Source organism: Protopterus annectens, chromosome 2.part1 (genome assembly GCF_019279795.1).
Source record: "Protopterus annectens isolate FY-2018-M chromosome 2.part1, PAN1.0, whole genome shotgun sequence".
Classification (NCBI taxonomy): Eukaryota; Metazoa; Chordata; order Ceratodontiformes; family Protopteridae; genus Protopterus; species Protopterus annectens.
In genome coordinates, this window is record NC_056729.1 from 1,100,621,556 (window position 1) to 1,100,693,644 (window position 72,089).

A 72,089-nucleotide genomic window follows, 5' to 3' on the forward strand; every position below is an offset into this window, starting at 1 on the left:
ATGACTGCTGAATCCTACACAAATGCACTTTATAAGCACTTACACAAGTGCATGGACCGTGCACTCCCTAATAGAACCAAGATGTTATCCTCCAAAAAATGGAAGCCAATCTGGTGGTCCCCTGCCATAAACAAACTCTACAACAGAAGAAAGAAACTGTTGCAAAAAAGAGTAAAATCCCATGATTGGAGGAACTCCCTGGTCAGCCTCAGTAAGAAGCTGAGATCCCTCATAAAATCCTCCAAAGCTAGTTACAAAAACAAAATCACCACTGATTCTAAAGACAACCACAAAGCATTCTATAGCTATGTCAAGAATCTCAATGGCAACACTCAGATCTGCTCTGAGTTACACCACAATGGCACTAAATATACAGAAACAACTGATATTGCCAACATCCTGGCAGATAGGTTCAGTGCTAACTTTACCCCCCTCTCATCCCCTAAAGGACCCATCTCTACACCAGAAGAATGCAAAGTTCCTGTAATCATGGCTGCACAGGTAAAAAACACACTATCCAAAGCCAAGAATACAGCATCCATGGGACCTGACAACATCCCAGGCTGCTTTCTACATGAACTACAGAACGAACTGGCACCCCATCTAAGTACCTTGTTCAATCATAGCATAACCTCAGACTTTGTGCCCACTGAATGGCGCACAGCAACAGTTATCCCACTCCACAAAGGGGGATCCACCACGGACCAGGGAACTACCACCCCATTAGCCTGATGAGCCTGGTCTGCTAGGCTATGGAATGTATCATCATGGAACTTATAAACAATGACATTGGTAATCTCCAAACTCTGGACCCTACCCAGTTTGGGTTTGTAAAAGGCAGATCATGTCTCCTAAACCTGACAGACTTCTTCGAAGCGGTCACCAAAGCCGTAGATGAGGGTAAAGTGGTTCACAAAGCCTAGCTAGATCTTGCCAAGGCTTTCGACACCATCCGCCACTCTGGAATTATAGATAAACTCACTAAACTAGGTATAAATCCCTATGTCACAAGATGGGTTGCCAACTGGCTCACTGACAGAACCCACACTGCGAAAGTATCAGACTCCAAATCCAACTTCAGACCAGTGATAAGTGGAGTAACACAGGGTTCAGTCCTGGGTCCTCTCCTGTTTGGTATCTACTTCTCGGAAGTACAGGCTAACACAGAAGGTCTTTGGCTAATGAAGTTTGCAGATGACTGCAAACTAGGAGCCATAATCAATGATGCCTGGTGTCAAAGCCATGGCCTCAGGCTCAATGCCAAAAAGTGCATTGTCATCTCTTTTGGTAAAAACTCTGTACCCATGAACTACCACATAGGCAGTAGTCTACTTAATACCAAAAGTGTGATAAGAGACCTTGGGACACAGGTGGACAGTAGTCTCTCCTTTGATAATCACATTGCCACAGCAGTCAGGAAATCCGTCTACATGGCACACCTCATCACAAAAGGTTTCTCATCCAAGAAAAAAAGAGGTTATTGTTCCCCATTAGACCCATTATAGAGTACAACACCCCTTTTGGTATGTACCTCACAAGACATCTACAACAACTGGAAAGGCCACAGAAATACCTCACAAAGAGGATTACTGGCCTCAAACAGATGCCCTGCGCAGACCGTCTCAAAAAACTCTAGCTTTACTCCATTGCATATCGCCTACTCAGAGGCGATCTCTGTCTAACATATAAAGCTATGTCAAACCCAGAGCTGTTGGACATGCTCCACTTAAAGAAATTCCAATCCCTCCGAGCTACATGGTCTAGGGACCTAAACCTTGTCACCACAATAAACAGAATATGCTGGAGGGATAGATTCCTGTCCCAGAGACTTCCCATACTCCGGAACAAACTACCTATCTATATCAAACAAAGCTTCTCATTAACGCTCTTCAAGAAAAATCTTGATGATTGGATGGGAGATAGGAAATTCACCCTGGGGATCACTTCTGTGGCTCTGATCAACAGGGGCACAGGAAAATAATTTTCTTGGGTGGCAAAAGCCAGGGTACCATTTGGCTAGGCTTATATAGGGCTTAGGGTCAATAGCCTAGTGCCCACCTATGAACCTATGAACCTATGTTCTATTTGTCATAATACTTCTCTTCATGAATCTGGACAGATTAGCAGGTGTTTTCAAATTTAAACTAATGGAACTGGGAAACAAGCTGCTTTACAGCCCAATGCAGAGGATCAGCCCTGGTGATTGCTCTACACTGTAACAATGTAGTACATTAATGTTCCCTGACATGCCTAACAGTACCATTTTTAAAGTAAAAGGATGTAAAATCATTTGACCCAGACATGACACTTTTATGTCACAGTGTAGATTTGGTAGTGCATATGGCATGTACGTTTTGTATGAGACAGGGTATCCTTCATGCAGCCATCAGATGCATACCATGTTATCATTTGCAAAGCATACAATCCAAATAACTGCACTTGCCACAAATACATTGCATGTACTGCATGATATCCCACTCTCAAGAAGATATGTCACACATTTTGGGAGGCCTTTTTGTTGTTGCTGTTGTTGTTTCTGTAAGCATGGACAGGAGGTATGGAATCATCAGTGTAAGAAAATGAACAGTTGAATATGGAATGTGGAATTTTTGTAACTGTTTGCACAGGTGCCCCTTTGTACACAACATCAAAGGAGGACCTCTGAATATGCGTTACAGCTCTTATGGATGCTGTACGTTTTTATCTGTGCTGCACATCAGTATTTTGTGTGGCATGCATCAAGTGTTGCAGTGGCTGCATGGAGCCCTGCAGTGCATATATTTTCATTGTGAATTGCGCAATGGTTTCTTTTATGACACCAGTAAAAGCCTGTGAGGGATCATCTCAAACAGAATAATGGTGTACCTTTTTAATTGTTACCAGTTTCCTTGAATAACTAATTTTGTTCTACCCAGTTACCCTCACATGCTATAATTTTACCCATCAACATCTTATAATATATTGTGGTGACTGACAGCCATTGTTTCAGTTTCCCCAGCAATACTAGTTGTTATACTGAAATCATCACATGTGGCAACTGCACATATAAACAGAGATCTAAATGCCACACTGCATTTACGCTTTACACAACTCAGTGATCAGCAGGAAGTACCATGTCTGACAGCAGCACACCTGTTCCTGCTAGCCTATAGACACAACTTTTCCATTATCTTGTGTTATATGATCAGCAGGATGGGAAGCTGTATTTCTGTAATTGGGTGCCTTTGTCATATGCCAAAGATATTTGTCGAGGATCTGTCATTAGCTCACGCACTTTTAGGAACATGCACTGTCAACACTGCTATGTAATGCTGCCAGCAACAAGTTCCTATTAACAAGTGTTTCCATGGCATGGTACAGTCATATGAGTAATCCTAGTGTGGCTACTTTATTATGAGAAACCCTGACCTAAGTAGTATTGCAAAAGATTCTTGCAATGGATACTAGAGTCTTGGGACCTGGCATGCAGTGAAGCTACTACATTATCAGTGCAAGCTTAATATTGTCTCCTTATTATCAGACGGATCTCTGAGATTTTCCAGTCCTGGCTGCATTTCTTGTAGTTCTACTGAGGTCTAACACATCCTGCTTGTGATAACTTTGCACTGTTGAATTATATAGGTTCCCTTATTGAATTTAAGTTATTTTACCAGTGTGGCTTATGTAAGTGTACTGAACTGTAACATTTGAGAGGACAACACACTAACTGCTGATGAATACATGTAATGCATCAAAAAATCAATTTTTCTGTAGCACTGTCTCCACAGCAATGTACTGCACACTTATTTATTTATTTAAATTTGTTGACCGAGTGTCCTCCATTTTCAGCGGAGGCCCGGGGAGAAAAGCTCCACAGTTATAGGTTCATAGGTTCATAGGTTCATACTAGGCTATCTGCCCTAGGTCATTTATAAGCCTAGCCAGAATGTGTTTGGCTTTCGCCACCCATTTTAAATTTATTTCTGTCTAACAGTGACACAGAAGTGATATCCACTCATCAAGATTCCTCTTGAAGAGAGTCAATGAGGGACTCTGCCTAACCTGGACTGGGATTTTATTCCAGAGTGAAGGGAGCCTCTGGGTTATGAATCTGTCCCTCCAGCATGTCCTATTTATTTCAGTGCTGAGGTTCAAAGCTCGATGGGATTTGGATTTTCTGAGGTGCAATTAATTCGGGTTGGACATGGCTTTATACGTCAGGAACACATTGCCTCTGAACAGGCGGTATGCCACTGAGTAGAGCTGGAGTTTCTTTAACCGGGCAGCATATGGCATCTGTTTGAGCCCTTTGATCCTCTTGGTGAGGTACTTTTGGGGTCTTTCCAGTTGCTGCAGGTGTCTGGTAAGGTTCATCCCAAAACGGGCATTGTACTCAATTATGGGCCTGATGAGGGATGAGTAAAGAGGCACGATGACCTCCCTGATCTAGATTTCATGATTAGGTGGGCTATATGAAATGTTTTTCTAACCACCTTGGCCACATGGTTGTCAAATGAGAGGTCCCTAATTACTAATGGATTACCACTCTGGCACCAGTTGTCTCGGCTGGAGAGTAGTTTGCAGTCATCTGAGAACTTGGTCAGCCACTGTCCTTCCGTGTTGGCCTGTACCTCCGTGAAATATATACCAAACAAGAGAGGTCCCAGGACTGAGCCTTGTGGGACACCACTTGTAACTGGTTTGGAGTCTGACATGGCTCCAGCAATTCTAACCATGTGGGTTCTGTCCTTGAGCCAGTTTGCAATCCATCTAGTGACATAGGGGTTTATATTTAAGCTGGTGAGCTTATCTAAGGTCCAGGTAGGCTGTGTGGACCACCTTCCCATCGTCAATGGCCTTGGTGACTGTTTCAAAGAAATCAACCAGGTTTAAGAGGCAGGATCTGCCCTTAACAAAGCCGAACTGGGTAGGATCCAGTGTCTGTAGGTCCCCAATATCTTTATTTATGAGGTCCATGATGATCCTTTCCATAGCTTTGCAGACCAAGCTAGTCAGGCTTATGGATAGTTTCTAGGATCGTTGAGGCACCACCTTTATGGAGAGGGACCACTGTTGCTGTACGCCACTCTTTGGGCACATAGGCTGAGATTGAACAGTAGTTTTATGTTTGGGTTTAGCTCTTCTTGGAGTTAATGTAGGACGCAGCCCGGGACACCATCTGGTACCATTGATGCTTTGTTTTTCTCTTACCTGAGCATCTGAGATGTCAGGGGCAGCACTCTGCTGGGATAGATATTTGCCCTTTGGTGAGGAGGGGAGAAGTTGCGCTGAACCTGTCAGCTAGGATGTTGGCAATGTCTGTGGGTTTAGTGTATTTTTGTCATTTTGGACTAATTCTGAGCATATCTGGGAATTACCACCCAGGTTCCTAACATAACTAAAGAAAGCCTTGTGATTATCCTTAGTGTCCTTTGCAATTTTTCTCTCGAAGCTGGCCTTAGACAATTTTATGAGTGCCCATAATTTTTTGCTAATACTGATCAGTGATGCCTTCCCTTTTTGGGATTTTGCTCTATCATTTAGTAGCTTCCTCCTTCTATTGTATAGTTTGTTTATGGCTGGGGTCCACCAGACAGGACGTCTGCCTTTGGAGGATTGGGTCTTGGTTTTATTTGGGATCGCATGATTCATGCATTCCTGAAGGTGTTCATAGAATGAGTTTATAAAGGAGTCTGTGGTCTGGGCCGTATTTTCCACAGGCCTGGGGGCTTTGAAGGATTCCACCTCGGTTTTGAGGAGTGTGAAATTTGCTTTAGAGAAGTTTTTCACTGTGGTTTTCTGGGCAGGGGGTGGGGTCGGGATGTGAATATCCAGTGAGATTAGTTTATGGTCTGATCTTAACAGTGAGGGATACACTTCTGGTCTGGAGCATAGAGTCCCCATGTTGGTGATGATCAGGTCTGGTATGTTTTCCCCTCTTGTGGGAGTGGTAACAAGTTGTTCCATAGCATTTGAGTTTATAAATTCTAGGAACCTTTGGGCTAGGGTGTTGGAGCTAGAGTAATGCTCACAGTCTCTGTTTGGGTAGTTGAAGTCGCCCAATATAATGGTGTTTGGAGAGACCTTCATATTTTCCAGTGTTCTCAGGAAGGCCGAGTGGGGTTCCTGGGTTTGGGAGGGTGGTCTGTAGTAGGCTATAAACTGGAAGGCAGTTTTACCCACTGTTAGTTGCACATGGATAGTCTCTGATGCTTCGTGCTTTGCCATCAACCTGGAGGTGTGGCTATCTTTGATGAATATCGATACTCCCCCTCCTTTTGTGGTTCAGTCCAAGTTTTGGGGCCGAAAAGCATGGTATGAGGTATAACCTGGTAGTGCTGGGGTGCTCTCGGGAGCCCTGAACCAGGTTTCTGTTACTGCACAGATATCGATGTTTTCCATGCTAAGGAGAGTTTCGAGTGCGTGCATCTTGAGGTTTAGACTTCTGGCGTTGAGTAGCATTACTCTTAGTTTCTTATCCCTTGTGATACCTATGGAGGTGGGTTTGTCTTTTGAGCCTTGCCTAAAAAAGGCACTATAGGGGTAGCAAGAGCCTTTGCCAATATCCGAAAGCCCACAGGTGACAGGTGCAAGCCATCCCTAGCGAAGCATCGTGGCTTGTCGAGCATATCATCCCAAGCTGACAGGCATTGGATCCCCTTTGAATGACACCAGTACTTAAGCCAATTGTTGAAATTGATCATCTTGTCTTCATATTGTGGCATCAACAGACAGTATTTACATTGGATTACATAGTGATTAACAATTTACATAGCAATTACTTACAACATATTTACAGATGAAGAACATAGTACATCAGTAGACAACTAGAATCTTTATCTGTGAAGTGCATACCAGACATTAACAAATGTTACAAGAAGAAGAAGTTTGTGCTGTATAATAAGTACTGGCTTATGAGCATCTGAGCACTTTCACAGAGAAAGAATAAACAAAATATGGCAGTTTCATTACACATGTAATGTATAGTACAACAAACATATTGGGAAGTATTTTAACTCAGAAATAGCTCAGAACTGCAACAGAATGCTTTGGTTCATTTTTGCACAAACTGGCCTTGCAGTGTGCCATGATTTATGGTAGTACTTGCCTATGTCAAACACTGCTGGAAGCTGAACTTTAATGTGGTGCTATTTTCTAGTAAGCAAATTCTTATCCTTTTCCATCTACATTACCTATATTAGGTTATATGGCCTTAAGGGATATGCATTTGTGATGGCCTAACTCCTAATGTATGTACTGTTAATATTTGATCCTGCAATATGATTATAGCTATGAATATAAATTCATGCTACTGCCACCCAAATGTATCAATTTGCAAATCTAATATAGCCTTATTTAGTGTAACATGGGCAGCATTAGGTTCATAATTCCTTAAATGAGCTGTCTACATTTAAATGTTCCTTGCAATATTACAGAATGTACTTTTCATGTGGTGCAGTTTTATAGCTGCTTTTGGTTCGTTACAGGTTCTTATAGCTGGTTACATGTTGTAACTTGCTGATACCAACGTTTGCTTGTTGTATGTGTTGAACATACCTACAAAGAATGCTGTGGACATAGGACCCTTGAGATGGACATGTACCATCTCATCCACCCACAATCCAATTTTGAATAGTTGTTTGATAAAGGTGATCTATGGTAAACAGGTATGATGACATGACTAAGTATGTCTGTACCGGGCATAGTGAGACAGAGGAATATTGCTTTGTACCTCTGTATCAGGTGTGGTGAAACATAGGAATTTTGCTTAGTGCCCCAGTAGTGAGCATGGTGACTCAAAGGAGCACTGTTCAGTGTCTCTGTACCAGGCATGGTGACACATAGGAATATTGCTTACTGTCTCTGAACTAACAGTGGTGATACACAGGAATCTTGCTTAGTGCCCCAGTAATGAGCATGGTGACACACAAGAGCACTGTTCAGTGCCTCTCTACCAGGCATGGTGACACACAGGAATATTGCTTAGTGCCCCAGTAGTGAGCATGGTGACACACAGGAGCACTGTTCAGTGCTTCTCTACCAGGCATGGTGACACACAGGAATATTGCTTAGTGCCCCAGTAGTGAGCATGGTGACACACAGGATCACTATTCCATGTCTCTATACCAGGCATGGTGACACACAGGAATGTTATTTATTGCCCCAGTACTGAGCCTGGTGACACACAGGAGAACTGTTCAGTGCCTCTGTACCAGGCATGGTGACACACAGGAAAATTTAGTGCCACTGAGCCAACAATGGTGACATAGAGGAATATAACTTAATGTCTTTGTACCGGGCATACTGGCACACAGAAGCATTGCTAGGAGTTCTATACACTGATGAATACCTTATAGCAGGGTGACCTGTATGACCATAGATGCAAAGACTTGTCCTGCTGCATTTACTAGTTCTTATCTGAGCTGGATGCATAGGTCGTATTGCAGCCTACAGACCTGACTGGTAATCACAGTTCTTACTTATTATCTCATCGATATTGCACAGTATAGCCTTGTTCATGTTGCACAGCATGCCCTTGCTAGGGAGCAGTTCTGTTTAACTTGCAGCATTGTGCACTGTAAGTGTCCCTTGTTGATCTAAGCAATATTGTTCTATTTTAAGTGGTCATACTGAACCATATGATTAAAACTGGTCATGGACTGGATTCCCATTTTTGTCATCTTAGTACGTGAGCATTTTAGGACCAGCAGCAGAGGTCAGCCAGAAGAGTTGAAAGGCTTCATAATGATTTGTCAGCTCTTGTTTTGCTGAAACCTGATGACTCATAAGCATAGTGTTGACTACTGGAAAATATTGCAAGCATGCAAAAGGTCATGAGACTGTTTCACATTAAATCCTCCACTGTGTTACAAGAAGTCACATATACATAGCTATAGTCATATAACATGGCTCCTCCATTTATTATTATAAAGAAACAGTACCAAATACAGGGAACAAAAAGTACTGTAAAACTTTATTATATGTATACACAGAATTATACCTATCTGCAGAAGTAAGCAGTGTGTTATTGTTAAAATGTAAGCATTTTAACATCATTTAGTTGTCTACCATAGGCACAGTAGTATGAAACCAGTAAATGCATCTAAACAAGCGGTGTACTTTTTCTTAGTATCACTTAATATTAGAATCACTGACTCTGACCACCTGGTAGTAGTGGTCAAGGACTCTGACCATTTCTTTATATTCTGCTGTACATTTACAGTTTCTAAACTTGCTCTTCATATGTCAAGTATGACTGCTCACTCGTACTATCTAGTTCATAATACACATCTTACTTTTGTGATATAAACTACTAAAGGGCTGAGCTGTTGCTAAGAATTCTGTCTCTGTGGCCATCCAGTGTTTGTGTAACTTGCCTTGATATGTACCATCTACACTCCACCATTCTTTTATTACATCTTTGCTAATCAGTCCTTCTCAGAGTATGGCAGTGATCACCTGTATATGTTTGTGAATGGTATTCTTTGTTTATCTTTCTCTGGGCAAGGCATAGAGCACTGCTCAGCCATCCTTAACTACGAATGATTATCTTCTTATGCATGACTTTAGATAACTATCCGTTGATGAGTTATGTCAATGACAATTATTTATTTACTAATTTATCTAGGTTCGTAGGTTCATACATTAGTACTAGGCTAAATGCCCTTGCAGGCCATTTTAAGTCTAGCCAATTACCTCATGTGAGAATCAAACCCTGCACCTTGTGTCTGTAAGGTAAAGACCTTAACCATTATGCCGACCTCCCACCCTGTGGGATCTCTCTATCCACTTATTTATTTTTTGTTGATCAGGGTAACAAACTGATCCAGAAAGACCAATTTTAGACTTTGCTTTATTGATTAGGGGCATGTAGGTTGGTAGATATCATTTTAAAGCATACATAAGTACTTACAAGTTACTATACAGTTTGTGGAATGTTCAATCTTATCCGATATCGGTGGAACTGTTGCTCAGATATGTTACTGAAAAACTGTATAATTGGGCTTGAAATTATTTAGAAGGCATGTTTTGTGATGCTACTTTTTTTCTGAGGTCTTCTAAGTAGCATGGCATTGTCGGCATATACTGAGTTGAGGAGAGCATTTAGTTTACTTGCTGGGAATGAGAATGGGAAAAGTACCATTTTTTTACATGTCTGTACAGGTTCATAGGTTCATAGGTAGGTACTAGGCTATCGGCCCAAGGGCCTAAGTAAGCCTAGCCAAGAAGGTTCCCTGGCTTACGCCACCCAAGAAAGTTATTTTCCTGTGCTCCTGTCGAGCAGAGCCACAGAAGTGATCCCCGGGGTGTGTTTCCTATTTCCCATCCACTCATCAAGATTTTTCTTGAAGAGTGCTAATGAACAACTTTGCTTGACATAGATGGGTAGCTTGTTTCGGAGTATAGGAGGTCTCTGGGACAGGAATCTATCCCTCCAGCATGTCCTGTTTATTGTGGTGCCAAGGTTTAGGTCCCTAGAGCATGTAGCTCGGAGGGATTGGGATTTCTTTAGGTGTAGCATGTCCAACAGCTCTGGGTTTGACATAGCTTTATATGTTAGGCAGAGATCTCCTCAGAGTAGGTGATATGCTACAGAATAAAGCTGGAGTTTTCTGAGACGGTCTGTGTAGGGCATCTGTTTGAGGCCAGTAATCCTCTTTGTCAGATACTACAGGCTGGATATATAAGCACCAGACCCATTCACTCTCTGATTTGTACCAGTTTGATATTTTTCTCTGTGGTATCTGTGTAGCAGTCTACTATGAGGACTCTTCAGATATGGCTGACAATTGTTTTGGGTTCTGCCATGGAATTCATGTGGAATTACATTTACTGCACACTGTATTTTGTTTATACAAATACTGACCAATCCACTAGGCAGCAGAACTCCATTTGTACAAAAAAGGAAATGTACACACTGTTGTACTGCTGTCCATAACATGGTGGAAGCAATGGTGGAAGCAATAGCATATTGGGGTAAAAGAATGATTACTTAACAATTGTTCACTAAAGCATGTTTATTCTGCAAAGACAGCTGTGCAATGTCCATGCATATTAATGTACTGAAAGAGATATTTTCCAGTGATTTTTATGCCTTGCTGTTATGATTATGCAACAGCTATAACCTGTACTTATATGTTACACATCTCTCACCAGAACAATGATGTACATAATCTTAACATGCATAAAATGGACACGTCAAATAGTTTTGATACAAGTCCTGCAGCAGTGTACTGGTGGACAATGCAAGAGTATACTGCATGTCTTTTGAAAGCTGTTGCTGAGATGTGTGCAGGAGTGACACAGCTCACTATGGCCTATATAGATACTGCAGACAAGATTTCCCCTGGGCTTCCAATTTATTTTTTATTTAACATTTGTTAACTGGGAAAGTCCGACTTGGAACAAAGCCAATTTTCAGCAGAAGCCCAGGGAGAAATGCTCCAGATGCATGTCTTTTAATGTGGATGGAAACCGGAGCACTCAGAGGAAACCCACATGAATGCAGGGAGGACATGCAGACTCTGCACAAAAGGCACCCCAGATGAGAATCGAACTGGAGAACCTCTTGCAGTGAGGTGACAACTCTTTTGCTGCACCACTGCACCGTCCAATTGGTTAGAGTCATACCACCATCCCTGGTGCTGGAGGAGGTGCACCACTAAAGGTGACTGGTTATCACCTTAGACAAGTTCTTCATTGTTGTGACTGGATATCACTTTAGACCAGGTCTTCATTGTTGTGCATTCATTGTGCTCTTGACTCTTAATTTCCTCCATATTGCTGGAGTCATTACTGTAACACAGGAAGTAATTCATTCATGACATAACAATGGAGATATGCCTTAGGGAAAAGACAGATATTCATAGGAGATAGCTTAGTGGCCTCTGTATCATTTGTCTTGACATATAAGTTCCATTTGAATAACCACTTTGAAGATATTGGACATATTTATTTAACTCTGGAAGTGTCCCACTGGTCAAAGAAGTTAGTGATATTGCTTTGATTTGGTTGTTCACAGCCACATGACAATTAGTGATAAAAGTATGTACTTCTGCTCCTCTGCCCATCAGGAATGCAAACCTTTACTTTTGTGGTAATTTGTGGTAATGCTCTCGTTGCTTTGCACATTGAATGCTGAGAAGCTGCACTGGTGTGCATAGAGCTGCAATGCAAGAAGTCAAAGAACAAAAAGATACCAAACTTGAAGTACATGAATGTTGAAGATCTTGGTGCATATTAAATCCCTGTGTGTGTGTGTGTGTGTGTGTATATATATATATATATATATATATATATATACATATATATATATATATAATCCATATTTGGCAGTAGTAAAATCATGTAAATGTCATCAGTCAGCAGAACCAAACATAACGGGTTGTTTCAAAGTGACTGCATTATATATTTCTGTTCACTGATCCAAATCTTCAGAAATAGCTCATATTAATAGCAGATCTATAGTTTAGTGAATGTGTGTTCATGAATAGTAAGTACATTCACTTTCTTGAGATAATTTATCACTGAAACTGTGCTTGACACAGTCACGATAGATGATGAAATTATTAGGTTACCAGTAGAGGGGTTGGTCATGCAGATGACACCCCACAGGAAAAAATGACAGTTCCCATACTGTGCTTTAAAAAAGAAGGGCAATGACTGAGGCATTCAGTACATATCCTGAGCAACAATGCACTCATATGTGGCAGTGTGTCATCTTGTAGGTCTAAACACCTGTTAAAAGACAAATATCTGTGATGTACCACACCGATTGTTGATGGATATGTATAGCAAAAGATCTGCCTCTGACTGCAGAGTTTTGAGACATTTGGCTTTATGGCTGTATAAACTGAGGCACAGCATTCCATGTTGCATAGCTCACAGGATAAAACAGCAGAGTCACAATACAAAGGTTTCTTCAGCTATTAAAATGACTGAATAACCATGCACAATACCTAGATGTTTGCCAGCGACAGTGATACAGCTGCTGTGCTTCCAGATCTTTATCAGTGTATCTGAGTCATTAACTGAGTCCCATTCCTAGTCAGGCTCATTATGTCCATCACCAAAGTCCTCTGAGAAGGAGCAACACCTACAGATGTGTCAATATCGGGTGCAACAAATAAAGAGTCAATGTAAGTCTGTTCTTTGGCCACACCAATTAGTTTCATTAGCACACTCTGATGGCACATCTGTAGTCTGAACAAGCCTATGATTTCATGCGTGTGCAGAAAATAAAACACATACTCAAGAGTCTGCACAACCTTTTATAATATTTCCTGAACAGAAAACTGAAGGGAAATGTCAACATACTTTTTTCTCTAGAGAACAGGAGGCTATACAAGATAACAGAACAGCAGTATGAAAACAAGAAATAAAATTAAGCATTTTGGGTTACTATCTTAGTTTGCATACTTTGATGGCTTCTGTGCTGCAGCTCACATCTTTCTAGATACTTCTCAGCACTACTGTTTCATTAACCACTTACACAGAGCATAGCTCTGTCAGAACTTAGGGCATTTACTAGCCAGTAAGTCATGTCACAAAACTGACTAGTGATTACTGTGTAATACATGTAACAACAGCAAAATGCTTTCTCCAGTCATTGGCATTTGGTTGTTGCTGTGCTGTCGCTTCTGCTGCCATAATAAAGGAAAATACCATTACCAATGCCTTTAACTGTCTTTGTCCTGGCTTAAGGCCAGTGCTTTCCAGTAAATGTGGATGCAATATAAACTGATCCAGGAATACATTAAAAAAAAACATTGTTCAGATGGTTGCCACCCATCCCTTTTCACAGCAGCAGCTCATTGTTTCCTGGGTAACATGTCTTTTGGAAACTTACAAAAACTATAGTATGCAATATGGTATTTTCAAAAGTAAAAGCTTGTATAGTCTTGCCTTAACATTGTATGTAGTACTTCAAGCATGTCATATAACAGCAGAGGAGAATTTCTTAGTCAGTTGTTGACTGGAAATATAGTTCTTTTTGCAGACAAAAAATCAATATTAAATAGAGTATCAATAATGCAGAGTAAGGAAGCAATACAACAGTACTTGGAATTCTACTGATAACAAATTCAAGATACAAACCTTTGTAGTCCCATAAGGTAACAGGAATGGTGAATATGCAAGTGGGTGTTCACATTACTCACGCATTTCACACATTTTTGACTGAGTAATATAAATATAGAACAGTATGGCAACACCTGCATCCATGTGAATCAAGAGTTTGTTCAGTGAAGTCATAACATATGGTATAGGAATTTGTATTAAAGCTGTCCCGCAGTTGGGCATGATGGGGGAATGTGTAGGGAGATATTTTCAGATACAGGTGAGGAAGAAGTGAGAGGATGAGGAGAATGTGTTGAGGGGTAGGATGACACGTGGGAGTTATCATGCATGTACATACATATCAAAAGGTGTCTTGGTACCAAAAACACAGAGTCATTGTATCAAGGCCATATAAGCACTGAAGACATGATCAGTTGAGACAACTGGGCAGGCAGGTTGAAGGAAAACCTTTGTGTAAGAGGAGGAATAAGATAAGAAAATGTTTCTCATCATGAGAAAAAAAGGATCAGAAGGAGAAGATGGAGAAGGCAGAAGTATACTGGGAGATTGAAAGGATGGAGAAAGATAAGAAAACAGGGAGACATAAATGAATAATAGTGAGTAGAGCTTATAGAATGACTTCTAAAATGATGGGAAATAGATAAAGTTTAACACTGCGAGAGTGGCAGCCACCATGACTGTAAAGGCCTTTGATGACCTGATCAGTTGGTGGGCTGTTTGAAAGATTTGGTAATTAGAAGAGGAAGAAGACTTGAGGGGTTCCTGTTGTAATTCTGAGAAATGAAACTGCACCCCTCAGAATAGTACGACTTATGTGTAAATATGAGGGATAGTGACAAAGTCTAAGGCTGTAACATCTTGGAGTCTTCTCCCTACTCTAAGGTTCAGGTCTCCTGGAATTAGTTCATATGTAAGCAACAGAGGTGAGCCAAGCGTTGTCACCCCCATACATTAGGGGTCGGGGGGTAGATTGCTCCAACAAAAATCCATTGAAGGTATTACATCAAGTTTCAGCATTTGCTGTAATGCTTGCTGCTGGATTTGCAGTTAGGAATGTTACAGCCCTGATAAAGAAAAGGAGAGGGAAAGGTAAAGGTCAGAGGTTGAACAGCATGCAGCGGGACTACTGAGTGGAGCCATTGTGATGCTAATTGGACAGTCAGTCACAAAATAAGGAAGCATAGAAAAACTCCCTCAATTATTATAGTTTATGAAATGCAGAAGATGCAGAATAACTGCAAGATGGCAAGACTGCAAGCTCAGTATATGTTGGTGGAGTTAGAAAAAATAGACTGTTAAATCAGTAACCTAGCAATGCTATAACTTTACTTTGCAGCTTGACATGCTTCTTTTTCATGCCAAAGATGATGGTATAACTTTTATGTGTTATTGCTTATCTGTGCTACAAACTCCACACGTAGGCATTATGACTATATGTCATTTCATCAAATGACATTTCATTGAATCACAACTCACTGAAAAAAAAATCATGAAAATTTAATTTAATGAAAACTACTTTGGTAGAATCATCCATTATGCAAAACTTCAAACTAATCAAATTTCATTTTGTATTTATTTACTTATTTATTGTTTGTTAACCAAGTTAGTCTCATTAGGCTAGTAGCTTCTTTTTGGAGAAACTTGAAGAGGTATTTATAGTGACTAAGGGAAATTTGGCCAAGGCACTGGGGAACCTCTTTTACTCTTTCAGTGGAAGGGACTACAGAGCTCCATCCTGTGAGAGAATGGAGGAGAAGGAACAAATAATGTTGTAGGATAGTGTGCTGTAGAAAGCTGAGATGGGAGATGAGACTGCAAAGAAGTATATGTGCTCTGTGGATAATGTAGATGAGAATATGCAAACTTAAGTTCTGAAGTTGTAAGGAGGTGGATTTGATGCACAAACCCTAATGAAATGATGACTGAAAAGGAAAGTATAGTTGTGCAATTTGAACATAACAATAGATGCTTGAATGATCATTGATGCAGTAGCCTTAGCTGCATGGGTAGAGCACCCTAGCTTACTACATTTGGGAGGTGGAAGGTGAAGAGTTCAGAAGCCCACAGAATATGGTTCTAACAATGCCTGACCTGGACCTACAGAAGGATTCAAGCTTATAGTGCTTTGTGAAAATATGTGTAGAGGGCCAAGTAGTAGTCATCCTTTTCCAAAAAGCCATAGACAAAGCCAAGGCCCTGGTAGAGTGGGGCTTGACTCTGCCTAGAATAGATTGTTAATGTGAATATAACAAAAGGCATCAGCCTTAGAGACAACCATTTGGGAATAGTCTTCTTTGCTGTAAAGGACCCACAAGTATGGCCAGTGCAACGGCCCAAAATCCTAAGTAACACAGGTAAACAAAAATAGAGCCAGCACAATTTGATGTGGAAAAATATGTATTATAACTGATACATGGTATATTAAATAATACACCAAACCAAAAAATTCACCAAATACATCAGACCGGTTTCAGCAATGCTGCCTATCCTCAGTGAACAAAAACAAATGACAAAAATTCCCTCCAACAGAGCCTTATATACATATAAGAGTCAATTATCAACTTCTGCGGTGGTGCAGCGGTAGCGTTGTTGCCTCACAGCAAGAGGTTCTCCCGTTTGATTCTCGGCTTGGGTTGGGAGTGCCTTCTGTGTGGAGTCTACATGTCCTCCCCGCAGTTGAGTGGGCGTTCGAAAGACATGCGTTGAATGGGCATGCCTTTGTTGAAGGTTGGGCATCGGGCTGGCAACTCGACACCATAAAAAACAACTGCCAATCATTAGCGGACCGGAGTTCCGCTGTGGCGACTCCTAACCGGGAAAAGCCGAAGGGCAAACAAGAGTCAATTATCAATTAAACAATTGTTGAATTGAACAGGGTTTTAAAAATAATCATTCAGGCCAGGTGGAAATAACCCACCGAGCTTAACTATCCATTTCTTTTCTTTTACATTTAGTATCTCATGCAATCCTGCCTTATCCTGTGTTTTGTGTAAGATGCAATCAATAACTGTAAATCTAAATTACCCAGTTTTATGTTTGATTTGTGGACAAAAAGTTTTTTGGAAAATGTATCAGTGACATATGTTGGTAACTATATCATTGGTTTACTGTGTATTTCCTTAAATTAGAAGGGCGCTTGCATCGGAAGGGATATTTTGACATTGGGACAGCAGTACCTTTTTGGTTTATAGCACCTCTTCAAGCTCTCCTTCTTAATTGGCCATTATGTTCGGAATGGGCGAAGCATGCCTCTTGGGTTGTACTAATCAAGCAAGCATATGCTTTTCGATAGTATACTAAGCCATTTAGTGTACGGGTCGGAAACATCTGAATATTCTAATTATTGGGAGGATATTCTTTTAATAATGGACATTTAATTGATTTGAGTTTTATTTATGAATCCAATACATTTTCATTAACTGTCAATTTATGATTATAACTACGTGGGTGTAAGAATTGTATTTTGTTATACGATTACAGATTGAAAGATCATGTTGGTGTTGGGTATGCTTTTTGCATGGGGGCTATGCTTAGCAATGTGATTCTACATGCACTAATATCAATCTTTATGTGCCGACATGACCCTAAGTGGGGTACTGGAAGTGTATCAAGATACGATTTGGCTACTTGATGTTTAAGATAGGACTATGGTTGGATGTATATTTTTGGGGTTGATTTAGGGTGAATATTATATATATTTTTTTGGATCAATCTCTTATTTTTGTGTTGGGGTTTTTGGTCTCAAATCAGGCCTGAGCGGAACAGGGGGGGTTATTTCCAATTCTGTTTTTTGATAGGTGTGGTCTACCAGATATCATTGTTGATTTTGGGACTGATGCAATTTTTGTGATTGATACCGATATAATAGTTTGGTTTTGGTGGTATATGATAATAAGCCCTTTGGGCAATTGAGAAGACATTGTGTGCACCAGGGCTAATTATTGTGCCCACCCTTTTTTGCTGCTTTACTAACCATTGATTTTGGAGTATATGGTAGCAGTTATATGTTTGTATTTTTGGTGGGCACTTAGCTTGATGCTTAAGGATTACTGACTATGTCTATATTCATGTAGTACCACCAGTGGAGTTGAGGTGAATATCCGGCTCCTATTTTTGGTATAATCTGCTTTGCATTGGTACTTCTTTGTCAATATATGTGCTGGTGGGGTACGTTTTCTGGTATCTAAATATTTTTGTTTTTTTTTCCCATTTATTAATTTGATATTGGTTTTGTTCCCCATTTTTTGCTCGGGTCAGATTGATGTACCATGGACCTAGCATCCATTATAAAGGGATTGTCCTCTGATACTGATGATTTGGGTGTTTTCAGTCTGGGCTCACATACTATGGTTGGTCATCTTGGTGGGTGTGCTGATGATTTGGCCAATCGGCATAAGTTGGCATTTTCTAAACTTAATAAGGAAATGAGGAGTTTGAGAAGCAATGTGTGGAACTTGAGTTTTTTTTAAGGCATATCAATAGAAACAGATATCCCCACAGGGACTGAGGGTCAAGATTCAGCCACTTGTTCCCCAGATTGACCAGTTATTATTAGATGATTGGCTTGTAATACAACAGCAAGCTTCAATGGGGTTTGTTAATGCTTTAGTTTCTTATTGTAAGAGAACTATACAACAGGTTTCTTGTTTGGATGAGTTGAGTAAAGGGGTACAAGAATTCCAGACTCTTCCATGTTACAATGTCAGTCTGAACCAACTAAGCAAGGATTTGTTAGAGTTGGAAAATGTCTTGAAAGAGAAAAAAAAGAAGAAATTTCAGAGAGATGTTGATGATTTTCATAGGGGGAGACCCTTTGAAATATGCAAGAATGTTAAATTTGCTACCCCCAATTTTAGATCAGGGAATTTTAGGCCCAAAAGATCTAAATCTATTTTAAAGAAAAGGAATAGGGAGAATATTACATCAGGTGAGGATACCTCATCCAATACTGAGTGAGAGGAGGCCCACATGGACAGGTCACCAAGGTCCAAGAGAAACAATTTGGAAGATAATTTGGCCTACCCTTTAGGCCTAGGTCCAGAAGAGGGGGGAGGAAGCATAAAGGTTCCGCCTGATTTAGAAGAAATGGTGAGGGTGATGGCTCAGGTGTAACTTTTTGCAATATTTTTAATATCTCCTCTTTGAGTCTGTCAGATATGCAAATAAAAGTACTCAATAAAGGCCTTAGCTTTGTTCCCAGTTTTTTTGTGCCTGAACATCAATTTGCACAGGATGTGGTAGATTTCTGTCGTAATCTAAATTTACGCTTATTTTTTCACGGTGAGTCCAATCAAATTGATAATAGATCTTTTAGATTTCGGAACTCTACGTTCAAGCCACCTATGTCTCCTGTTGTTTCACTTTTTCAGGGTAATGTGTTCAAAGATTTACATCAAAATTTGGGTAAGGATCATTTAAGCAGGGACAATGTTACTCGGGCTGAAAGAATTTGCATAGATGAGTTTAGATCAAACAAGGATATTGTTATTTCAGCGGCAGACAAGGGGGGGAGCAATAGTTGTCCAAGATTGGACACAATATAATGATGAGACACAGAGACAAATTTTGGATCAAAAATATTATCAGATAATGCCTATAGATCCCACAGCCAGATTTAAGGTTGAGATTGATGCCTTTTTGGATTTGGCAGTTGAAGAAGGTATTATTTCCAAGGACACTGCCCATCATTTGAAAGTTGATTACCCTAAACAACAATGCTTATATCTGCTTCCTAAAATTCATAAGAATCTTGATAACCCCCCCAGGGAGACCTATTGTTTTGGGGTGGGGCTCACTTACTGAACCCATTTCTGAATTTCTTACGCATTATTTGAAACCATTGTTACCGTGCATTCGGGCCCGGAGACAAGATACTACCCAATCTTTGGGTATTGTAGCAGATATGCAACTTGAACCTCACTGGTTATTGTGTACTCTCAATGTCACCTCCCTGTAGACTAATATCCCCCATTGGGCGGGGTTGGCTTTCCTTCAGTATTGGTTAAATAGGGCTGAATTATATAGATCAGGCTTTAATACTCTATTGGTCTGTTTGGCCAAACAGGTTCTTACTAAGAATGTGTTTTATTTTCAAAAACAATGTGTATGGCAGAAATAGGGTACGGCTATGGGGGCGTCTTTTGCCCCATATATGCCGACCTGTTTATGGCTTACATAGAGGAGCAACTGATCTTTGATGTTAGTCATAATATTTATTTGGTAGAAATTGATATCTGGAGACGATATCTTGATGACTGTTGGATGGTGTGGAGAGCGGATGCTTCTTATTTGGTGGAGTTTGTTGAATACTTGAACCATAATATATGGAGGGTTCAATTTAAAGTAACATGGCACCAAAAGGAGATTACCTTTTTGGATGTCTTGGTTAAACGTACCCCCGATGATACCTTGGAGACGGAAGTTTTTCCAAATTTCCGCAATATAATACTCTACTACATGCATCCAGCTTCCACCCCCAGCATGTCATCAGGAATATCCCCAAGTCCCAATTTCTTAGGATCAGAAGGATTTGTTCAGACTCCTCTGTGTATAACCAATATAAGTATGATCTTTCCAATCATTTTAGGAATCGGGGTTACAGGGTTGGTGACATCTGTAGAGCGGGCCATTTTGCGTCCCAGCAGGATAGATCAGATTTGCTTGTATATAAGGGTGATCAACCCGCTAGGAGTAATCAGGTTAGGTTAGTTACTACATATGGTAAAAACACACATTCCTTTATGAATATTATTTCAAGACATTGGGATATACTTCAAGGGGAAGATTCACTCATGGAAGTTGTGGGTGATAGGTGCAATTATTCCTTTTGTAAAGGCTGGTCATTGAGTTCTTTGTTCAACCACCATAAAAGGTATCAGAATCAGGATAGGTCTTCTATCCAGAGAACTATGATGGGAGACAAATTGATGGGTTGTAATCCATGTGGTCATTGTTGCAATTGTTCTAAGGTTTATAAAACTGGCAGTTTTACTAGCCAGAATACACCTAATGTGTTTGATATAACTTTTTTGTTACTTGCAGCACTATTTGGGTGATATATCTGGTAAGTTGTACATGTCCAGCATTTTATGTTGGACAAACTTCTAGACCACGTAGATTGTGGATAAGTGAACATATGAGTGATATCAGGAACTGCAAACAAGCTAGTGCATTGTATAAAAATATATGCAAACATAAAACTGAGTCATTTAGATTTACAGTTATTCACTGCATCTTACACAAAACACAGGATAAGGCAGGATTGCATGAGATACTAAATGTAAAAGAAAAGAAATGGTTAGTTACGCTCGGTGGGTTATTTTCACCTGGCCTGAATGATTATTCTAAAACCCTGTTCAATTCAACAATTGTTTAATTGATAATTGACTCTGATATGTATATACGGCTCTGTTGGAGGGAATTTTTGTCATTTGTTTTTGTTCACTGAGGAAGGCAGCATTGCCGAAACCGGTGTGATGTATTTGGTGAATTTTTTGGTTTGGTGTATTTTTTGATACACCATGTATCAGTTATAATACATATTTTTCCACACTGAATTGTGCTGGCTCTGTTTTTTTGACTTGTCTAATAGTCTTCTTTGACACAGGCTGTCCTTTCTTGTTACCTTCACAAGAAATAAACAATTGATCTGAAAATATGACAAATATAGTTCTGTCAACTTCAAGATATTACCAGAGTTGTCTGTGGACATCCAAGGTACTGAGTATCCTTTCTGCCTCAGTTTTAGGTTTAGTAAAGGAAACAGGGAGATAGATAATTTGGCTTAAAGTAAATCTGGATACCAGTTTAGCCATAAAAGAGGGATTAGTTCTCAAAGAAATCCTGTCCCTATGGAAAATGAGGTAGGAGTGACTCACCATCTCTTACAGAGGCCAGACAATCAGTAAAACTGTTCCCATGATAAGAACCTGAAATCAGACAAATTAGCTGGTAAAAATGGAGCATGTGTTAGCTTCTATAACACAAAATTAAGATCCTAAGGAGGGGTCACCGGTTTACTAGGTGATGTTTTATGCAAAACCTTGTTCAATGACATTTTGACATGGGTAAACATGCTGAAATGTCCAATAAATGAACCTTAATAGAGGAATAAGAAAGGCCATAGAACAGTAACTCACATAAATATTGTAAAACAAAAGAACAACTAGCCCTGAATAGTTGCTGGGTATGTTGTTGGTACAAACTAGAAAACCTTTTCCATTTCCTAATATATGATTTTCTAGTACCAGGCTTCATAGCCTCCATTATTACCTGCTGCACATCCCCAGCAAACAGATGTCTGAAAGGAATTAAGACCTTATCATCCAGGCAGTCAAATTAAAATGACTGAAGTCACAGTGTATCAAACACCCCTGTTCTTGTGTTAGTAGATCTAGTCTGTGAGGACACTTATGGTAAATACCCTTGGCCATTTCTGAAATAAAGGAGAGCCAAAGTTCCCTAGGCCAGAAGGGAGTCACCAGAATAATCTTGGGGGATTCCTTCTGAATCTTCAGTAGTACAGTAGATATTATTGGAAAGGGTGGAAAAACATGCAGGGATATTCCTGTCCAAATAAAGAAAAGGCATCTGTCTTCAGGGTCTTATTTACAGTTAATTCTTCAAAGAAGAGCCTAAAATGTCTACTTGGGGAACTCTCCACAGATGGACCAAATGTTGGAAGACCTCCTGATCTATTTTCCAATTGTGAGGGTCTGCCCTGGTCCTGCTCAATTTGTCTGCCACACAGTTTTGCTCTGACAAAATGTAGAATGCCTGTGGAGGAAGATTGTGCTGTGAAACTATATATTCCAAGCCAACGTGGCTAGTCTGCCAAGGGGGTACAAACTGGATCCCCCTTGCTTCTTGATACACCACATGACCGTGGTATTATGTGAAGCCAGTTTTAAGAGGTTGTGGGGGCCAAAGATAGTTCAGAGAGTTTTGTACCTTGATCAGGGCAGGCATCTCATAGAGATCTACATGCTTGCATCTGTCCTCGGTATCTCACACCTCAGAACTTTTATCCTTCCTCAAACTGCTCCCCAGTGAATGTACAAAGTGTCTGTCATGACTCAATTCTTTGCAGCAAGGAGGTAGAAGGAGAAGCCTGGATTTAAGGATATCTGTTGCCTTTACCAAAGGATTTGTCTTCTGACAAACCCCAGCACTGGGATTTGAAAAGATCAAGGGGTGGATACCCTGTAACTTGAACTGAGCTATAACTGGCACTAGACAGCTTCTGAGCACTCTTGATGCAGTACTTAGTCCAACGGTTAAGGAAGAAAAGTGATAATGTGATCCAGATATACAAAACCTTAAGAAACGTCTGCAGCCTGGAGGAATATGGAAGTGATGATAAGGATCTTATAAGTCTAGTGTTACCAGGAAACTTGATAGAGGAAGAAGAGGTAGCAGGCTGTGAAGTGACATAATTTTGAATTAGGGCATATCACACACAGCTTTAGGAAAGAAAGATCCAGAACTGGTCTCCAGGCATTTTCTTTCTTTGGTACTAGGAACATCCTTGAATATGAACCCCTTCCTACTTGGGAAGGAGGAACTGGTTCTATCAGTCCTTTGGACAGCATGTGAAGAAAAACAGGTGGAAACAAAAGAGTCTGATCGGGAGGGTGAGGAATGACCCCCTGGAAAGTAGGAATTTTCTTCCACTACCATCTGTGACTTTGATGAATGAAATTCCGAACCCATTTGCCTGAAGCAATCTGTTGCGAAAGAGAAGAATGAAAGTTAAGACTTTCTGGAAGAAAAACATGGTTTCTTGAATAGTCATTCAGACATATTGGACTGTCCTTGGTGCTGGGAGATTAGAGACTTATTTTTTCAACTCCCTTGCCATTCTTTCTTAGACATCTGTTTACCTGAATTCTGTTGAGACTGTTTATTCTGTTTTCTGTCAAAAATGGAAGAGGAGAAAGAAAATACAGCAGATGATTTGGAAAAGAAAAGCTGACAAATATTAGAGATTCCCTGTATCAGCTTGCCCCTTTCATCATACGCTTGAATCACCTTTTCAGCAGAGGGGCCAAACTTAAAATCTATATCCAAGGGAGAATTTAAAACCTAATTTTTAACATCCTCTGGAAGATTCTTGAAAGAAGCCATGCAAGCATCCTTAAAACAGTACCAGTGGCTATAGCCCTGGGAGAAGTATTAACAGTGTCATATACACACTGCAATGAGTAGTGACCTGTGCAAAAAAAAATAAACTAAGTTATTTAAAGGAGATTTCTTTCTCAAAAAAAAAAAAATGCAGATAGGACATGCCTTATACTTTCACAATTTTCAGAGTAAACTTTAACATACTGACCTGCCAATTTAAAATTCTGAAAACCAAATTTGGAGAAATATACATTTTTTCTCATACCAAATCAATAACTTCCTATCCTTATCAGAAATAGTGGGATTGGAATTAACTAAGTGCTTATCAGCAATGGAATCAACTAAGGCTATAGCTGCTGGGTCAGGTTTGGGAACAGTGTATAAAACTTTAAAAGACTGAGAAATCTTATACATTCTATTTGCCTTTTAAGGGGCAGTTGGCTGACTAACAAGGAAATTGCAGGCAGCAGCACACACATACTCTAAAACAGAACAGGAAGAATAGGTGTAGGTTCTGGAAAATCCTTCTGTAACAACTAATAGTATTTTCTGAGGAAATACATTCACATTCTAGCAGCAGTCCCAGAGAAAAAGAAACCTACATAGGAAGAATCAGAAACTGAGCTCTCCTCTGACTCTGAATCAAAAATCTGAGGAAAAAACCCTGAATCCATACCTGTATCTTCCTGTTCAGATTCAGAATCCTGAATCTCTTAAAAAAGAAGAATCCCTCTTTCTTTTTCCAGAAACTACTTTGCAAGAAGGACCAATAGCCTGAATTAAACCCTGAGCCAGACCAAGTAAATTACTCCCGTCTAAAGAAATTTGTGGAGGAACAGATGCATGCTTGGTTTTCTGTTTCTTTTTGACAGGAAAAATGGGGCCAACTATGTTACTAATGGCAGCAACTGGTTCCTCAGGAATGGGCACAACATTTTGGTACAGCAGGGAAACTTTTCCTATTCCCTATCCCAGGACCTGCAAGAGTGGCTCAATCTTGCCCACTGAGAGGACTCAATAGCTGTAGAGGACATGGCTAACCCTTCGTCCATAGTGGCTATAAGTGCTACACCGGAGAGATCCAGGGTAAAAGATGAGTGCTCTGAGGTACAACAAATAGCTATGGCAGAGTCACACACCAGTGGCTAAGGCAAACTGCTAGGCTGCTGTGGTAGAAAAGGTTGTTTCCCTAACTTATTCTTTTAGTGGCTGGAAGAAGGACCAGTAGTCTGTTCCATGGTCAAGCCCAAAATGCTGCCTTTTTCCCAAGGAAGCCAAGCAGCAAATGCTGGTAAAACTACCAGTCCACAGAAGTTGCTTCTTTTTTTTTTTTTTTACTGAAAATATGTTTTCAATTCATTAATACTATTTTTAAACTGACAAAAAAAAGTTCCATTTAAAAGTACATTACAGTCCATTAAAACACAACATTTGTAGCTATAAAATAACTTTCTTGAACAGGAAAGTAATAAAACATTAATAAATATAAGAGAATGGTAGAATTTTCCCCAAAGGGAACTTATCTGCCCAACAAAGGAAAGCACAAGCTGACCATAGATCCTCGCAAGCCACATAGGAGTATACTCTTTGGTGGCAATACAGCTGTGAGGGGCATCTTGCCCAAACCTATCTTTTAGTCAGCTCAGCTTGAGCTGCTTGACAGTTTGGACATGTGGATGGTGTCCTGAAGCTTTGGTAGTTGGTGGGTCATTATATCCTTGACAGGATATAACCCATATAGGTAAAGCTACTGCAGTAGTGATCATTATGATGAACCAAGTAAGACAAATGTGCTTTTGTGGGCAGCAACTGTGGAAAAATGTAAAAAGACTACAAAATGATGCAATAACAACAATGGCCAGTAGGAAGAAACAGAGGATAACTAAAGCCTGGAGGAGGCATGTTTAGTTTACTTCATTTATTCAGGAAGTGAAGAAACAAGAATACTGAAAAACAGAAGATATCATTTAAAAAGGATTGCTGAAGTAAAGCACCTAACAGTGAGATTATCTTAAAAAAGAACAGCATAATTAACTTGAATGATATTTGGGACACATTGGTAGAACCACTGGAAGGGACAGTAGATTCTATGCATTCCCTAATACATCAGCGGAAGGAGAGCTTTTGCCAGGTATCTTTTGAAACAATTGAACTGCTAAACAGATTTATGTTTAAATTGAAAGGAAAAAAGATCCTTGGAATTTGTATGTGTTCTCACCTGACACAAACAGGGAAAGAAAAACAATATTGCTGTAATGTAGCATAGACAGTATTTCTGACAGACTATTGTTAAATATGTTCTGATTTATGCAGTGATATGTACACTGTGAAAAGAATTATACACTGGTGCTTGCTGGATGACATTGAAGAAAATCGATGGAAAATTTTACCCTGTATTATGAACATAGATGGGGTAAGGGTAAATTCTTGTTACTATGGTCAGTCAATATATATATATTTTTTATTTGTGCTGATGAAAAGCATTTGATTAATTAATGTTAAGAAGATGAAATCAATGTCATGGGCACGTTTCACAAGCTATTAATGAATGTTTACTAGGTTTGATAAAGAGGGGCAATGATTGATGAATTGTGCTTAAGAGGGGCAAAATAATGAGAGAGGAAAGTAAGTTGGAAATAATTGAACTGAAAATATAGATCATGTTGAGAATACAGGTCTAGAAATAGGTGAGGAAGAGCAAGAAGTAAAAGGCTGAGGAAAGAAAAAACAGGCGTAACTAGAGCAACTCTGGTGACAACAAGAGGAAAACCAAAAGTAAACCACACAAAACCAGGAAAAAGCTCCAAGACCGTCAAATGAAGACAATAATTCGTTGAAAAGGCAAATCCTTTATTCCGTTGCTAAATGATAAAAATCCAAAGGTTAGCAAAGTAAAAAACAGCAGTATCAGACAAGCGCTTTCGCTTGGGTAATGCCAAGCTTTATCAAGTCAAAAACAGTTTCTTTCAAAGAAGCAACTGTTTAAATAAGAATCTTAATTGGTCACATGCTTGATTACAGCTAGGTCTCATTAAAGGAACAATTTGAGATGTCATGAGCAAATAAATAATTCATTTTGTAACAAGATTATGAATCGGAAAATTAGAAAGCTTGAGAGGGATTTACATGAATATAGGAATGATTTAGCATATCCCTGTCATAATAAATTTTCTAAAACTGTTAGATTAACCAGTACCCCTGGCAATGGTGGAGATGATGTTTTTCAGCCAGACACCCACCACGCTCCACGCAGGAGTGGAAAACTAAGAGACAACGTGAGCAGGATTTTTCCACACCCCGGAGGGCATGGGTCCCAAACCACAGAGGACCGGGTGGAGGTGGACGAACAAACAATATTAGAAAATTGTATTCAAGACATTGCAAACCCCTCCAATGAAATCTGCCCCTGCATTGAACCTATGGACCATGCTGTCCTGCCTAGTACCAATATCACTGTAACCAAACACGCCAACTGCACTATGTTTAGGAAGAACGATTTCACTATTTATAACTACACAGACCTTGTAGTTAACGACATAGCTTTCAATCTCTTCACTAAAGGATTTCATTTTGTCCCTACTAACAGAGCAAACTTGGCCCAGTTATTGGTTGACCTCAAGTTATTCACCAGAGGACTCAACCTCAAACTTTTTTTTTGAGGACAATTTGGCACCCAGGTGATTGTGTGTGAAAGCACCTTCAACCCCCCTACACACCCGCTTCTTAGGTTGTATGAGGAACTAATTGAACAGGACTTGCGAAACATGTATGACAATCCCCCCAGACCGCACTTAACCAACTTGAACACTGAAGATTTTGAATACATCAACAAATTGTTTCAAGAACATATCAGAATTATGAAACCCGACAAAGGTGGTGGTGTGGTTCTCATGTCATGTTTTGCATGATGACACCCAGTACTGTTTCATTTCTCGAAATGAATACAATATTGCACTTGCAAAAATTAAATCCTCTTTATATGACAACCTAATACAGGGATTTATAAATGAAAAACTCTACAACTTCTTGATTGTTAACAAACCAATTATTCCGGTCATCTTTGGAATTCCAAAGACCCACAAGGGCATCAGCCCGTTGTTTTTCAGACCTATTGTCTCGGGTGCAGGGGGTGCGACTGAACCTATTGCCAAGTTTATTGACTATGTCACCAAACAACACACTCATGCTCTTACTCATGTGTGCAAAGACTCATGGGAATTTTTGAAACTTTTCCCTGTTTCTAATTGCCCCCCCCCTCCTCTTTTTTGGTCACTATTGACATCAAAGACCTCTTTTCCAGCATTCCCCACTCCACAGGGCTAGAATGGTTCACTGATTTTTTCATCAAAGAAACCAACTTGGGCAATAATTTCATCAATTTAATCATTGACATGATGAACATGGTCTTGAACAACAACTACATTAACTATTTAAACAGAACAAGAGTCTGCAGATACCTTGATGACATCTAGACCAGTTATCGAAGTTTCCTGCAACACATCAATAGCACTACGGAGTTTTTGACCTTACACATAACATTAGCCATGAAGAATTGCATTATGTTACTATTCAATCTTTGGCATTACACTCTAAGGTTTACAGGAAACCCACTTTCTCCAACTCTCTATTACACTATGAGAGTCAGCATCAGCTTCATCAAAAGAAAGGCATAGTAAAGGGAAAGAGCATCAAGAATGTGCAGGAAGAGATCCAGAATCTCAATTCCCTAACGGATGGTGCAGATTCCCAACCTCACACAACTTTTCTGACAACTCTGAAACATTATTCCACAAACACTCACAACTCATCATTATAAATAAATCTTACATTTACCTAAAATCTAGACACACTTACATCAGATCTCCTGGCCACTTTTCATGTGGATCCAAAGGAGTTGTTTACATCTTCAGGAAAAGTAATGCCTTTTCAAACATTCACTTACATGCCACAACCTGTCCTTCATGATCCTTGAGCAAGTGAACCCCAGCACTAGAGTAGCATAGGCTCAGTATTGAAGCTAGAGGAAGCTAATGAAGGCCAAATTTCAGTTTTGAGCAACGCAGATGATTTAATGATCAGGGTAAGGGATAAGGTGTGCGTAAAAGTTTTAATGAAGAAATAAATGCAACTATTAGATATGGCAGGGATAGTTTTGAGCAAAAAAAAAGACAAAAGACATAGTGACATAGTCCAGATAGGTGGTATATATTTTACAAAAAAATGGATAGGAATATCATAAAGGGAAAGATGCTCTTTTAATACAATGGAAATAAATTTTAGGTAAAATAACAAAAATGATGTTTGGATAGAAACTATACACTTTGATGTTTAGGAAAAATATATACATCTTCTATCAGTGATTTTATGAAATTAGGGTACATGGGAGCGTTTTCTCTTTCCTGTCCCCCTTAGAAAAAAAATGTTAGAAAATGCCTTTGTAATTATGTGTGGTTCTAGATTAAACCCTGTAAAAAGGGTAGTTGTGTATAATGAATATAAAGAAAGTGGGTTAGAATTAATAATGTCTGTATTATTCTTAGTCTATTTACATCTGCACTAAGACTTGTTGCTATGGAACACTACCTGGGTTTCATGATTTTTGGAAATTATTGTGACTGAGCTCATCTATGAAGTTTTAAGACCACTAGTTTCACTCATGGGCGTGGTGCTGAGGTTGGAACTAGACAGATTCCTGTGCTTGTTCATTTTTTTTTAGGTATTGAAGATAATGGTACAAAAAGACATAAATTAATCTATTCATTATAAGATATGAAAAACACTAAACATGACAGAGATGAAAAAATGGAAATGACAGAAAAAGAGGAAGCAGTAGAATATTACAGGAAAATGAAGGCATGAGAATTAATAAAAGATGAAGTATGTAACAAAAGATAAACATAACCTCTGGTGCTTCCAAGTTTCTAGATTAAGTTTGTTATCCTTTAGTGACCAGAGCAATACTCCTTCTACTCACATTTACCTTAGTTTATGCTATTTAAATAGTACAAAAATAAAACATCCTGTACTCTTTTGCTGTGTATGTTTTACAGTAAAATCTGACTACTTATTTCATTTATTTAAGGTAGCAAGACTGTACTCCCAAGTCATTTTTCATATATGACCTTTTTATAAAAATCACAGTGATTACAATGCATTAGACTGATATTGTTGTATAGGTAACAAATAATACAACAGAAAATGCAGATGGCAGTACAATAAAGTGATAACTTTAATGTACATTGTATGCATATACCCACCATGTCATGTCATGTCATGTCAGGGATAAATCTGCATATCTAGTATCCATTGCACTGTGGTATATCCTAGGGTTCAGTTTTTGTATAGTTCATACCCACTAGACTGTGGTGTATCATAGGGTTCAGTTTTGCACCCCCCCCCCCATTATTCACAGTATACAGGCTTCTGCTAACGGACGTCATGGTAACTTATACACTATATACACTACTGATATACAATTTTAACTATTTTCCTGTGGAGTATGTGCCTTGAGACAATGTCTGTTCCTGTTGCCATCTATCTACCTAATCTTCTGTGTTGTCACCATCAGTGTTTTACGATGGGAATTAGTTGGAATTTGTTTCCCATGTTTAAGATCTGGGAATTGTTCTTGATAGACTAGCACTTAAGAAACAGGGGTCAACCATTGTCAAGACATCCTATAGCATTCTGTTTGCACTATTTCTCATATCTCCAATCCAGTGGCCAAACAAGAGATGGCCGTTTTCACTTTGAAGGCTTGGTCCCTCAATATTATGTACAGAAATATATAAAAAGACAAATTATCAGCTATAAAAAAGACCACTGGACTTCAAGGTGAAATGCATGATAAAAGCAAGTTTAGCTACACATTTTCCCCCTGCATTCACAAAGCTCCATGGAAGAATAAGACTATTCTTGCACGGAGTGGTTCATGTCCATTTAGGATAGCAGCATGCCTTGCATATGCATGAAGGCATGCTGCTATCTAAACTAAATGGACATGAACCAGGAACGAGTGCAGGTGACGTGCGCCAGCACCTGAAACACGCCCCCTTCACTCTGAAAGTGCCGTACAGGCACTTTCTGACACAGATGAGTGTCAAACTATATAATATTAGAGCCTTGCTCTGATATTATATAGTAAACGAGTGTCCGCAGACACTGAAATGTAAATAGCTAACATTTCAGTGTCTGCAGATACTGAAAAAAAAATAAATACCACAAACACCTAGAAGGCAGCAGCCTTCTAGTGCATATCCCCAAATGTATGCACTCTTGCCCTACATGCATGGAAGCAGTAGGGCAAGAGGAAAGGAATAAAAAATAAAAAAAAATGTAATAATAATATTTTTTTCATGAAATAAGCACATTTTACACATCAGACCTGATTATATATATGTGTATGTATGTATGTATGTATGTATATATATATATATATATATATATATATCTATACATACATATATATATATATATATATATATATTTATATATATTTCCCCTACTGTTGAATGACAGTGCTGCATGATATGTGTAAGAAAACATCACACATATCTATACACACACACACACACACACATATATGTGTATATATATATATATATATATATATATAGATAGATAGTAGAAAGCAGGTGCAAAATGGACAGTTATGTCTGGTGTGAAATCCATGTTGGGAACACATTGCCCTTGTTTGTGAAGGTGAGATTGGTATGTTGGGGAAGGATAGTAGGTATATTTGGGGAGGTAATTTGGGTTGGAAGACAGAAAAGACAGCATACAGGGGTGGTATATGACACGTGATGGGTAAACACCTTGGATGGGGAGTGATGTTTGGAATGTGGAAGCCCATGAGCCCCCAAATGGAAAAAATTGGACCTAGGTCCCCACCCATGGGCAGTCAAAACTGCAACCTCACAGCCCTGAAGGTGCCTGGGCTGGGGGCTGAGCAGGAGGACCATGTGGACCCTGTAATTGTGTACTGAGGGCCTCAAGGTGGTGTAGCAAATCCACCAAGTCTCTGTGGAGCACCCTATGCACCAGACCCTGGACCTGACTTCAGATGACAGGAACCTGTCTGTGTGTGCTCCTAGTTGGGGGATGAACACCATCCCCTGAGGTGGTTCCAGCTGAAGATAGTGCAGGACCAGCAGATGTTAAGGCCCTGGGATGGGTCCCAGATGTTCTGTGGCCTGGTAACATGGCCAGATGAGGTGGGTGAGGTGGTTCTGCTGTGAACTGTCTTCCCAAGCATGCTATTGTGTCACAGTTATAGAACATATGTGGGTAGTACTAGTCCACACATTCCAGGATAATGTCTAACAATATGCATAGATATCCCCATTAACACAAAACACCAGATTTGGAGCAGTCACACAGAAAACAGAACACATGCATATATAGAACCATAGTGGCCCTTACAATGGCATGCAGGTGACATTGTTCCCAACAGGGCACCAATTATAGTGTTTCAACATGGAACATTACTAGAAACACATTGCACAATTTGTTGTACAATACGATATATGTCCCAAGAGTAGGTTTGCTGTAAACATACACATTGAGTTGTGTGTTCAGATTATTGTTGCAGATATGGTGGGGGAGAGACAGAGATGTGAATTAGCAACTACTATATCCTTGCAGCATGAGGTCCTCAGACCTTTTTTCCTCTTTATGTCTTTTAGGCCCCATGTCAAGGGAGCACTTGCCGGTCTATTCCCCCCAGGAGAATGAGGTTACTATACACCACCTGGTGCAGCACTACCACACCCTGTTTAGCCATATAGCCCATGATCTGCAGGAGAGGACCGCCCCATGGAATGAGCTTGTCCACAGGGTAAATGATGTTGGCCTGTATAACCGCAGTTATGAGCAGGACTGACATTGTTCTACTGACCTACTCTACCATACCGGTCAGGGTGCTGCTGCAGTTAGGAGGGACCAGCTTGCCACAGGGGGGATCATGCCATCCAGCCCCCCTTGACACATGCTGAGGATGTCCTTGCCAACCTCGGGACACCTGCCTGCCCATAAACACAAGACCCTGCAGATAGCATTGTGGAGGTGTGTGCTACCCACACAATGGACGAGGAGTGTGCATGTAAGACCTCAGGGCATATCAGTAGACCACTGTTGCTTATCCATCTGCATCTGTAGAGTTTAATTATGCATATGTGAGATAAAATATATATTTTTTGTTGTTGTGTTGTAGTAATAAACAGATGTGCATAATCTGTAGTATTGTCCGTTTATACTGTTGATGTACTGTAATGCTGCTCCCACCCTGTACCAATGCCACAGGTGTGGTTACTGGCATCACATCTCTCACACAACTATGTAGGTCCCTCTGGTATACCTCTGGGGCAGCAGCCTATAGCTGGTGAGTATGGTGTTGTTTGTTCAGGTTTGCCAAAACACCAGCCATGTTATGGCCATGGTATTTGACATGCACACATTTAACACACCTACCAATAATGTATGCTGTACATGTTCACATATTATTGCTGTTAACTGCACTGCATCACAATGGTCACCATAGTGGCATATCTGAAGGGTATGCAAGAGTCCTGCAATATAACTAACAACCTGTCATTGCAAGATGTATGCACAGAGATGAAAATAATGGTGGGACAAATGGCCTACAGCAGGAACATGTCTGAAACATCACCCTTATACAGTGCTACAACAGTATATATACCACTATTACAATGGCAACTGTTACAGATCTACACAACGGCATATCACAATACCACATTTCACAACCCTTACAACCTGTAATGTGGTCCTAACATGAGCAATGAATGTGTAATATGGAATCCTTTGTTAGGACAGCAAATATGGGGAATACATACCTTAACAAACACTGGAAGCATATGTGTACATACACTCCAAATAACATATTGTGGAAGTAGCTATTGAGATATTGACAGCATTCACTCTTTATGAGTATGCTGGAAGCAAGTACAGATCCTCAATGTCACACCAAGAAATGGTCTGCTGTCCAAGACGTTTATCCATCAGATGTGCCGACACACCTGCAACAGAGGCAGCCATAGCTTGCATACATCTTACAAGCCATGGAATGGATCCCATACCCAACAGGTAGCATGCAGGAGTGGGGCATGTAGCCTTACCTCACCATTGCATATACCATGGCAAACAGTACAGTCAGTCATGTATGTGGGTAGGATGTATGGGACAACATTAATGTAGAAAATAAACAGATGGCCATCCAAGACAGATGATGACACGTTGCAAACTCATTGTGCAGGCTCCCTAGTAACATGCCGCAACACTGAGGGAGTTGCAGGAATGTCTAGCAAGTACTGGATGTGCAGTACCTGTGTCAACAATCTTCTGGACTCTGCATAAGTGTGGCCCATGGATTAGGGTAACCAGATGGGACAGTTGATCCACAGGAAACATCAGCCTGGGCTCTCTAGAGGTAGTGTATGCATAACATCAAAAGTCCCCCAAAGGCATGTGTTCCAATGTGTAAATGATGTACCAAGACCAAGTTGGAAACCTACAGATGATGTCAGTTAAGATACATGTGCTGCACAAGCAATACCTCACCCCACCTCAGGCCCAACATCCCCATTTGTACCTTGTTGGTGCCAGTGTACACCTGTATGTTTGCCATTCATTAGCAGGGACTAGGTTGGTACACATGGTGTTCTGCATTTGGGACACTGCAAAATGACACTCATGTGCAGTTCATAGTTGTCATGCATCTGCAAAAAGACTAAAGGATGGAGAGGGGTGTCATCCTGAAACACAAGAGTGAACTGAAGAAGACATCCAAAGCTCACTAAGAATGGGTGTATCTGCACACAGTCATGGTCATGATTTGTGGCAGACATAACCCTGACTCCACAGCAATAGTGAAGGCACTGTGTGACCCCCAAGGGCTGTGCACATGAGTTGACCTTGCAATCTTGCAGAGTTGGGGGATATTTGTAGGCAGTGTGACCAAATACTGGCAAATGCAGATGTCCCATGCTAGTATACATTCCAGGAATAGTGACTGCTGCAGTACACTTAGTTGGTGCAACAAACCATAATATTAAGGGTGTGCACACTTATGCACCCATAAATTGTATGCATCTCAATCAGCATCTGCACAACTAACACATTTGTTTGACACTGCATTTGATTGCACAGGTCGTATGTCACATATCAATCAGGTTTGTGTAATGTTAACATATGCAGTATTGTGGCCCCATGGCATATCAGGGAAGGGGGCACCATGTCAATAAGGGTGTGTACACTCCTCATAGCCACAGTAAGGTTTGAATGTTGTCAGTGTAATTGTATTTTATTGGCCATACATGCACTGCTGATGATGAGATCTGAAAATCAGACATCAGGCATTCACTAATGACATCTGTCCACATATCATCCCAGGTATCTGTTGGACAAACACATAGGGGCTGTGAGCAGCAGAGCAAACATAACTGATACACATATACACATTCAGCAATGGTGTGTACAGCTGTGAAGTATGGTGCACAGTACATGCCAGGGTGCTGAACAGGTGCACAGCAATATTGTGCAGATAGGTGCAGTGTGTTCCAGGGGAAAGGACATCACCTACTAACACAACCCATGCATCACAGGGATGTATAATGTTGGTAACAAGGATTGACTATAGCTGCACTGCATGCTGTTGAGTGCCATATGTCATGCATGTTGACAGATTGGTAATGAGAGGTCTGTGTGTAATATCTTTGTGCAACCTCACCTGTAAGTGTGTGTGTGTGTGTGTGTGTGTGTGTGTGTGTGTGTGTGTGTGTGTGTGTGTGTGTGTGTGTGTGTGTGTGTGTGTGTGTGTGTACAGTTGAGCAATGATGTACAGGTAAGTGCATTTATTGTTTTCCCCTCACAGATGGCGAGGTGGGTCAGGGTCCCTCTTGCAGGCAAACCCATGTTAGTGTCCATACATACACTGACAATGATGATAGGTGTGTTGAGGCACAGGCAGGGTTGTCAGAGGCTGAAGCTGCACCATTGTTTGACATCCCACTGTTATCCACCCCATCCCCACACACAGTCACATTGCCTATACATACCCCATCACCAGTGGCCATAGATGAGGGACAGTTGGCAAGTGGTGGCATAGGACAGGACAGAGTGGTGTCTATGGCATGTATGTCTGGACACAGCAGCCATAGCCAGATGCCTGGCAGGGTACCACACAGGCAGATGTACAGGGGTGATCATAGGAGGGCTGCTGGTCATCATGCCCCTGGCAGAAGTGCCACATCTGGTGTCACCAGACACATGTTTCAGGCTGTCATGGAGGCGCAGGCATGTATGGAATGGTATACCAGACAGGGTCTGAGGCTGCAGAGGGCTACTCATTCCTCTATTGACAACATCTGTAATCTTGCAGGTGCCCACTGTTATTTTGCAGAGGTCATGGATAGATGGGTGAGATGGTGGGAATCCTCGACCGTGGAATGTCTGTGCTTGAGAATATGGTGGAAGTAGTGTGACGGTCACATGGATGTAGGCCAGCAACACCAACAGCTGGAGGTCGATGTGAACATGCAAGAAGCCAGAGTCACTCCTGTAGTGGCAGTACCAGCCCCAGCACTGCAGGGGGCTGCTGTCCACACCACAACACAGCAGGCCACATGCACATGGCCCTGGCTGGTCCCAAGAGGGACCTGAATCCAGCGGACATATGTCATCATCAGGAAAGAGTACCATATCATGGCTTGTACCTGGTGGTGCTTGTGGAACCCCGGGCAGGCACAGTTCTTATGTCTGTGGCCGGAGACGGTGAACTGTACAACCTGCCAGGTACAGTCTGCAGCTGTCCAACAAACCCCTGTATAGGGCAGCCACATGGCAGAACTGTGTGCATGCATACACACACACATATCACCAACATAGCTAGGGCAACCCCATACCTACACACACCACGTTGCAACAGCCCAATTAATAATGAAACCCCCTAACACACACACATGATGTCAAATGAATGGCTCAGCCTAGGTCTCTGGCAAACCAACAACACACCCTGTGCATATGATGATACCTGTGCCACATCCCTGTCATCTATAACATCGATGCAGGGACAGGCTAATATGATTCTGATGCACTGATGACTGTACTATGGTGTACCAATGTAATGCTGTGTAATATGTTTCCATGATGCATTATAGCTGTTATTAACACTGAGTTATTGTGGTCTCCATAATGTATTCCATTTGTGTTGTAGGTGTCCATGTGTCAGCAGGATATTAGTATGCTATTTCCTATAAGGGGTAAGGCACTGTGGTGACACCTTGACTGTGCCATATCCTGGGTACAGCTGAACGTGTCACAGGTCTGTATAACAGTTGCTGCATGTGCCACATGCCTGATAGGTCTGGGGTTGTATACAGGTGAGTGCATGGTGGCTGATGTCAGTAGCTCTTCTACAGTGGACAATGGTAAGTGTACTGGGTGGTACACACCACATGTTTGTGTATAACGCAAACACACATAGGCTTTGGTGTTGATGCAATACACAGAGAATACTGTACACACGGATGTATGTACTTTTGCAAGGAACCCATTTTAGCCTATGTAATTCCACCAAGACAGAATAGGCACAACAACACATTGGGAAATAATCAGTCTGCTAGTTTAATGTCATTGACAATGGTACTGGCAGGGTATATGTCCCCTTCCCCAATGTAGTGCAATCCCCAACTTGGTAAACATAGGTGTGCTGGTGTGGGTGGCACAACCCTAACTTTTGGAGGGTGTGGGGTGGTGTAGAACCGCAGATAGTGTGATTGACAACTACTTAACCTGTTAACATGAACTGTACAGTATGACAGCCAACTAAGCAGGGGGATACACTCAATAACTGCAATGATGGTGGCTGTGTCCACAAGATCCACATCCAGCTATATATACCAACCCCAGTATCACTGTACAGCTATACAGTGGGGAAGAGGGCATTTACACATCTACTACTAGTTGTGATGGAATGAATTTCCACAGGATGATACCTGTGAAGTGTTAGCATTTGCCAGGCAGTTCTCAGACAGATGACCTCCTGGGACATGTATATTCTGCAAACTAAAGTAGATCCCTTCACATACACACACACAGTCTTACTTGGCAACACTGGGACTAGACCCCCTACCTAGGTATGTAGTGCTACTGATGTGTGTTGCCTTAATTGCACACAACACACAGATTTTTAGGATGAGGTGTGTTCCAGGTTACATGTTAAGTGAAGAACATCACCAGGCCCTGTACAGTATGGTAATGGGGGATGTACTGGTTGTTTATGAATAATACATAGTGTGACATACTGTCATATACACGTTGAGAAAAAAACATCACAGTCATACACACATCTGAAAGACCTGGGTTTATCAGTGCTAACTACCTTGTCAGTGTGTCCATTCTGTTACAGATAAGTTGCACACAGCACATGCATCACTGGGCTGGATAGTGTAATCATTTACCTGTATGGTTGATGGTGACAGTGGTCCTCATACAGTGGACCTTGGGACATGTACTGGAGGTACCATGGTGTAAATACAGTAAACCCAACACCCACACCCCACAATGGATATTTTACTCACTGAAACCCATGATACTACTCTGACATACCCACCATCACACATTGACCAGGACTGCAATATGACCCCTTGTCTATCTCAAGAGTCCAACTACAGGGATATGCATCTATTGTACATGCCATAGGGATAGTAGGGTGATGCATTGTCATGGCTCTCCTATGGTCAGCAACATCACTATCCCTTATACTGTGTGGCAAGGTGTATTGTATTAGGAGAATGTGGCCTCAGAATGCTGTATCCTACAAATATACATACTTGCACACATACGCACACTTGCCAGGACTCAGAGGGTAACCCATGCCTATCTACCCATTTGTACAACAGTGTTGTGCTGCTACTGCAAGTTCCAGGTAGCTCATAGTTTGAAGAGTGTAACAAGGTACATGTAATGTCCATTACAGCAGCAGCCATATCTACCTATGGCAATGGGGGTGCAGTGAGTGTGAAGGGCCTCAGGGTATTATCAGCTACAGGTCTACAAACACACAGACACTGTTATTCTCAGTAATGCACACTGATACATTTGTTAGCACTGGGGTCCATAGGTTCAGGTGTTCATAGGTGTGTACCAAGATATTGTCCATAGAGAGATGTGAAGAGTAGGGATTTGTGTACAGTGGTATCATGCCACCTGCCATTTGCCAACAAGCCATCTTTCAACTGATGCCATGGGAGTGATCCTCAGGGTGAGAGTTAAATGCAACATCCAATCATCTGGTTGCCTCTTGCAGAGGGCCAGTGAGGTGTTCCATTTGACATGTATACAACATTCTTTACATAACATAGTCAGTGTCTGTCTTGGAGATCTTTACCCAAGCATGTTCTGTTGACTGTGGCAGTATAGTTGAGGTATCCATGGCATGTGGTGAGTAGAGAGTGGGGATTCCTAGCTGTGGCATTTATAATACAGCTGGGCAGATATGTCAGTGTCACTCAAGCATAGATTGCCTGTAAGCAGCCAAGATGGATAAATGACATCTGTACATCTGTACAGAGGACAGACACACATCAGCTAGGCAACTGGTTATGCATTTAGATGACTGTGTTGACAGATAGATATCTGACGCTAATAGGTAAGCCATTACTACATTACAGCAGCCCTCAATGACATATCCTATATACACAGTAGTTTACAGTTAATATCTACATGTCAGATCAATATCCAGTAGGAAATAATGACACACAGCTCACACACCAAGAACACGACAGTGAGGACTCAAAGTTCATCACTGCATGCAGGGGTGTTTGGTTCCAGTACTACAATCTGCAATCTACTCTTACTTGGGAAAGCACTGTCAACAGTAGTAATATAATGATCCACTACATGCCAGTGGGACTGCATATAACCTGGGATACCACCCATGTGTGTAACACATTCAAATGGAAAAGAGAGTTGTACAAGCCATATATACTCAGGTGTCCCAGACAGTAGAATCACACCCCTTGCTACTGTAATGACAGCACATAGATGCATGTTATGTACATGGTATTAAATACACTTATTAAAATGCCATTACCCTGCTATTTTATCAGAGTGGAATGTGATCAAGCTGTTCATAACTGCCTTAACCACTCTGTATCCAACAGCCCTTGTTCTGCCTAGCAACAAAATAAACAGCCTTGCAGGTCTTGACCCCAAGACCCTGTACACTATAGTCACAGCACAGAGCCTCTAAGCCATCACAGCTGTGAAAAAGTTTGATTTTTTTCCAATATATCTGTCAGTACACATACTGAATAGTAGTGAACAACTACTTTGACTTCTACAATTGTGTAGTACTTGTAAGTGATATAAATGTTGAATCAAGTATGTTATTGTATCTAAATATACGCATATCAGATAAATGTGGTGTGATACATCTGGGAAGGTATATGCAGCAGTCATGCTTGCACATAACAATGATATGGATATATATATATATATATATATATATATATATATATATATATATATATATATATATACATACACACACACATATATATATATATATATATATATATATATACATACATATGTAGATATGGTTCTACCTGACATAATCGACATGCCAGAAGACCGACAATGCAATCACCGAAACCACATAACCGACAGTGCAAAAACATGAAACCCCACATGCCCGGCAACGAAATAACCGGTACACAAACACGAAACCTCATACACTGCACACACCACAATCACAACAATCAACAAACAAAACACATTCCCTGTCCAAAAACCACACACACAACACAAGCACACCAAAATCCCTACAAACCCACACTAAACCTCACATACACAACTATCTACAACCCTAACCCAAACCCTAACCCTAAGGTCCGTCACTATCGCATACTCAGCTAACCCGGCCTAACCCTAACTCACTTAACCCACCCCTAACCCAAACACAATCACTACCACACACTTACCTGACCCGCTTCCTAACCCTAACTCACTTAACCCGCCCCTAACTCAAACACAATCACTACCGCACACTTACCTGACCCGCTCCCTAGCCCTAACTCACTTAACCCGCCCCTAACCCAAACACAATCACTACCACACACTTACCTGACCCGCGCACTGACCCTAACTCACTTAACCCACCCCTATCCCCACACATCGTCAAAATCCACACTTACCTTACTCGCACCCAAACGTCCGTCACTACCACATACTTACACAGCCTTTTCCCATGTTGGCATCCTCAGCGTCGGTGTTTTCATCCATCGCGTCGGTCTTCTGACTTGTCGATCTTCTGGGCCTCGCGATTCACTTGTCGGTCTTCTGGCGTTTCGACTAACTCAGGTAGACCCATAGATATATGTGTACATGTACATACACACATATATTTATATATATATATATATATATATATTGCTACACATCCGTATATTGCGTTATATATATGGACATATATAGATCTATCTGTATATGAATATATATATATATATATATATATATATATATATATATCTATATATATATATATATATATATATATATATATATATATATATATATATATAGAGTCCCAAAAAATATGCGGTAAGATATTCCCCTGTTTAGTAGTTTTTTTAGGTCCCCTTTTGGAACATAGTAAGCATAAAATATGATGTTAGATATATATTGGTCTAGCTGTTTTTGTAGGCTATTTGCTTAGCATTCTTTCAGGGTATAGTTGTATATTCACTATAATATGGTATTACAGTGAGTTTTATAATACCATATTAGTAATTATGTGCTGGTTGATTTGATCTCCATATTTGTTGTATAAGTAGGGGTTATGTATTTCCATTTATTTATAATATGGTGTAATTAAAATGTTTGATATCTCTTTAAGTGTGAAGATGTTATAAACAGGACGTACATGCATTGTGTATCACACTGATGACGCTTTTGTGAGCGAAACCAGTCTGTGGGGTAGACTGTGAAGCAATAAACTGCTTGAACTCTTGTTGCTTGCCTTCCTTTATTTGAGTGCTGGAAGTTGTTTTGGGACTGTTTATTTGGTTTTCCGAGCACCTCTGCTGGATACGTGCACCGCTAATTTGGGTTTTGTATATATATATATATATATATATATATATATATATATATATATATATATATATATATGTAAACATATAAGTCATATATATATATATATATATATATATATATATATATATATGTAAACATATAAGTCATATATAACAGGCTGCTTATCAGATAGCCTCAGTGATCACTCCCCAACATTCCTACTCAAAAAATACCTATACCAAGCTAAACCTGTCATCTACCGTCAAATACGTAAAAAACTAAACTTTAACCCACTCACATTCATCTCATCCCTCAAAGAATGTAACTGGCATCCTCTAAAGTACCTCAGTCTTGATGATGCAGTTGAATTTTTTAATACTACCTTCCTGAGCATCCTCAATTACCATGCCCCCATAAGACTTTCCAGAACGAAAGCACAACCCTCCCCATGGCTACAGAAAACCACTAAGTCAGAAATGAAAAACAGGGATAAAGCCTGGGAGCACTGGTGCAAAACCAAAACCCCCTCAACTAGACAGAAATTCCTAGAACTATGCAATAGAGTTAAAAAGCTAATAAAACAGGACAAATTCCAATACTACCAGTCTGCCCTAGACTCCTCCCAACACAGCCCCAAAAATTCTGGTCCTCCATAAACTCCATCCTCAACCCAGGTATAGGCAGTACCCCTCCTCCTAACATCCCTCACTCCTCCAAAAATATTGCTCCCTCATTCAATACACACTTCACACAAACCATACTATCACTAGCTAAACAACACAACCCCCCTCCCCTCCAACCCACATCTTCAACTAGTAATCTCCCCACTGCCGTCTCTTTTTCTCCTGTACCTAGCTCCAACATAAAAAACTCTTAACTAAACTTAAGCCCACCAAATTAGCAGCAGACACCCTCCCAAGTGAATACCTACAAATCGCAGCTGATGCTCTGGCCTACCCAGTACCCATCTTGATTAACCAATCTCTGTCAGAAAGTTACATTCCCACACTGTGGAAAGTATCACATATAATTCCCCTCCACAAAGGTGGCCCCTCCACAGAACTAACCAATTACCGCCCCATAGCTATTCTCTCTTCACTCTCCAAAATACTAGAGAGATGCATACATTCTCAGGTCTCAGACTACCTCCTTACTAACAACCTCCTTTCCAATACTCAGCATGGTTTCTGACCAAACCATAGCACCACCACTGCCTTACTCTCCTTTACTAACACTATCCTTCAGCATAAAAGCAATGTCTATCTCAACTCTGCTACTTTCCTAGACCTATCTAAAGCATTTGACATGGTCCCACACAAACAACTCATCTCTGTCCTCAATAACCTATCCTTCTCTCAATCAGTCACCAACTGGTTTCAGAGTTACCTGTCTGACTGCCAACAATCCATTGTATGGCCGAATGACATATCTCTCCAACTACCTGTCTCCATAGGGGTTCCCAAGGATCCATCCTTGGACCCCTACTCTTCTCTGTTTTCACTAATAATCTAGCCTTTGCCAGCAAACATGGCACACTCATACAATACGCAGATGACTCAACCATCATCTGCTCGGTCCAGTCCCTACCCAAACTGCAAAAAGTCACACAGGAAGCCTTTTCCTCTGTTGAAACTTGGTTATCCAATGCCCAATTAATACTCAACCCAAACAAAACTAAACTACTCATCTTCCAACCCACCAAACATACTCAAAACAACTCTCACTTTAACATCTCAGCAAAAGACAACACCACTATATATCCAACTGAACACACCAAATTGCTAGGAGTGGAAATAGACTATAAACTAAAATTTGACACTCACACATCCATGACCATAAAAAAGTCCACAAAAAACTAGGAGCATTATACAGAAATAAGCAACTTCTCACCAAAGCAGCAAAGATTTCAATAGCAAATTCTCACCTTATCGCCACCCTATTTTATGCCTCTCGAATATATACCAACCTAAGGCAATGCGATCTAAACAAGCTAGATACCTGCTACAACAAAATTGCCAAATTCACCACAGGGGCATCCTACCGTAGTAACCATTGTCTCTCACTTGCTGAACTGGGCTGGCTTGAACTCCCTCACCTCCTTTAATGGTATCAACTATCACTCGCCCACAAACTAGTAAACCATCCACTAAATGTCCCATCCCTCCAGAATCTACTCCAACCCTATCGCACCACCAGACCACTAAGATCCAGCAACAAAAATCACTTGCAGATCACTAAAGCCAATAACTCTGCTGGTGAAGCACTATTCTCTTGCGCCATAGCCAAATTATGGAACTCCCTTCCACCCACAATTACCTCCGTACCATCATGCACCCACTTCAAAACTTTACTAAAAGAGCACATAAAAACATGCTGGCTATGCCCTTGCAACTCCTACTCTGATATTACTCACCCCATCCAACCACTATCTTTCTTTCCAGCCCACTAACTACCTTGATTATAGCAAGCTCAGATGTTCATAAGCCTAGTACTTTATTTATACAGCAGGAACTTCTTATTGTAACATTTGTTAATGTCTGTTATGTACTTTGCAGATAAAGATTCTAGTAGTCTACTGATGTACTATGCTCTTCATCTGTAAATATGTTTGTAATTAATTGCTATGTTAAATTGTTAATCGCTATGTAATCCAATGTAACTACTGTCTGTTTATTTTAACTGTGGAGCTTTTCTCCCCTGGCCTCTGCTGAAAATGGACCTACGTCCCGGTCAACAAATGTAAATAAAATAAATAAAATAAAATTTTATATATATATATATATATATATATATATATATATATATATATATATATATATACATTTATATATATATATATATATATATATATATATATATATATATATATATATATATATATATATATATATATATATATATATATATATATATATATATATCTATACACACACACACACACACACACATGTATAAGATATGTCCATAACATGCAGTCGAGTCATATCTCAGCACCAATAGTCACAACCTCTTAGTGCAATGGGATGTCATGTAAGTATTGCAGTGTAACATGTAGACTTTTGCAACTGTAACAGACATTGCCTTAATAGAAATGTTGTGTGGAAAGTCACATCTTATATTGACATGTATGCCATCAGTTACTGACAGACATCATAAGATCATCATAGTACAGTACCACACAAATCACAGTAATGATCCTATGGAAAACAGCAGAGATATGACCAATACATGTAGACAGTTTGACACACTCTGGTCAGTCCAGAGGTATACACAGCACCCCTTAATGCAAGCTTGTTCTCAAACTCTATTGGTAACTCTTGGAACACTCTTCCAACTTAACTAACAACCCTTTCTTCTACCCCACTTTTCAAGAAGCATTTAAGAATCTTCCTTAAAGCCCAATGGCTTTGCCCATGCACAAATCCTGGCTGACACTTTCTTCTCTAGCAGGACCATTCTTTACTATCTTTAACATGCTATTTTAGGTGCTCTGATATTCTCTCTTAATTCCTACTATAGTAGCTCACCTCCTAAGGTTTGGTAAACTTTATAAACAATTCTACTCTCAAAAAATAAAAATGTTTTATTAATCCTTTCACTGAAAATTTTTAACTTATTTAGTCGGGTATGTTGGTATGTTGCTGTAACAGCACTATATAAATGTTCCTGTATTTGAAATGTTTTACCTGTCTGGCATTATCTGTATTGTATATGGTCACGATTTCTGTCTTGTAAATTGTCTTAATGTGGAGCTTTTCTCCCCAGGCCTCCACTGAAAATGGACATACATCCAATTGGACTATCCCGGTCAACAAATGTAAAATAAATAAATAAATAAAGACGTGTGGACCAAGCCTGACAAAGTGGATGTTTACAGCCCTGTAAATGGGGATATCATGAAAATACTGGAATAGATAAGCTCACACAGTTTATGCATTCACACATTCCTGAAACATAATAACCGGAGGAGCAGAGGTCACAAGCCCACATACTACCCACTAGTTAGTGACATATATCTGTACATCATCCCACTGCTTTGTCAGAAATACACAACAGTTATGGTGGCCCAGCAACAGTACGTGTGACAAATATCTGGACATAACATCACACTGGGTAAATACACTGAACTGCTAAGCATGTCACAAAGCACTGTGCAAACCACAGGCAGACTGCCACAACACTGGCCTACATTTCTTATGGGGGAATACACATGTACCTGGTAATATAGCAGGCTCTACAGGCATGTAACAGCATGGAGTAACAGACACCTGTGTGAAAGTGCATACTCACAACCAATCTGAACACAGCCACAGTCACATATGGTAAGTGTACTTAATATTACAGTGCATGGACTGTTTGAACAACACCATCCTCATATGTGCCATTCACACACCAATCCTACATATACTGGGCCAATACACAGTATATTCTGATGCCTGACTGTGGTATGGGACATGTGTTGGTCTGGCCCTACAAACATGTATGCCGATAGGGTAATATACACTGCAGCAGCATGCAACATCACATAGAGCAGGACCAAGAACAATAACATCTACCACAGTCTGTACACAAGCCAAGGAACATATTCACATTACACACTCTGTCGACAATCACCATGAGTACACAGACCTCACTACTGCACACACTACAACAAAATGTCCAGGTTTTGTCCTCAAATATAATGCCTACTATACATAGCATGTCTAGCAGTCTGATATCTCACTGGCTTGTTATCAGGTATGATAGTGGTGTTATTCACATCTCATCTCAGCAAATTGTCTTATCCTTTCTACTGTTTGTACATTTTTATACATCAAATACTGATATAACTAATTGTATATAGTACTACATTTGTTTTATTTATGTATCTGCAATGTTTTATTTTGTTAATTGTATGTAATAATGTGGAGCTTTTCTCCCCGGACCTCCACTGAAAATGGGCTCCTCCAGGTCCAGTGGACTTTCCCGGACAACAAATGCAATAAATAAATAAATAAATAAATAAATAAATAAATAAATAAATAAATAAATAAAACTTATGTCAGTAAATAATGATGTCCTGAACATATGCACCTCTTACTGCATGACATATGTACAAAGGTTGACAGAGTTGTGGCTGGAGGAACTAACACAGGGCCAGTATTGACATGTGGTTATGATAAACCGGGTTTGTTGCAACATATGTCTACTGAGGGATATGAAGTCAGTAACTCACATGGCTGTCACCATGTACTGACTACAATCCTCAGAGTATGCTACTGCATTTCTAAAGATAGGAAATGTGTGAGTAACACAACACATGTAAGACTCCAAACACTGGCCAGTCTGCAGATAGCCCTACAGGTGAGAGTTTACCCAACCACATAACACTGTCATGACAGATATTAAATTATGTAGAACAGCCTTATCCACACAAACCCTGTTAAACCAACATTTCTTCAAATGTAAAGGAGGAATACTTACATTCTGTCCTCATGTTTGGAACATCGTCCTCCTGTTTGTTGGCCTGTCTCCACAGTGTAAGTTGTAAGAGATATATCCAACTACCCTCTGTGATGCTGTTTGTCAAACACCCACATGAAGTCCTGCTCACAGTGAATGAAAAGGGCCAACACCCACATGAAGTGTTTATAGGAGTGTGTTTCCATGCAATTGGCTATAAGAATGATAGCACAGCGCTTCCACATGCAATCAGTTAGTGGGGGACTGCAATTCATGCACAGGCCATTAGCTGATCATTTACAAAACACAAGCTGTTGCCTAAGCAAAGCAGGTGTACTTTTCCACATCCACCAGAAAGGGAGTGAGAGACACAGACAGAGACAAAGTAAGAAAGGAAGGAAGTAGGAGAGTAAGAGCAAAGCATATTTGTGAATGATCCATGGGTATCTGGGCATTATGATGGTTGCCTATATTGTGTACTTATCCATACTGTCACATGGTAATTGCACATGGATGTACACATTTATGGCTGAGGATTGTCGACTAGAATCTCTACAATGTTTGGAAAATGTTGGCCTTGTTGTTGTTGCTGTTGTTGTGTCTTTCAGCTTTTCCCAGTTAGGGGTCGCCACAGCGGAACTCCGGTACGCTAATGATTGGAAGTAGATTTTTTCGTGCCGAGTTGCCAGCCCTGATGCACAACCTTCAATGAAGGTATGCCCATTCATGCATGTCTCCACACAGAAGATGCTCTAGCTGAGAATCGAACAGGACAACATCTATCTGTGAGGCCTTGTAATGTTGACAATGAGACATGTAGCTCCTCAATATGATAATGTGGCAAAACCCACACTGCAATGGACCTTGTCATTACACAATCACCCTAACAGGACACTGATAATACACACAAACACACACTTACCAATACTGGGTTTCAAACCCCTACCTGACTATGTATTACTGTTACACTGTTATGCAGTTATTGCACGCCACAGAGCTTAAATGTTGGAGAACTGCCCAAAGGTATCATTGAAGGTGAGTGACATCAGCAACAGTGATAAAGGAGGGCTAAGGGAAGTGTAGTACATGTGGCTGTCCACAAAAGCAGGTGTCATGGAAGACACAACCACACTCTCTCAGGGACTCACACACATTATCACAGTTGGCAGGGTCAGGATTAGAACTCCTAACTAACTATTTTGCTACACTACAGTATTACGCAGGTATCACATGTGCCACAGAGCTTATCAGGCTGCTATATGGCCATAGGGTATTTCAAGGTGACTGACAAGGTATGCTACAGTAGGGCAATGGAAGGTGCAGTGAGTGTGAATGGCTTCAAAATCTCAAAATCATTAATCTCCACACACACACACACACACACACACACACACACACACACACACACACACACACACACACTTGCCAGTACTGACATGCATGGATTCATTGCTTCATAGGTGTGTAGTAGTTGACTGTGCCAGAAGGCTGTACAAGGCTAGGCAAAGGGTATACCTTGGCATCAGGCCACATGACAATGGTCTCCAGTGTGGCTCGGGGGTGTAGTCCCTGGATTGGCCTACACAGGTGGGTATTATATTCATCATCCGCTCATCTGGGTTACTATTGTGGGTGGCCAGTGCTGTGCAATGCTTGCCATGTATGGGTTCTATATTCTATAACATGGGAAGTGTCTGGATTGTGCACATGTCACACATGCATGTTCTGTGACATGTGGAAGTGTACCTGGAGTCTCTGGGGCAAGTTGTGTGGACAGATTGTTATCATCTGATGTATCATTCCTGACCTTGTGTGGTGAGAACTGGCTATGGAACTGAGGTCATGCCTGCACTTACATTGACAGCATGATACAGGTATTCAGTGGAGTTAATGGCATCTGTCCATACAGGGCATGTGTATAAGGCATGGTATTCCCTTTGTGGGTTACATTTGCAGACTCTACAATTGTTGCAGGGTTCCAGTGGGGAACATAGCAAAGGACCACTGTAAGCAATTATTTGCCTATTGTAGGGATGGAACAAGGTGCCATGTCCTTTTACTTGCTGTATAACACACAATCAGGAGATGTTACACATCACAGTACATTCTGATGTAAGTGGCAGTGTTGTGGTGAACAGGCATGTAGTCCACTGCAATCACACCATGGTTACTATCTGTGGGCAATATCCAGGGAACTACCAATATAGTGGTTGTTGCCTAGCCAAGTATGTTTGTGTATAAGACATGGGTGGAGAGTATTCTCTGGGTAATACAAGGGTTGCCTATATTGTTCACCAATCTATAATGTCACATGTAGGGCTATGGATTATCTACACCAGCCTCTCTGCTGTTTGACATCTGTCGTTCTTGTAAGGTGGACATTGTGGGAGAACGTAGGTCCTCAATATAAGAATTTAGCAAAACCAGCCCCACAACGAATCCTCTTGTTACACAATCACAGCAACATCCACACTGGATACTGCTGACAAACACACAAACACACTTGTCAGTACTGAGATTCAAACCCCTACCAAGCTATGTATTGCTACTACAGTGTACCGCATTTATCACCCGCACCATGGAGCTTATTGGATGGATGTTGTCCCAAGGTACTTCTAAGGTGAGGAACATCACCAGCCCTTGTAAATACTGGCATTGGGTGATGTAGTGGGTGAGAGATCCCAAAAATAATTTCACCCTAATCACACATTCACATTTGCCAGGGGTGAGGTTCAAACCTGTATCTAACAACCTTCACAGACCATTATGTTACACATTTACCACATACACCACTGACCTGACATGCTATAGCTTTTGCAACAGATACTTGTTAGGTGGGTGATATCTGCAGGACTGCTAAAGTCATGCTAGGAGATGTGTACAGGCTCTAAATAGGGCAAAAACTAAGAGGTACACCCATAAACACTTGCCACAGATGGGATTCAAACCCATAGCTGTGTAGTTACTGCTACTACATTGTTCTGCATTTTTGGCATGCACCACGGAGCTTATAGAGCTACCCCTTCTCCAAAGGTATATTTCAAGGTAGATGACATCAGCAGCCTTGTTAAAGTAGGGCAATGGAAGGTGTAGTGACTGTGAGTGGCCTCAAAACCATTACTCTCTACACACACACACACACACACACACACACACACACACACACACACACACACACACACACATGCCGAGTTCCACAGTTGCCATGTCTGGGATTAGAACTCCAACCTAACTAGTACATCCCACTATAGCAATATGCACTTATAGCACATGCCACAGAGCTTATAGGGCTAGCCCTTCTCCAAAGGTGTATGTCAAGGTGAATGACATCAGCAGCCTTGCTAAAGTAGGGCAATGAGAGGTGTAGTGACTGTGAATGGGCCAAAAAAGCATATCCCACCACACAAAACACATAGAGTTTCACAGTTGTCATGTCTGGGATTAGAAATCCTACCTAACTAGGTCATCACACTATAGCAATATGCAGTCCTAGCATGCACCACTGAGCTTATAGGGTTAGCTTTTCTCCAAAGATTTATTTAGGTGAATGACATCAGTAGTCTTGCTAAAGTAGGGCAATGGAAGGTGTAGTGACTGTAAATGGCCTCAAAAGCATTGATCCTTACACACACACACACACACACACACACACACACACAGAGTTTCACAGTTGTCATGGCTGGGATTAGAACAGTGATTATGCAGTTATAGCATGTGCCACAGAGCTTATAGAGCTAGCCTTTCTTCAAAGGTGTTTTTCAAGGTAGATGACATCAGCAGCCTTGTTAAAGTAAGGCAATGGGTGGTGTAGTGACTGTACTCTCTACACACACGCACACACGCACACACACACACACACACACACACACACACACACACACACACACACACATGCCGAGTTCCACAGTTGCCATGTCTGGGATTAGAACTCCAACCTAACTAGTACATCCCACTATAGCAATATGCACTTATAGCACATGCCACAGAGCTTATAGGGCTAGCCCTTCTCCAAAGGTGTATGTCAAGGTGAATGACATCAGCAGCCTTGCTAAAGTAGGGCAATGGGAGGTGTAGTGACTGTGAATGGCCTCAAAAGCATTTATCCCACCACACAAAACACATAGAGTTTCACAGTTGTCATGTCTGGGATTAGAAATCCTACCTAACTAGGTCATCACACTATAGCAATATGCAGTCCTAGCATGCACCACTGAGCTTATAGGGTTAGCTTTTCTCCAAAGATTTATTTAGGTGAATGACATCAGTAGTCTTGCTAAAGTAGGGCAATGGAAGGTGTAGTAACTGTGAATGGCCTCAAAAGCATTGATCCCTACACACACACACACACACACACACACACACACACACACACACACACACACACACACACACACACACACAGAGTTTCACAGTTGTCATGGCTGGGATTAGAACTCCTACCTAACTAGTACATCACACTCTAGTGATTATGCAGTTATAGCATGTGCCACAGAGCTTATAGAGCTAGCCTTTCTCCAAAGGTATATTTCAGGGTGAATGACATCAGCAGGCTTGGTAAAGTATGGCAATGGAAGGTGTAGTGACTGTGAATGGCCTCAAAAGCATTGATCCCCACACACACAAGCAGACACATACAGAGTTTCACAGTTGCCATGTCAGGGATTACAACTTCTACATCATACTATAGAATTATGCAGTCATAGCACGTGTCACAGAGCTTATAGAGCTAACCCTTCTCTAAAGGTGTATTTCAAGGTGAATGATATCAGCAGGCTTGGTAAAGTAGGGCAATGGAAGGTGTAGTGACTGTGAATGGCCTCAAAAGCATTGATCCCTACATACACACAGAGTTTTGCAGTTGTCATGTGTGGGATTAGAACTTCTACCTTACTAATACATCATACAATAGCATTATGCAGTTACTGCATATGCCAAAGAGCTTATAGGGATTATCTTTGTCCAAAGGGATATTTCAAGGTGACTGACATCAGCAAGATAGCTAAATTAGGGTAATGGGGAGTGCAGTGTGTGTGAATGAGCCATAAACCATTCCTCTGGAAGCACACACACGACACTCAGTCACACACAACTTTACATTTGACAGGACTGCGTATAGAACTGCTAGATGAATAATGACTTGTACTGTCATGTTACACAGTTATCACAAGTACCACAGACACTTTAGTGCTGAGGGCTACCAGAAGCAAATGTCTACAGTGATAGACATTTGCACATCATGTGATATTGGTCAATTGGATGTGTGCTGGGTGGGACAGGCCTTATGATGGGAAGCTCTTTGTCACTGTCTGTCTTTCTCTTCCCCACATCTATGTTTGTGTATGTTTGACCTATTATAGTGTGTTGCCTTGGATATATGTGTGTATTCCTACCCGATGTGTGTGCAGAGCATGACTGGTGTGCAATGTGGAGTGTGTGCACAGATATCTGCGACTGACAGATATATATAGCCCACTGTTGTTACTGGAAATGGGCTTCATTTCTGTAAGTGTAGGAGCACGCCCAGTATGACCCTTCTGTATTTTGTTGTCAGACATGGACTTCATTTCTCTAAGTGTGGGAGCATGCCCAGTATGACCTTCTGTATTGAATGTGTGAATCCATTCCAGGTAGGTTGTACTCCAGTTCAGGCATTTGTGCTCTACACCTACAGCTAGCAACCTGTTTCTGCAGGATATCTGTAGATAGGTTGAAAATATGGGGTCACAATGGGCAAAGGATAGTGGGATACTGTAACTAATTGTGTATGTGCTGCTTCTGCTACATGGTTTTGGTGTTAGCAGAGATATAGAGACATATGTACTGTTTTACACTGTGATATATTATGTCATCAACTACTGAAAAATATACGTATTTGCTCGCAGTAATTTCCTGCGGAATACAAGATGAATGAAGCTGTGTCCAGTATTGTGGTCTGCAGCTTACATATTCTTGCACAATCATGTCATTCTGGAGGGGAAGCTGCAGACACTTGCTGATGGGTCTGTGTAATTGGTCCAGCACCTTGGTACTGTGGTGGCTGAGGATCCCATATTTGTACATCTATCGACGTGATAGAATGGCCATATCCTGCTGTGGCCGTACCTCTCAGCTGTACAAATTCACACAGGTTACCCAGAGGCAGGGCTCATATTTCTGGTAATTACCCCTTCACATTGTGATTTACGAGCAGGTTTGTAGCCACCCATTCATGTGTTTGCAGGCAGGGATAGTATGGGCACACATCAGAGTTTCAGACTTCACACACTCCATGGCATCCATGTTTCTACCCACCCTCTGTTATTCTATCCTTTTCCTAACATTATACAAGCAATATCTGATAGGTATCCCTATAGTTATCACTTCATCCCAGCAGTATTTAGGGGTGGTCTACAGTTCATGCAGTAGGACATGATGGACATGCTACTGGGATTTGTCGACATGGCCTTGCATTTGTGTTCTGTGGACTGTGTTATGTCATTATTTGGGACTGCATGAGATATACATTGGCAGTATAGGTGAGACACAGGCCTTTGCAGAGGACTGTAGGGCATTTGGTAGTGATGCAGGCCATCTGTAGCAGGCCAGTGCATTCTGTCATTCCCGCAGTCCCAGGCTGCAAGCCACTGTATTCCCCTGGGATGACAGGGTGGGTGTGCAAGGTGTTAATGGCAATAGTTTCTGTCCTTATTAATCCATTGGTGTGGATGCTGGCAGGGTGCTGCTTACAGCTAGGAACACACCTGCATGGGACACCTCTTCAGCATGCTGCATTCTGTGGGTATTCCCATACAAAAGTGGGTGTCATATTGTACTCATTCCCAACAACAGGGATATGACCTACAAGGTACCTGTGACTGATGGTGGGGTGAGCTGAGTGCATGTATGCTAAGGAAACTACTTGCAGCTGACTCACAGATATACATGGGGCATCCCCCTTATGCTGGCTTGTGCGGGGACATCAGCAGTTTCTCAGTACTTCATAACTGCACCTTTTGTGGTCTGCCACTGTTTGGCCAGACTACATCAGTATTCCATACTACACAGACAACTAATGTGCTGCTAACCTGTATGTACAATTCCAAAAGTGTGTCCATTTGACAGTAAAATTTTATGCACTCTCTGTCTAGGGTACTTCCATCGGTGTACTTTTTGTATGTCTGGGCCCACATTCATGCCATATCCATCTTTCAGATGGTGACATATATCACATCTGAACAATTAGTATGGGTTACTGCTGGATTGGGTCTTGCTGGGATGCATTGTGTTTGGCACTGCTGTTGTGAGTACTAGGCCCTGTCATCAACAGTACTAGCCATTGGCCACTGGGAGACAACCCTCCATGCTTACATGCTGACCACTTTCACACAATATACAATGCACAAAAACCTAAAACACAGAACTCTGCATATTGTACATGTGCAGCAATCTATCCTGCTAATTTGCCCAGCTCAGGTAATCTGTGTCCACTGTTATTATACCCACACATACATGTTACTACATTTCTACATAGGATTGTGGGGGGGCACACCTGACAACTGTAAACCTTTGCTATGACCGTACTGGTATTTCAGGTACTCTGTTGGCTTCCATTTCATTTTGTATTCTGACCTATCATGCAGACTAGAGGCATATCAGTGTAGTACAGATTTTAGGTTTTATTGACCTACATTTCAGTTTCCGACTTCTTACCCTTCAGAACTAACAACCTACTGCCTGACCTGTTGTAGTCTGTCTATGTAGGTCTGGAGGGGGGGCTGTTCTCCATTGCCATCAATTGGAGGCCTGAGCACAGCCTTTCTTTGTGGTCGTCTGCCCCTGTCCTGCTGGCTGAGACTGTTGTTGGGTATGTGAGCCTCACTGACATGCATGTGTATGTCCTATGGATAGATATTTGGCCCACCACATGTCCTGAAGTGGGTCTTGTCACTTGTCTAGTACTGCCTACTTTGCTGACACCAGTATTTGTTATGGATTTCATGCTGCCCATATAGGTGTCTACTATCTGCTGCCATCCCATTCAGCCACCTGATTCCCTTGCATGCTCACATCCGTACCATAGATACAAGTAGCAGAACATACTACTCCATTCAGCAATTGATAGTGAGAGTGACTTACCTTGTGGCTGTGCCAGTATTGAGGATGGTGCTGGAGGGCTGACAATGATGGATGCACATAGTACACTCCCTATACATGGTTAAGCACAGGTAGTGTCATGTTTGGCATCCCTTTTCCTACCATGTCAGTGTATGTGCTATGCATTGCCTCTTTGCCAAAGCTTGGGCATACTGGGCACACCTCCTTCTGCCTACAGGGACAAGTCAGGTTGTTCCTCCTCTGAGTCACTCTGTCCCTGTGCCTGCCTTGGCAATGGTGGGGGGGTGTGGCCTTGCCCCATGCTATTCCTGCTGCAGTTGTTTCTGCAGGATCATATTGTGTAGCATGGCACATACAATGACAATTTGATTATGTGTAGCTGTAGAGCACTGCAAGGCTCCACCAGATATGTCCAGGCACCAGAACCATGACTTGAGCTTCCCAAATGCATGCTCTATTATGATTCTGGTCTGTGTGTGTGGCTCATTATGGAGTTCTTGTTCAGGTATGTGTGTATTTCTGATGGGTGTCATCAGCCATACATCCAATGTGTAACCAGCATCCCCCACTAGTTGGCCATATGGGATGTCTCCATTGGCAAATCTCTGGTACAGCTGCATCATATGCCAGATGTGGGAGTCGTGATAGCTTCCACACACATTCATTATAATCCTTGCTGTTTATGTAGACTCACATGTGCATATTTGGTGGAAGAGATGCATATTGCTGGTCAATGCCTCATGGGTGGACATGGCATCCAGGAACTGGTGGAGTACCCTGGATGCTAATACCTGTAAGCCTACACATACCTTGGTATCCACTGGATCGGTTCTGTGCAGTACAGCTCAACAATTTGCTGTAGGAGGTACCTGTCCACCCTATAGTGCTCCACTATCTCCCGCTCATATAGTCCCTGGTAGGTTACCCTGGGTCTGTACAATCTTCTCTTTCTCCTCACTGTGGGTTGGTCATCAGTATTGTCATCCTCGCCACCCTCAGCCTCTTTCACATGTTGATTTATGAGAGCTAAAGCAGCTCCTATTATTTTGTTGCTTTTGTTAGGTAAAGTTTCCCCATTTGTGTACACCGGTGGTGTAGAGTTTGTGGGAAAAAACAGAGCAAAAGGTGTTTGCATAGTTTATAGTAGTGTGCTGAGCTGGGCTGGGCTGCTGCCTGTGTAATTGGCTGGTTCTGATACATTTCACCTGCCAACTATGCTAATTCTTCTTGATTACCTTCCTACTGCTATTTTCCCTTCCCATTGCCTTCCTGTTTAACCCCCGAGGTGCACCACCCAAACTCAGTGCTCAGATATTTCCTGTTTTTTTAGGCAATGTAAGTCTGCTAGGCAGCTTCAGACATACCCTGACACACCTTCTTATGAAGTCATCACTGCACCTACACAGTTGCACTGAGGGGGAAATCTGTGATTCAGTATCATTGCCCTAATTTGCATAGGATTGACTGCTAATGCATGGTTACAAATCTGACACTCAGCCTTCACCCTTAGCAACCACTGATCCATGGTTTTGTTGTGTTATGCATGCCACTGACTATTATGGGAAAATTATGATTTTGGTTTAAAAGCTTATTTCCAGCTTTTTTTATTATTTTCAATTTAAACAGCTGAAGTCAGTCAACAAAAAAGTTAATTTTTATAATTTTAAAATTATTTTTCATGCCTATGGCCATATATTTGGCTTTGGCATGCCTAACCCTTCTAATACATCCATTTGTATGAGCTGTCATGCCTCCGTTTTATAGTTTGCAGATATGTATTCAGCTACTGGCTGAATACATTTCTTATTCCTGCACCTGAATCACTAATTTACTTCATTTGCATGGTTTACACCAGCAAATGAGATAATTAGCATACAGGGGAAATTATTCCTAGATCGCACGGCAGCCATATTGCCTGCAGCAGCTCTTGCACTATTCCTGCACACCATGCAGAGCTTGCTGAATCCTGGGGTTTGTCTATCTTATGTTTATACAGTATTGTTTTATCTTACCTTCATACAGTCTTGTGAACTCACTTTTGTTTGCCCTCTCCTATCTACCCCAAACCCTGAAATTCTGTCTTAAAATACCAGTAAAATATTGAGGCTGCTTACATAATATTGTGTTCTGAAGGAACACACCACTTAGCTTTATCTCATGAGAAGTGTTCCTCATTTTGAGTCTTTGAAAGTCTGTGTTCCATGATGTCCAGCAATGGAAAGGTCTGTCACACATTCAGTGTTAATCACTTTCTTGGATGAAAATTTCAGTTTAATTTGTCAATAAACCATAACTACACATAGACAGTACAACATAAAACACAATAGCATCATAATGCATGTATCTAATTTTGATAGTCTCATATAAAAGCTACGGATTGGCAGAATGAGATCCCCAAAACAGAATGTTAGCAGTCAGCAGGTTTTTTAAACAGTCGAGCTTATGTTATATTTAACCATACTGTGGAAAAAATGCATGTTAATAAAAGCTAAATCATTTCAAAAGCCAGTGAAGCAATTACCTGAACATCTAAATGGTCCACTATCAAACACCACCTAAACATCAGCCTGAGATGTGCTGCTTCATAGCTATTCTCCTCAGACTAAATGTTTTATGGAATCAATAGTAGCTTGGTTGGCCATTTTCCATATTTTGGTCATGGTCTTCTTGTCCTAAGGAACAAAATGTAAAGGACAATATCAAACTTTAGATGTGGAGTTGGGGTTTATAGTAAGATCAAGGTATTTAGTCCTCAGCCATGATATATAACATCCTGAAAATCTCTCTGGAAAAGCACTAATTTAGGGCATAACCAGAAAAGTGAGACCTGTAACCAAAAGACTGTTCATCACACCTCCAACAACAGGACCTTGTACCTGGTCAAAGCCTTGAGAGCCTAACAGGCCTATATAAAAACCTTGAATAGGCACTTCTATCTGAAGAATCTGTATTTTCTGGATTTAGTGGCATATCTTGAAAGGTATATCAGTTTTAACCAGTTCTGTAACTGGAGTTAATACTACATTGGCGTTTCCCACCTCAGTCTGTATTTAACGGTGTGATCCTTTTCCATCTCTTGCACAATTCTGTAATTCAGAATCCGAAGACATTCTCCATTTGTTGATCCACATATTGCAACCTGTTAGTGTTGATTTATCCAGTCTCTCTGACATGATCACCCAGGGTCAAGCTGTGCTCTTTGAGTAACCGGAATTAGCTTATACATTCAAAGTCTAATTTTTGTATGTTACACTATCTTATTCAACAGATTGGAGATGACCTCACTGATCTAGGTAACAATCCCATGGTGTCTCATACCAGTCATAAGTATGTTCCAGATTGTATGATCATTTTTTTTAGAAATGTGCCATGAACATCGCTTTAGTGTACTTCTCAAAAATGGGAACCCTGCCCCCTTCTTTTGCACTAAGTGTCAATACCTCCCATGCTTGCTGTGGTTTCAGACCTTCCCAAAGGAAAGATGTAGATAACCTGTCTCATGTCTTACGAAAACACACAGGAGGGAGGATCAGTATCCTCATCACTGCATAAAGAACATCAAATAAAGAGAACCATTCTAATGGCTACACCCTTCGGGGAATATTCATAATTGCATGTTTCTGTTTCCTAAAAGTCTTTTGTCTTCTGCAAGATGTTATTTTAGACCCTATTCACTATGTATTCTATTGTCTCCTGAATATGATCTCTAAATAATTGAAGCCCACATTACTGTCCTAAAATGAATATTCAGAGTTTAATTTATGGGAAGGACTATAATTAACACATGGGGCTATGGTCTTTGATATATTTAGTTTGTATCTGTCAATCTCCCATATCCTTCAAGCACCTAAAACATACTGGGCAGATCCTCCTCTGGAACACCTGAGTATCATAATAGATAACAATATACACCAACAGCTTGAATTCCCTATTTGCTATCAGGTACCCCCTATAGTTTGCCTTCCTCAGACCTTGGCCAGAGCCTACATGCACAAAGCAAAAACTAGAGGTAACAATTGTCACCCATGACATGTACCTCTTATCAATGGAAAATAGGGGGATGGTTTAGCCCAAACTTTGACCTGTGCTTATGATCCTGTATCTAGCTTCTGCAATAAAGACATTAGCTGTTCATGAAAGCCAAAATGGTGGAGCCCATAGAAAATTCCAATTCACTGTGTTGCCTTTTAGGCACCAAAACTATAAGTAAAAACAACAGACCTCCTGATTTTGAAACTTAGTTCAATATCTCAGTAGTCTTTGCAACATTATCGAACGTTGTCCAGTGATTCCCAAAGGTGGTTTGATCTAGATGTACTTGGGATGGGATAGTATTCACTAATCTCTTGGTCAAAAAAATTAGTATCTTATAGTCATGGTTAAGTACTGAGTTGGGAAAGTTAGAAAAATTAATATCTTATAGTCATGATTAAGAACTGAGTTGGGAAGGTAAGACTCAGGAAGGGTAGCTTATTTACTGTGCGTTAATATCATTGTAATTATTGCCTTCTTCTAGGAAGATGGGAAAATTCCTATAATCTGGACCTCATTAAACAGTTTCATGAGAATCAGTAATACAAACTTCTTGGATCTCTGGCACATCTCACTGGGCAGTGGGAGTCTCGTCCTCCCTCGGGGTGTTTCCCTTTTTCATATCCAAAAGTCACATAATAATGAGAAACTTTCAGACTCCACATCCCCTCAGAAAATGTATGCCAATACAAAACTAGTTATTTAACCAATTTTCTATGTTTATAAGAGCAATATATAAAATATGTCCCTATTTTTGGGCCTTCCCACCATTATGTTTAGCTTTGTCCACATCTCTTGTCCTAAGAGAAGAGTGACACAATTGGATGGGAAATAGGAAATTCACCCCAGGATCACTTCTGTGGGTCTGCTAGACAGGGGCACAGGAAAATAACTTTCTTGGGTGGCAAAAGCCAGGGAACTTTTTTGACTAGGCTTATATAGGCCCCAGGGCCGATAGCCTAGTACCTACCTATATGCTTCTAGGTACTCTGAATGCATCAGATCTGAAACCCAAATATACTCAGTTTAGTAATTTTCTCTCATTCAGATGAGTCTCCAGCAAGAAAACTAAAGCAATCTGTCTAAGTTAAACTATGATCCTCTTGCATTTTATTGGGCATACAAGTCTGTTAACAATCCAACTTAGAATCCTAATCCACATGTCTTAAAAGATATGCACCATGTATTTTGGAAAAGTAAACGATACACTTTCCATGCTTGACAACCCCAGTGAGCTAAACTTGTTTTTAAGTACAGTGCTGTCTCCTTGGTACCAAACTAAGCATAGTTCTCTTGCTGTGCAACAACCTACCACCTGCAATTTGAAAAGGGAAGAGCAGAGAAAAAAGGAAAAACAAGCAAAAATATATTATACAGGCAAACTACATTTCCACACAAGAGGCTCAACCTCTGGTCTAGGACTGGTTTGCACATACTGACCAATTGTCAAAACACCAGTTGTACAAACTTACCAGCTCCTTGTTCAGTGAATATGTTGTGACTATCCACTTGATCATGCACATCTCCTCCTCTACCATCTTTCTACTGTGTTCTTATGGATCGTCAACTGAAATGTTTCATAATCTTTAAAAATCTCAACAAGTTATCCAAAAGTCACCATTCTGACAATGATCATTTCAAGGTACAGTGACTTTGATGATTCTTCTTCCTCCACTTTATTTGACAAGCATACTTTTCCAGAAAAAAAGATAGATAGGAATTCACATTCGTCTTCTATGTGATTGTTGACCTGGCTTGACTTTTCTGGATCCTGGCTTTCCTTCAATAACTCAGCAAACCGTGTAAGAAATTATCTTCCTCTCTGCCTCCTCTGCTGAAAGACATGAGGTTTCCCAGTAGAAAGTTCAGTATCATGGCATGTTAAATCCAACTCCTTCCCCATCCATGTGCCTTGCACTTCTACACTACATGTTGAAACTTTATACTCTTTCTTCTGGGTTCCACAGCAAAATAATGGTTGCACAAGATACAGGAGTCATTAATTTTAATTATTTTCTGTTTTTTCCTCATACCCATTAGGATTCTTTCTCTAATTTTCAATGTGAATGACCGAAACAAAAAAGCACTGGCATGTCAACCAGCTTCCAGGCAAGAAATTAAGCACAGTCTGCACCTTCCATGTTCTCTGGTATATCCATGAAGTGCACATTTTTTTTTCTGCTTTGACCCTCAGCAACAATCTGCTTACTCTCTAGCAAGTCAAGCTTGGATTCAGCAGCTGCAGTTCTATGAGTCAAGTCCACAAGAGTCTCATACATCTGTCTTTTATGATCCGAGTGGGACATTAAGATATGTTAAATGTCTCTAATCTTACTGGTTGTCCTTCCCATATATTCAGACATCTTCATATTTATAATGTAAATCTTCTACATTATCAGACTAAACACAGCTGCCAGTGCCATTCCACCAGCATTGGGGATAACCTTCAATTGCACCAGTTCACTTTACTTATCTGATTTTACGTTTGAGATTATTACTCTTTTCTTTTTAACTGCCCTTTTATTTTTACTTGTCATACATCTAGTCCTTATTTCTCATCCAGCAACTGCTGCCCACTTACTCAACCGACAAACACTTTCTATATGTTCCAAAATATTCTAACAACACCTTTTTCTAATGAAGGGAGAGAACCATACTCATTCCTTTCCACTCCATTGCATGTCATGACTGGAAGTCAAGTGTAAGAAATTAACTAATATCCGTAGCAAATAATTCTGATTCCTAGTAACTCATAAAAATAATTATTCCTAAGTGTAATGTAACATGTTAAAACATCCTACAAGCTTCCTAACAAGATTTTAGCAAGCGCTCCACATTTTTCCCATTTGTTCAACATTTTGGGAATGGAGGGTTGAGGGCTACTTGAAGGAATGCCGATCTACTCCCTGCATAGGGTCAGATCCTCTATGATATTGCCTGCATCTCTGACATTTATGAATAGGCTTGCTGTAAAGCAGACTGCACCTTACAAGTGGAAGGGAGTGGAGAACCAAACCCACAGAAATCATACCTCTGAACTGTCCCTCATCTTGCAGAATAATCCTAGTATTTCCCCATATTCTTACCCCAAAACAAAGAATGAGAAGGTCACACAGAAAAACCAATCAGTAAAAACTAAATGAAAACTCCAGCCAAGTTAGAACTTCCACTGAGTGACCTATCAAACCTCTTGTATCAGAGACATATGGGATATATGCAAATGACCCTAATGAACATCAGGTGTTTCAGCTATATGGCAATTCTGAATGCCCATGACTTATTACCTTTTAAATTGTTTAAATGGACAAATTCAGGCCAATAAAGCCTAACCCCACTAGCTGTGATATGCATATTTCAGCCTTGTTATGACCTCATCAGCACAGCACAAGCAGAGTGTTTGACTAAACATAAGAAACACAGGGCTGTTATACCCAGCTGATTTCCATTACAATTAGGGTGACTGCAAAATATCCCTTCTAAAAAAAACAAAAGAAAGAGTGAGAAGGTCACACAGAAAGACCAATCAGTAAAAACTTGTGTCAGTTACAAAATGTGAGACCCGGAGTACTTTTCTGTTTTTTTTTAACAAGGTAAACCCACTTGACACAATTGCCACATTTTAGGAATGATTTGGTTACGTTAGGTGATGAGCATCATCCTGTAAGTAAATGGAAATGGACAGAATAAAAGCCAAAACTACTCAAAGTAAATTGTTAACAGCTCCGTATTAACTACCATATGTTTAGACCATCCTTATCTACAGCCCAATTCTGGATCCAGCTTCACTTCTTTAAACATTTATGGATATTGGCATTAATCTATGCTGCTATAAAAATGGAAAATAAAAAAAATCAGTTTCAATTTTCACTGAACTACAAATAGTTGTGGCTGAATAAAACTTTATTCCTCATATATGAACTGCTCATGTATTCCTGTACTTGTCATGATTCATTTCTTTTGAATACTTCCTTCAGTCATGACTGAAAAGGATCCCTGGACCAAGCCTCTTATTTGATTAACATAAGTCATTAAGTAAGTATTCAAACAAATGAATACATGGATCCATACATACATACATACATAACGGCCCCTGAACCAGTTCGCTCATATGAGTAACATAACATTCACATAAATAAGTAATTAAATAAGTAAATACAGGTGCTCTGCATGCATAGAAAGTGTTTGACTTAAGCTAGCTATTACCATGACCAGTGCACATCTTACTTACTATATTTAGTTCACTCCAAAATATACTAAAAATGCTACAAACTGTGAAAAGCATCTGTGAGCTGCTAAACATAAAATTTGCATTTCTTCCTTACTAACTAGTATAGGTTCTTCTTACTGGCTTGATATAGAGTCTGGCTGGGCCTTTCCAAAATGCAAGCAGAGCTGGCTACTCACTGCTACTATAACCTAATGTCTGAAAAAAGATGCAAATTAATCTGATACTCTGTGTGTCCCCACATGCATCAACACACACACCTGCTGTGGCTTGCTTCTTTTCCGAATCTACAAATGCAGCATTTATGCCTTTCTTGTACTTACTTCTTTTGCTGCCTGGACATTGACTTATTTATGCCTTTGTGTGTGTGTGTGTGTGTGTGTGTGTGTGTGTGTGTGTGTGTGTGTGTGTGTGTGTGTGTGTGTGTGTGTGTGTGTGTGTGTGTGTGTGTGTGTGTGTGTGTGTGATGCTCTAGTTAGGGATGGCAGGCTAGTTAATATGCTCAGGCTCAAACCCTGTACCTTAGTTACAGGTGACAAGAACCTGAATACTTTTCACCAACTACTAGACTATTCAAAAAGTATGAGTTTTAGTGCATTTTAAAGGAATTGTGAGCTTCAAGATAAGAGGTTTATTACTGCTCATGCTTGTTTGCTCAAGTTTGATTTCTATGTGCAACTGTTTTGTTTAGCAAATGACCATCACTGTTTCTGCTACAGTATGTAAAAATCAGTGTTAGTCGCACAACAGGTAACATACTTGGTTTTGATGCACAAAGTTGGGGGGGGGTTTCTACTCCCACTCCGTGTAGATGGATTGCTTATACTGTGTTGTACTTTAAGGGGGGGTGCTGCAGTCCTGAGTGCATCCTCCTTAGGATGAGATTCCTAGTAACTATGAACCTGTTGTTGGTTTGCTATCCATTCCCTATTTCAATATTACCAGCTTACCATTTTTTTAATTTAACCTTGGCAGGTTATTCAAGGGGAGAAGGCTCGGAATTTGTAGATGAAACACTAAAATAGTTGTTTGCTAGCAGCAACCTCTTCATAAGTTACAGATCTTTATAATGTGGAATTATTCAGATGGCTTTTACTTCTGCAGAGATGGTGTATATTGACTGATGTTGAGTGTATTGTAATGGCAGAGGTTTGAGTGGGCTTTTATGGTTGAAATGTTCTGAAATGGGCAGGCTTCTCATTACTGGTTCATACTTTTTGTTTCATTGCTTACTGAAAAGATGATCAAACTACAAATTTAAAAACACTCTAACAAGTTCTGCTGTATTATACAAGGAATATAATGTAATACAATCAGGAAGGTGAATCAAATAATTCATGCATGTCTGCATTGTCCTAAAACTGTGTGCAAGGGGTCTCTGGTTTGAAAACCACCCCAAGGTAAACTTTATTTGGCACTGGCCAAATGTATTTTCTTTGAATGTGGGTTTCGATGTTGTTTTGATGAATGTGAGTGTCAAGCGCAAAGAAGTTTACTGTTAAAGCTAAGTCTGATTTCATTTTTGGACTGTGTTGTGTTGTTTAGCAAATGCCTATCAGTGTTCATGCTATAAAATTTGAAATCTTCTTCTTCTTCTTCTGCTTTCGGCTTTTTCCCAGTTAGGGGTCGCCACAGCGGATCACCTGTCTGCTCATGATTGGCAGTGGAGTTTTACAGTGTTGAGTTGCCAGCCCAGTGCCCAACCTTCCACAGAAGGCACACACATTCACACCTAGGGCTAATTTAGAGTGTCCAATCCACCTACAACATGTCTTTGGGATATGGGAGGAAACTGGAGCACCATGCTATAAAATTTGAAATAAATATTTTAAATTAAATCCAAATATCTGTAATCATTGCAGAAGAAAATAGCTTGCACATTAATAGGCATGACCAACGTTTATGTTAACTGGGGAGAAATAGCCAAGTAATGGGGTGGCTGGGGATAGCTGCTACCGGCCGAGAGTCCCAGTCCATTACATTGCCTAGGATCCCATTTGACCCTGATCTGGCTCTGACTACTACCACTACTATTACTATTACTACTACTACCACTACGACTACTCTGCTATTACTACTGCTACTACTACTACCAGTACAACTACTACTGGTACAACTAATACTGCTACTACCACTATAACTACTACTGCTGCTATTAATACCACTATGACTACCAGTGTCACCATTGTTACTACTACTACCACTACTACTACTACGACTAATAGTAATAATGATAATTTTACTGTGTACAAAGTAGCATGAAGTCAGTGCTCAAATCATCATTGCTGCTGTGGTTTACTGACAGATTAAAGTTCATGGATTTACACAGCCATTGTCTAATATGAAGCAGCAGCAAGTTATTACCTGAAGTTGTTATATCAGTCTCTCTTTATTAACTGTAGCTGCTAGTGAAACTACTAAAGATGATAAGATTATGTCATTTTTATTAAAATAATCTGTTCTTTCCTATGTTTGTTACTCAAATGGTAATCAGCAATATAGGGATATCATCTCAGATTGTGCAGATAATAAAGTAATACTATAAAATAACACTTCACACCTGAAATCACTGCTGCTGTACATGGTTGTATGGTAAAATGTACAGATGACACACTGTGTGAGGGGCATGGCAGGCTATCACAATGCATTGAATGTATTCAATGTTCAATATCTGAAAGAATTCTGACAACCTGTTCAAAATATTTTTAATGGATCATATCATGAAGAAGCATGTTTAGGCAGTCAGTAAAATACTACTCTGTCATGCCGGAGAACAGTACAAGGCACACGTGTGAAACATACCACTCTGCAATGCCACAAAACAGTAAGGCATACATGTAAAACATGCCACTCTGCAATGCCAGAAAATGGTAAAGCACACATTTAAAACATGCCACTCTGCAATGCCATAAAATAGTAAGGCACAAATGTAAAACATACCACTCTGCAATGCCACAAAACAATAAGGCACACATGTAAAACATACCACTCTTCAATGCCACAAAACAATAAAAGGCATATATGTGAAAGGTACCACTTTATCATGACATAAAAATGATTACAATGAACATATAAACAGAAAGCATCTTTGTTTAACTGGAATTATGTGGAAATGTGTAAAGAACACCTGCTGTAATAGTGTTTTGGTGTTATAGACAGTTAACATAGGTGGTAGCAACCCTGCACACAACTACACAAATTATAATGAGTTATGTGAGAACTTGTCCTGTAGATATAATGTTAACTTTTTCTGTAGATGATAATACAAGTTATGGACACTGGGATGGCATGATGGTTCAGCTCTCTGTCTTAACAGATGCAAGGTACAGAGTTTGACATTCACACCTGATTAGTGGTTAGGCGTATAATAGTCTACAGATTGCTAGTCAAATATTTAGGGTTGTAAGTTGTTATAATGGTTAAGGTATTTACCTCACAGACACAAGGTACACAGTTTGATTCTCACCATTGAAAATAAAATTGATTAGGCTTAAAATGGCCCACAAGGGCTATGAACTGTACTATACAAAGTAATCTGAGCAAAACTGTCACTGCTGCATTGTAATTACAAGACAAAGCATACTACAGAAAAGAAATCAGATATGTAAATAAAACCCATATAAACAGCTTATTTAAAGAATTGAGTTTCACCATCATGTGCTGCAGCCTGACTCATTCTTCACATGGCAGCTTACTTTTCCCATGAACCCCACCAAGACAAAAATTACATAACAGGAACTTTGCCAATGCCTTGAAGGGACAAAAGTATTTATTTATTTATTTGTTTTTGTTAACCAGGTAAGTCCACTGGGCTGAAATGAGCCCATTTTCAGTGGAGGCCCAGGGAGAAAAGCCCCCCCCCACCAAAACAAACAAACAAACAAAAAAAACAATGTACATAATTAAGAGTTTATCTGGAGAGTTAATAACAGCATTTAACAATATACAAGAGTAATAACAGTATTTAACAATATACAATAGAATCAGCACATGTAATTGTGAATCAAGCTGTAAACTGAAACATTCCAAGAGCACTACAGCAGCAGTTTTAGTTTACTAGGAAGCTCAGTGTATGTATGTAATTTGCCTAACCCATTATGTATTAGCAGTGCAAAATGTCATATTTGTCTGAAAACTGGATATCCATTTGATATTTAATATGTGCAGAACTTTTGGACTGAGATAAGCTACCTTATCTGAAAAGGAAAACTTCCAGTAAAATCATCTTATAAATGATGAACACTGCTCTATAACAAAAAATGTAAATCAGTCTTTTACAGATTTTGTCAAAAAAGCCACTTTTCCAGCTTTCTATTTGGGGTAGAGGGTTTATTCACTGTAGACCAAGCCTATTGAGTTTGTCTGTCTTCCTTTTAATCTGTTACATAACAGACAACAAAGAAACTGCAGAAAAAGGTTCATAGTTTGGGAGCCCTGATGCTGTCATTCTGTTTCCAAAGTTCATCAGGGTCTGGACAATTCTTCTCACCATTCACCTTTGTCACATGTTATGCTTCCCCTCAACACTGAAGAATAGCCTAAAATTCATAAAACTACAAACACTAGTCCTCTTCTGACCCATCAGCTGCTTATAGGGGCATTTTTTACTCCTCACCCTTTCTGAAACATTTGAAACATAACTCCTCTGTCACCATGAAAACTATCTTGACTCCTACTCTAGTCTTATTGCTGAGTTTCATCATGAGTAAAGGAAAAATCAGGGACCTCAGAGTATTCTGATTACTCTGCAGTACACCATATACTGTAATATAGACTTTGCTGAAGTTATTTATTTATCCATTTATTAGCATTAATTGGCCATAGGGCTAGCCACCCAGTGCTGTGAACCTTGGCTCTTTATCACTTTAAAAGTGACACCCCAACCCCATGTGTAAAAATGGGAAAAACGGGGTCCTGGATGGATGGATTTACCAGGAAAGTCCAGCTGGATAAAAAGTCCCTGGAAGTCCCTGGAAGTCCTGGAAGAAAATCTCCAACATGGCAAATATGTAAAGTAATATGCACACTAATGCAATATTGGTAAGTTAAATCAGAAGACAGAATTTTGGAGAAGGATCCAGGTTAAAAATTTCCAGGAAATATACATAGAAACAATAATGTTTGATTCATTACAGTCCCAGAATTGAAAATAATATGTTCAGAATACATTACATAAAAGAAGAGGACACAGCTGAATAGTATTAATAGAGACTTATGAAAATGAAAAATGGTAAAATGTAGAAGTAGAAGATTTCAAGAAAGCTACTAGGTCTGGGATTAATAAGGATTATCCTGGTGCAAGGGAGCATCTATAAAGTCATGAAGAGTGGAACTGTAGTTTTAAATATGTGTGACTTGCTGATTTGCCCCAAAGAAAAGGGACATTTATTCCATAGCTTTGACATGCAATTTAAAGTAGAAGGCATCACGGCAGTATTGTGAGATTTTGTAGACAGTAGAATATGTCCTTAGACTGTAGGACTTTACTGTGTATATATTTTTGAATGAGATTACACAGGGATGGATATTTTTTGGAGTGATAGAGGATGTTATAAACTACCTTTTAATTGTGAGAAAGAGAGGTAGTTTGGTAGTTCCATTCAATTTAGTTACTTTAGGAATATGCAATGATGGGCTTTCAATGGGAAGTTGGTAGCAAATGTGGCCCATTTATGATAGCACTGGGCAAGTTTAGTCAATTGATGGGATGAAAGGTTTGTGTAAGTAGGGGAGGCAGTTAGTGTGTTGGTATTAAATAGGCTGGGGCTAGTGTCTTTCTGATGGTATCTATTAAAAAGGTGTTGTTCTGTAGAGAAGGCATAGTTTTGGATTTGTTTTGATGGAGGATTTAAACTGGTAATCAAATCTTAGCTAACTATCCATAACGACTTCTTGCAGTTTAGCACATGAAACTACTTCAATTGCAGTTTTGTGGGATAAAGAGATAATGAAGGAGGAACTAGGATTTGAGAGGATTTTAAGGGTGAACAGCATTGATTTGGTTTGGTTTGGATTGCCTAGCGGATGTGCATCGTGTAACTATTTTCCAGTGTTTGAGACTGACTCTTGAGTTTGCCTTTGTAGTTCCTGAGCTGATGATTGTAGAGTCATCTGCATATTGTACAATAGTGACAGGTTTGCTGGCTGATTTTAGATCATTAATGAATATGGTGAATAGGAGTGGACCTAGAATACATCCTAATAGAAAACCTACTGAGACAGGGAAGAAGGCAGATAATTGATTCTGCCACTTTACTGCTTCTGATCTGCCAGGCTAGCTGAGAAACAGTGTAATGGTGGATGTGGAAAGGCTAATACTGACTGACTTATCTATTGGTTTTTACTGTATTATGTTATTGAAGGCCTTGGATAGATCCAAGAAGGTAACAGACCATTTTGTTTGCATTCTTTTTACAGTCTGCTGTATTGAAGAAGCTGAGTATGGTGATTTTAGCACTCTGGAAGGGCCAGAAACTTTGTTGAATGGGGACGGGATGTCTAAGTCTAACACATATTTCAGTAGCTGTGAATGAATTCACTATCCAGGGACTTTTAACAGAAGATGGAGAATGACAACAGGGGGTGTTTTTTTTTAATTAAACAAGAAACATCTTTATTAAAGTATCACTTAAGACATAGGCAATCATAAATGTATATAAATGAAAACAAACCATACTGACATAATTTTAGTTGCAAACATTATACATTGCAAGCTATATTGACATAATTGTAATTGCAATTATATATTACTTCTAATCTATCCAGTCATTGTCAGTCAGACATTATATAGCTCATTCAAACCCTGCCTTCTTTTAAACTTTGTTCCTTCTCTACATGTATTATTCCCACAATTCCCATTTTTCCTATTTAATTTGCTCCTAACCTTTTCTAAATATCCCAATTTATCTGTGTTACAATATTCACTACTTCTAGTAAAGTTGGTTTAGCCTTTGATTTCCATTTTCTAGTAATTGATTTTTTGGCAGCCACCATAATTAGACTCAGCAAGGCCTTAATAAGTCTATCCAATTTGGATTCGGTATCATAGCTCAAAAAATCATTTCCTCAGTTACACCAATTTGCTCACCCAGTATCTCTGACAGAGCAGTCTGAAGGGAATTTTTAAAGTCTGCCAACTCATTACTCTCCCAGAAAATATATTGCCAGTTACCTCTTTTTTCCCCATCAGTCCTACAACATGTGCTGTCTTCCTGAGGAAAAAAATCTTTGCAGTTCATTTGGGGTATAAAATACCTATGTAAACACTTCCAAGCAAAGATCCTAAATCTTCTAGAAGTTCTTGCATCTTTTGGAGCTATACATATATCTCCCCATTATTTCATTGTGAATTGCTTATCCAATCCTTTCTAACCTCCTCGGATTGATTCTTATAGTTATCATATAATATTTGATATGCTCTACTAGTTATCCCTTTTTTAACAGCAGCTTCTGTTCTAGATTCTACTAAAAACTCTGCCACTGCTGGTCTTGCACTTAGGACCCCCCTATTTCATTCTATTTTCCTATACCCTGATATCAATCCTTGATAAGGAAGACAATCTCTATTCTGCAGTCCAAATACATTCTTGGTATCTTCCCATTGTATTACCTTTCCCTCTCTAATTATTTGCTCCCAATATCTTGGTTCTTTGAACTGTTTTCTCCGATACATTCCAGCCCCCTCTTGCCTATTGTCTGTATCCCTAATTACAGTCATCCCTATTGGCTGAATCTCCTTTCTCCATTCCCGTGTTGGCTTAGTTCTTAGAATACTGCTACTTTATGAATATAATATTCTGCATGATTACTGTTGTTTTCCTTAAGTATCTGCACCCAAAATCCCAGTCTCTCCTTGTTTCTTGAGCTTCCCGCTTTTTCATCATCATCCCTTTCCACTTTGAATTGTAGGTTTCTGCTTGTGCAATATATAGGAGCCTTAACTGGGTAGCTCTGAAATACTACTTCAAGTCAGGTAATCCCAAACTGCTTTGTTCAGTTGGAAGAATCAGCATATCCCACTTGA